Genomic DNA, 50,930 nt, shown 5'->3' on the forward strand with positions numbered 1-50,930 from the left:
TTGTGATCAGTGTTGGACAAGTTACTTTGAAAAAGTAGTTATAGTTACTTCTTCAAAAAAGTTAAAAGTTAAAATATTCTAAAATTATATGTGTGGCAAATTATTGACAGCTGCCCAATTCACAAAGATTGTTGTTACATTAACCTTATGCTGACCCAATGTTGATGATGGTGTGATGATGAAAAGCACAAAGATCTCAAATTAATTCTTCCTTATTTATTTATTTATTAAGACCTACAGATCAGTGTGATTCAGAGTTGTAGGCAGTTGTATTTTTCCTCCTGTGGCAGAATAACATTACAGACACTCAGAAGACTAACTTGATTTTTAAGGCTTTGTAGTCAAACTCGTTTCTGTAACGCAAACTTCAGTATTTAAAAATTCACCCAGTGAAATCCAGTGTATTAGCAGTCAAAACACTACAGATTACTCAGCTACATGCTAAACATTGCTAACATATGCTCTAATAGTCCCTTGACATTTCAGTTTGCAGTAAACAGAGACAATCCAAAAAATCCAGACAGCTAATTAAACACTGAATATATCATAACACTTTAATAACATATAACTAATATTTGGAACGACGCTGATGAGAGTCACAGCTGACTGTCATCTGTCACTTTGCTGGACAGAAGGGGCAGGAGTTGTTCTTGCTGGACTGCAGCCACACCTGGATACAGTCTTTGTGGATGGTGTGAGAGCAGCTCAGTGGGTGGCGGCTTTCTGGGTCCACGTGGTTCTGGCACATCAGGCAGAGTTTACGGGGCCCGGCAGCGTGTCCACTTGGTGCTGCTCTGTGAATGGGATTCATTGGCCTCTGGATGGGGCCTGGGGGAGTGGGCCGGCTAATCGGCCCTAGAGCTGACCTCTCGTTTTGGGCCAGCCTGAAGCCAACCTGCTCGATGACTTCCTCCATGGACATGCCGGCCAAGGTACCACGAGAGCTTTTCACCTGCTGGAGCAGAGACGTCAGCTGAGCCCTGTTGCATTGTGGGAACCTCGCACCGAGCTTCTCCAGGACTTTGTCCAGTTTGCCTGCCGGTGCAGAGGAAGCTGCAGTAGTAGCTACAGCGTGGGGTGGTGGGGAAGGAGCCACAGGGTGGGTGGCCTGAAAGGGGGGAGAGGGGGACAGACTAGGAGGAGGAGTCACCCTCACTGGGCCTCTGATGTGAGGCAGAAGCTGAGGGGGAGGCTGGAACTGAGGTGGAGGCTGGTCCTGCAATGATGGGGAGGGTTGGAAGTATTGCTGGGGTGGGGGGTGGTGGTAGGGGGCACGGTACTGGGGATGGTGCGGGTGAGGGTGATGGTGCTGCTGCTGCTGTTGGTAATACTGTGGGTGCCGCTGCTGTTGGAGGGGTCGATGAGCTGGGTTTGAAAGAGGCGGGGCCATGATGTGTGGCTGAACCAGTGACTGCATCACCTGATCGAATCGCAGCTCAGCCTGTTCGAGAAAACGCGTAGTTACTAACAGAGCTGATGATAAGCAGCCGTCTATGAAGGAGCATATGTAGCATTTATCAGTATCTTTCACAAAGGAACAGAGATAGAGAAATCTGATAACATAGATGGGAGAGTGGGATGGACATGAAAACACAAGGTGAAAATAAGTCTCTAAACCCTTTCTATCATGACGAAACAGAAATAAAGATTTAAAAAGGTGAACAAATATGGGAACTAATACAAAGTAAAGTAAATAAAGAGGGAAATTAAAGCCTCAAGTTGATACAATGTGGTACATTTAGTAGTACATTTATTTCATTGAATTCGCTTGAGTCTCTCACCATGGGAACCTGCGGTAAAGAAGGCACATTGATCCTAGGGAGGGACTCCAACTCTCGCCCCTGGTGAAGCTGCTGCAGAACCTCCTGGAAGCGACTTTGGAGCTCAGCCTGGTTCCTCCTGACCAACGCTTCTTTCTTCTCCCACTTCTGTCTCTCAAGAGAATACTGCTGTGGAAACTCCACCCTGAGTGCGTTCAGGTATTGCCCCACCTAGGACATAATCAGTCTCACGATTATCATGACTTATATAAAGAAGGTGGCTGACAGATTAGGATTTGTTTATCTAGAACTGGGGTCTAAACCTCTTTCAGCCAGGCCTCAATGCGAGCCATGGCTACGTCTCTCTGCTTCTCCACAGCTGCGATCTCGTCCTGCAAGGCCCGAAGCTGAGCTTCCTGTGCTTCCTTCCTCACTCCCTCCATCTCCTGCCTCAGCTCCTCCAGCTCCTCCTGCCACCTCCGTTGTTCCTCGCTTTGCTCCTCTGTAAGCGCTGTCAGCTTTTTTTCACCCTCCTCCAGCTCTTTGGCCAGCCTGATTGCCAGAGGAAGATGAACAGAGAAGAGCAGAGTTAGCAAGCAGAAAATTATTTTGTAACAAATTCCTCTTTTTAAAATTTAAATATATTCTAGTTTCTTTAATTTTCTGTCAAAAGGAATTAAGGCGTTATCTTAGGTTTTATAAAAGTGTGACTTTAGCTGCGATTTTAAAACCTCACTTCAGCCTACCGATATTGCCATATCACAGATATATCACTGTAATCATATGTTGTCCTCTCAACCTTGAGGTCGAGGTCACTCCAACTCGTCCAACATTTTAAGTAGATGCACCTATGGTATCAATTTTAAGCTTGTATGTTAGCTTGTTCTCGAGGCAAACTTAGGTGTTCAGGTCTAACATCATCTTAACTACAGGCATCTTTAATGTACAGTCTATGATCACAATGCAGCGATACAAAGTGAACAGAATTTGTTTTGTCGGGAATATGGTGGGAATATGATTTAAGTCTTACCTGTTCTTCTCCTCCTCTACTCTGTTTTTCTCAGTGGTCATCTCTGCTTTCTTGCCTAAGAAGTTCTTCCTGGTGGCCTTGGAGTTGTTCAGCTGCAGTTTCACTCGCAGAGAGTCCAGTTTTTCCAGTAGACCCTGAACACACACACACACACACACACACACACACACACACACACACACACACACACACACACACACACACACACACACACACACACACACACACACACACACACACACACACACACACACACACACACACAGTGGTCAATCCCACAAGAGATTCAGAACCATAAACACATGCCTGCATTGCATAGCTGTGTGTTTGTGGTGTCTCACCTGGTGTTGCCGAGTGGCCTCCTCCTTTCTTTTCTGCAGCTGTTGTTTGTACTTCTCGTGTTCCACCTCTTCCTGATCCTGTTTTTTCAATAGTTTGTCATACTGCTCCATCAGGGTGGAGGTGTACTGAAACACGGCCGCCACGTGACTCTCCCAGTCGGGCTCTGTGCTGACACTGGACTCTGCTGTCATGCTGTCTGTCTGCACAGCCTGAGCTCTGTGTTTCAGATCTACAAAAGACAACAAGGAAACAACTTATTAGGTACAGAACTAGTTATGGTAACAGTGAGACTTTAAGGAGTTTAAAAAGCAGTTTATGGTTTCTAAAATCTATTGCATTTTTGTAAATTGCCAAACTGCCACGCCACACTTAACAAACCTGGTACAGCAACTAAACAGCCTGTGAAATACAGTTTCTGTTTAATAAAATGTTTTGTCTACAAGTAAAAACACAGTGAATTTACAGCTTTATAGAGCTTAAAACTAGATTTCACATTCATAAATCACCATTTCCAGCTACAAAAACTCTTTAACGGCGATTTCACTGCATTTTCTCTTATCTGGACCACATTATTTGAGTCTATCAAAGACCACTATGTGCAGACTTCTCAAATTCCCCTTTCACCTAGAAAACACGACACCAGATGTTGTTAAGCTCCACCGGGTATTCTTCACTGTTCAGCTGTCATTGTAAAATTCCGGCGCTTTTACCTGTCACTCCCATTTTGGCGAAATCCAGTTCAAGGTCCAGGTCCAAGTCAGGGTCTCCATCCTGTATTACATGATGGTCTTCCGCTTTATCGTCTGAACCCTCAATAGCCGTTTCCGCGCTAGCATCCATGCTAAAAGAACTACAAAAACGAAACTTAAAGTCTTTTGGATTCGCTTTTCTAACTTGACACAAACGTTACGTGTTCTGTAAACACCGGGCGAACTTACAACAACGTAGTGAGCTCCAAAAAGGCTCTTTAAAATAAAACTTCGGCGATATCAGCTGCCGTTAAGATCCTGTTTACACCTGCCGCCAGCTACGAATGTGTGCACCTCTAAATGTATTCCGGCTGAAACGCTTCATCTGTCCAGGGGCTCCAAAACAAAGATCTTCTATGTAGGTAGATAATTAGGTAGAAATATTTATTTATTTATTTATTTGCACAGGGGCATATAGAAAAACTACAACTACATAGATGCGACAGGAGTGGCAGAATTGAAATGTAAAGCTGGTGACTTTGTAAGGAATAAATTCATAATAATTAGAACTGTTATTTGCTACATTGTTATTTTTAAAATATAAGAAAATATAATATTGTTTAAGTAACAAAAATACATTTAAAAAAGGAATAAATCACTAGATGCTCAACTTGGATGTTTTTTTTTAAAGAATAAAGTCGCAAATTATTTCTTTATTTTTCCCCTGACTAGTTGATGTAATTAAGTATTTATCTGTACACTCTAAAATTTTCATTTTTATATATTTAGCAGCACTTAGCAAGCGTCAAACCTCTGCGCACATACAATGGTTATAATAGTGCATAATTATTTTATATATAAAACCATTTTTAAAAGCAGTTCATTTCTTTTTAATTGCATTTTTTTCTAAATGATCTTTAAAGAAAAAATACCATAAATTACTAAATCACATCTGTAGTTTTCTACTGTTAGCTTGTATATTTCAGTTTAATTCGGTTTTTCTTTCTTCTTTAAATGAACTAAAATCCGTCCATTTTAAATATTTACTTTTTCTACTTATTATAATTTTCAATACATTATTTACTATACTCTGTTAAATTAAATAATGATAAAAATAAACTTCAAAGAAAAGGTATTTTTCTTTCAATTGATGTTTTGTATTTTCGCAGAGAGGTTCCACGAACTCGTGGCGGAGTGAGTCCTCCCTCTTTCCGCGCCACTCTGGTTCCCATAGGGATTCCTTTTATTGGTCACATGACGAACTGGGAAAACCTCCTGACTCCCCGCTCCTCCTCCTCTCGCCCTGTCAGTCGACTGTTTTAGGGCTGTGTGTGTGTCTGTTAGCTAGCTGCTAGCCATCATCACCACAATAAACTGCAGAAACAGAAGACGGATATGGCGGATACAGCCAGGGACGCTCCACCGGAGCAGACCGACTTCCATGAGTTGGAGGACGGGGAGGAACTGTTCCCGGAGCCGGCCACAACACAGGAGGTAAGGAGGAGGTGATGAGGGGAGGCCGAAGGGGAGCTGTGGCAGGCAGGGCGTGATGCCTCCAGCTGACAACAGATGGAAACTTAGAGGAGGGGCAGCAGGCAGGCTGGACACCTTAAAATCGCTTAATTTTTGAATGAGGTTTGGCGTGTGTGGAGGCTTCTATTGCATACATCTTTGCACTGTCATCATTCAGGAAAACGGCTAAAAATGCGGGGTGTTGATACACCAAACGGTGGCCTTCTAAGCCACTGTTACAGGAGCCGATAAGGTCTATTTGGGCTGAGAAAAAGCGCAATGGAGGTGTGTTTGCTTGCAGTCAGGTGACAGTCACACAGGTGTAAATGATACATTCAAGGCGCATTGGGAAAAACGGAAAAACAATAGTTTAACAGATTAAAGTTTCTTTGTTCTTTGTTTCTTTGTGTTTGTGTATCTGAGCTGATTAAAGACAGTGGTTAAAGTTTGATATTATTATTTGTCAAAATTATGTAAATATACTGGTGAAAGCAGCCCAGAAAATCCAGCAGGTAGATTATAGTTTTTTGACAAAGTGAAGGGACACCGAAGATACTCAAAACAAACAAAAGAAGAAGAAATATCAAGGTCAAAATGTTGAGTAATAATATGTAAAACGGCAGTTTTACTAATGCTGAACTAGTTTGTTGTATAGGGCTTGGCTTTGATAAGATTTAGATTGCATTAGTGGTCATTATTCCAGCCTTTTGTTTGATCAGTGGAATATCCAGAGAGTAATTACTGTCAAATATTTGCTGTCTGCAGCTTCTTAGACTTAAAGGTTGGATACAGTACATGACAGCAAGCTGAACATTTCTGTGTTTTGGTGTTGACTAGAATTGTTTGAAAACAGAATCATTTAATTTTATTTTTAGTGTTAAAATGTTTGGTTTTAAAGGGAGCTCAACAAAGCTGCAGCACAAACATGTGTAATGGCATTAAAAGCATAGACTGTAAATGAAAGATGGAATCATGTGAGACCATGCCATTTTGAAGCCTCACTTTTTGCATTTTGGCCACAACCATGTCAGGTTCTTGGTGGCACAAGTGGACGTATGTGGATGAGAGGGTGATGTGCAAGATACCAGCTAACAGTATGAAGCTTGGTTAGCTTAAAGTATTTTTAAAAACAAACTGAAGCAAAAGCTTCCTGTGTGTGTGCCACACAACAGACCATATTATGTTTCAGATAATTGCAAGAGGTCACCAGCATCAACTTGATCGAGAGGTCCAGTTCAGTTAGCTAAAGCTTCTTGTGTCAATGAAAGTGGCCGTGCCCTTATTAACTTCATGATCATGGGGGGGGGGGAAAGTTGGGTATTGACAAGCGCCAAGTGGCCCTTTGAGGAATTATAGATTTTGGCACCTCCTGTTCCCAGAGGTTGCTGCATGCATGAGAGAGCTTTTTTTCAGCTTTTACATTTGTTGATGTGTTCTTTATACCATCTTTGTCCTTTCTGACCATTTTTGACCAACCCGACCCACTGTGGTTCGTGTTTCAGCCTAAATAGAAACAGGCAGGTGCAGAAAAACGAATGAAGGAGCAATTTATATTCTCTTGTTCTATGATTAAGAGGTAAATAAAACAAATTACAAATGATGTTAAAGAATTTGCATATAGAAAAACAGGAGCTTTTCATAGTGTGGGAACCTCAAATCGGAAACAAAGTTACCAGCCTGCAGCAGGAAAGTGCAAACACTCACACACACACACACACACACACACACAGGTTCTCTTAAACAGGCCTCTTTTTGTCATGTCAGCACTCTGGTTTTTCTTCCCGGTGATGATTGCCTTTCTTGAGTGTCACAACAGCACTCTTCAGTTTGTGTGTGTGCGTGTGTGTGTGTGTGTGTGTTATGCACTTCTGCACTTCCCATCTTAGCAGCCTGGGTACAGTTTCATGGCCCACATGTTTCTTCAGAAGGACTAGTAAACTGACAGAGTGACCACTAAAGTTTTAACTCCTCCTCTTTCCCTCTTTTGTTTTTCGTTTGCAGGAAGGTGAAGCATATTCTCTCTTGTGTGTTTCTGATCATAATCCACTATGTATTTCCTCCTATTATCATTTCCCCCTTCCTTAAACGACTGCGATCCAGTCTGACAGTTCTTCAGAAAACCCACCCCTGGTCACACTTGGTTTTAGTTTTAGAAAGATGTTGATTGAAACAATAATTTTCACATTTTTGTGCTGCAGGTTTTGCTGTTCTGTTTTCTTGTAGTTTCTAGTAAATTGAGGCCCTTTAACGATCACATTTGAGTCATATTTTTTGTAAGTTTCACATTTAATTTTAATTCAGGGTCCAGATCAGCGGTTAGTTTTGTTTTCATGAATTATCCATCAGTTTCCTGTGATTTTTCTCAAAGTTTGTTTAAAGCCTCACAGTTTTGTTGGAACGGTGCAAGTTTGAAACACTAGTTGTTGAATGGAAGCAGCTGCTCTGCTGTGTTTGTGTGCGCGCGGTGTTTCCTCTGACCCCTCTTTGCTTGCTGAGTAAGGAGGGAGGAAGCTCCTCGTTATCATCACTCATTTCCTCCTCCTGCCTCCACACTCTCCTCTTTCTGTCCTCTCAGCTAAAAACTCTCCTTCGTTCGTTCTTCCCTTTTCTCTCTTTCTGGGAGTCCAGCTGAGTTCTCAGTTTGTACAGGTGTGGTTCATTCAGTATTTTACCACCACACTGACCAGAGAAAGCTCCATCTGCCACCCAGATAACCAGCCAATCAGAACAGCGCTCACAGAGACAGCTCGATGTTGTCGCCCACATTGGCATTTGATTAAACTACCAATCCAACTTTGTGGGGGGCCTGGAGCCTATTCCTGTTACCACAGTCTGAGGGGCGAGGTCTGGATCTTCTTTCTGTGAGGCAACAGTGCCTCAATTAAACCTAATTAATCTGAACCTTTCCTCTAGTCGTGTCATCAGCGTGTTAGAGATCAGGCGTTAAACTTGGAAACCTGCACATAAAATAATCTCCACTCCTAAAGCAATAAAGTTGCGACACACTCTACACAAGTGATTCATAAACTTTATTTATTTATGTTTATGCTGGGAAGGAGTGTGTTTAGGTCACTGAGAATCACTTTCTTCTTCCCTGAAAAAGCAAACGGAAGTGTCAGAAGACTGCATATAAATATGTAGAGTCTGCAGTCAGGATTGTTGGTGTCTTCTTCTTGTCTGAACAATCACGTTTGAGCACGCTCTGGTTGCGTGCAGGTAAATGGTTCTTGAGTAGAACAAAAGAGGGATGGAAAGCTGATGACCACATAAAGAAATAACCGCCAGTCAGTTCATCACTGTGAGGAATAGAGCTTATTAATTTGACACTGCTATCAAATCAGTACTCAGTATTTGCAGAATCCAAGATATCAGATTCAGTGATGGTGTAGCCCATTTCTCTGAAGTCCTTGTGATGTCTGTGGTGAGGCATGAGTCATTTCTAATCTTTGAAGTCTCTTGTTTCTCTGGCAGAGGCAGCCTGTTCAGCCTTTGTTGGTGCTGCTGATCGATCAGTTTTACCTTCAGTGTTTGTGGAGCAGCTGGCCCAGGCAGGAAGTCCTGTGGTTCAGCAGGATGGATGACACACACTGCTGGAACCTTTCTTTTTTCTCTTTTTTTTCTTTGCCTTGCTTCTTCTGTGGAATATGTTGAGTCCGCACAGCTTCTGTGCAGATGTGGCAGCTGCTCTCCTTCCACTTTTCTTCCGCGCTGGCAGGAAAGAACTTAAATTTGAGTCAGTCTGCTGTGACGTGAAAATGACGCTCAGGTTCTGTGGAGCTCAGAAGTTTGCTGGAAATGAAACAATGTGGAGTAAAGTGCAAACTCCAGCTTCAGTTTTAAGAGGAATTCAGTGGTTTCTGCTACACAGATGTAGGCTGTTGAAATTTCTGCTGTGCCTGCATTAGTCACCTTTTAACAGATACATATTAACTTATTAGAGCCCAGACCCATTTTTATTGTCAGGAAAACTTCAGGACAGTCAAAGTTGGAACTTTAACAGGAACTTTCCTCGATGTGTGAAGAGGCGATGACACACGTGTGACCCTGGGTTCTTATGAGTTAATATGAAGTCTGATTGTAGAAGCGGAGATTTAGAAGAAAACAGACAAAACAGTTTTGTTATGCTACTTCGAGACATTTTAAACTACTTAATAAAGTATTTATTTAACTGAAATATCAATGATAGATTCTCAGTCTTCCAAAATCAATAGGTGACGAAAGGAAGCGAGGCATGAAATGGTAAATAATTCAAATCTCTGCACAATAAGATGTCATTGTGCACAGAATTAGTACTTGATATAATTTATCATCAGGTCAAAGCTCCTTTGTTCCTTGTTGCAGAAGATCTCACACTTTTTTGCATCTGTGTTAATGTGCAGTCCCAACCAGCCAGTTTAACTGCTGAGGACATCAGCACCAACTCAAATGGACCCAAGCAAGACTCGCTCTTTGATGACGATCCAGAGGATCTGTTTGCAGGTAGGAATCCACAAACTCACGTTCACATTAAAATTAAACTCCAGTGACTACAAAGAGAAGGACAGAAATCTGTGCAAAAAGGACCTCACTGTTCACCGTCTGTGACCTCAATAAAGTTGTTCCCGATGAGCTTTTGATGAGCTGGATTCCCGTCTTGCTGAATACAGAATGATATTCATTTAGTAAATTATGGTTCCATTAGACTCAAAACAGATGATGAGTCATTGGAAGTATGAAGCCTGAATCACACAGTCTCAGTGACTTCCTGTTGTGTCTCTGTGGTGTTATAGAAGCGACAGAGGAGGTTTCGTTGGACAGTCCAGAGAGAGACGTTCTGCTGTCCGATGGCCCATCGCCCGCCATCACCCCCATCACCCCTCCCACGTCCGTCATCACCCCTCGCATTGGCCACACCCACGACGACATGTTCACACACTCCTCATTCGATGAGGTAACGCCACTCAAAACTGGCTTTTAATACTCTAATAGCAGTTCCTCTAAAGTCTTTCTTAAACAAAGTGCTTGTGTATTTGTGTATTTTCAAATTGGAGCAAAAATTTAGTTCCTACATTTAATTTTAATTTAGATTCATTTTAGTCTCATGAGTTTGAGACTTAAAAGAACAAAAACATTATAGCATCTGTGACATAATTTTATTCTATTATTCTTCTTCTATTATTGTAACATAATTATATTCTATTTTCATCTTCTCATAAATTTGTTTCTTTGTTCTAGAGCGAATGCATTTTCTGAAAGGCTCATTTTAACACATTTTTTATCTTCAAATTATAAAGGCCCGCAGGTCGTTTAACTTCTTGAATGTTTCTTTGTTATCTCAACAAAGGATTTCCAAATTGTGTGTAATAACTACCGGATTTAATAACTGTTTTATGGCAAGAGGCAGGTATACTCTCAGTGGGTTGGTAGACTGTCAGAGGTTTAGCACAGATTTAAATTATTTTACTTTGACAAATTTAAATTGCATCTTTTTGGCATATCGAGATGAATATAAGAGCTGGAGGAATCCATATAAATATTGTGATATGTGGTGTAGGGATGGGTATTGATAAGATTTTCACGATTCCGATTCCATTTTCGATTCTGTTTAACGATTCGATTCTTTATCGATTCTCTTATCGATTCTCTTATCGATTTTTTTTTTTTTTTAAAAAGGAGAACACTAAGGTCGATTAGCTTAGATCTTTGTTTTATATCTCCTCTTTGAACAAGATAGAAATTTAGGAGTAACATGGCCTTACAAACCCAACAGTGAGATCTTAACAGATCCAACCTATGGCTCTTCAATGGGGTGTCACAGGGTCCCCAGGAAAAAAAAATTGTGAATGTAAAATAATAAAATAAATATTCTTCTGTAGCAATTACACAAGAATATCCAATAATGTCCCTGCCTACAATTAAACACATTCACTTACCGAAAATCGGGGGCATCTGCTGTGGCAAATGGGTGCAAGCCTTTTACCACAAACTTAGTCACTGCTCGGTGACATTCGTCTATCCTGGCCTGAAAGGAGACGCTACGGTAGACTGCAGCGAGAACTGCCAGCATCTGAGCCAGACTCTGTCTGTCTCTCTCATCATGGTCACCTAAATGCACAGTAATGGCAGGTTTTGTAATAAGGCAGATCGCGCTAACATAATATGCACTGTTAGTTGATTATTTACCTGCCGTATTAACGGGAGAGGACGTGCAAACGTTACCGCTGCTGCTGGGTTGAGATTCACGAGTCCGGAGCGGAATTAAAAACACGACATTCATTTAAGGTCATCGTGTGTTTTGTGAGCAAATGCTTTTGCATATTCGTAGTGTTTCCTCCATTAAATGAAATATCTACTTTGCAAGTATTGCAAGTTGCCCTGTTGTCATCCGTTCTCGTAAAGTATAACCAAACTTTTTAGCGTTTGAGCCGCCATGTTTCCTGCCAGGTAAATGACGCTCCGCAACGTGGTGACGTCATTCGGGGCGACTGGAATCGATAAGGGAATCGTTTGCAAAAATGGCAAACGATTCCAAGGAATTGAAACAGTGGGAACCGGTTCTCAACAAGAACCGGTTTTCGATACCCATCCCTAATGTGGTGTAGAGCAGCGGTCTCCAACCTTTTTTGCGCCACGGACCGGTTTATGCCCGACAATATTTTCACGGACCGGTCTTTAAGGTGTTGCGGATAAATACAACAAAATAAAACTAGTACCGGTACTGAAAAAAAGAAGATTTATTCATAACACAGGTGAAAAGACCCAGGAAAACCGAGTTAACGATCAAAACAATAACAAAATAACGCTGAAAACTGATAAAAACCCTGAAAACCATACATTTCACACCTGAGCCTCAACTCTCGCGGCCCGGTACCAAACGACTCACGGACCGAGGCCCGGGGGTTGGGGACCGCTGGTGTAGAGCCTGACTAGTTTCGGAGGTTAATGTGACACTGAATATGGTGTTCCTCAAGGAAGTATTCTCGGCCCTTTTCTCTTTTCATTGTATGTGTTCAGCAACATTATTACAAATAATATCGTCAGATATTTCTGCTGCTTGTATACGTAAATATGTTTTATAACATCATGAACATAAAGAGAGGTCTTACATGTGGAATTAAAATACCAGAAAAGCAGAGACTGAAGCAGCTGCTCTGTCTGAAAGCACAAGGTCCAGATCTGGTAACAATTTTAGACTCTGACCTGAATTTTATTAGACATTTTAATACGGTGACAAAAATGACTTCGAAACATGAGACAATTTTTAACTCCAGTGTTGCTGAAATGCTGACGCATACTTTTACAAGTGACTTAGGTTACTGCAGCTCACTTTGTACTTGACACCTTAAGAATGCTGACGGTTGGCGTTAATTCAAAATCCTGCTATACTTCGAACTTCAATTACTCGCTTATAAAGCCTTCAGTGAAGTAGGAGCTTCCTTTGTCAGCAGTTGCCTTTCAGTTTATGTACCAACAATGCCTCTTTGATTATACTGCCTTACTCTTGAATTTAATGGCACTGTAGTGTGGAATGGCCTCCTTGTTGTATTTTAATTGCATTTTGAGCAGTATTACAAGTTTGAATGGAGAGGATTTTAATGTTTTATTGTATTGTTGATTTCTTTATCTGTAAACCACTTGGGTTACTTTGCATGAAAGGTGCTAAAAATTAAAATTGGAATCATTGTTTCAAAACTTACATTTATTGGTCAGCTTGCATTCCTTCTGTTTTGGAAGGTGTAGTACTTTTTTCATCCTTTCTTAAAGAAAACATGCATTTATTTAGAAAAAGTATTTGGCAGAAAGTAAAAAAATCCCTGCTGAATGGGGAATTGTTCACACATATACTTCTGTGTTGAGTGGATTCAAAAAAATAAATTAATCAGAAATGTTGTTTTGAAAAAGTCTCAGATTACACTTTATAACTTTAGATGTGATTCACATTTGTATTGTAATATTATCGGTTAGTAGCTAAAGGACATCAGTTGCTAAATATACAAAGTGCATTTTTTCCCTGTTGTCTTCATTAAATATTCATCTTGCTGTTGTGCCGATATCAGACACTAACACGATTTCCCTGGAGGAATAAAATTGGGAAACGTTTTGCTCCTATTTTCTGTAGATTGAAGAAGAGGAGGGCGGAGATTCTTTTGACATTCACATATCGGTGTCTGACCCAGAGAAAGTTGGTGAGTACATGGCTTCACATCATGACATATCCACGCAAAGATCTCCGAGATGCTTCCCAGAGCCAGAAATGCAACTGATTTTGGCAACATTACGAGACGGTTCTCTCACTCACTAAGCCTACATTTCCCATCAGCCCCCTGTTACTCTATTGCATTTCCTCTCCTCCGTTTCACTTCAGCTTCTTCTGTTTTCATCAGCTTCCACCACAAATTGAGAGATGAAGAAAAATGCAGAGTAGACACCAACAGTCTGCTTAGTCACAATCTTGGTCATCATGCAGGAAATTATTACACTAAGCATTGGCACCGGAGCTTTGCAGCCCTGCTAGAGCCCTGAACAAACTCTGTTATTAGTTATTCAACAGGCACAGTCCCTTTAAATAAATATAAAGGTCAAACAAGGAACATTAAACAGTAAATTGCTGATGCTTGTCTATCACCGCAAGGAAACACATGAAACCAGTTTAACTAGTCTGGCATCTGATCAGAGTGTATTCCTGTTGCATCAGTCAGATATTTTTCTTGGTGTATAATTACTTCTTTAAGAGTGACACAATATGTGTGTGTGTGTGTGTTTCACTGGTTTGTGTAAATACTAGTGAGGAAATTGAGTAATTAGAGTAATTATTTTAGTGTGAATCAGCTTTCTGTGTGTTCCAGGTGATGGGATGAATGCATATATGGCCTACAAAGTGACGACCAAGGTGAGATTATTATACAACATATTCATATAATGTTGATTTTTGTTTAACATTTATTTTTGTAATTTATATTTCTAACATAAAGGTGGTATAGCAAGGGCGACTTATCATTCTCTTTTTAAACATTGCTTTAATGTTCAGTTATCTTTAGCTAGGAGAAAAACATTTTACTAATCAAAAAATCCAATTTTTTAAATTATATTTTTACAAAATGTATTCATTAAATTAACTCTTCCTAAAAGCAGCGATGGCTGAAAGCCATATTTCAGACGTTGTTTTCTTCTACTCATAATTTATCGCTCTCTGTCTTTCCTTTTATGTCGCTCGTTCAGACCTCCATGTCCTTGTTTAAGCGAGATGAGTTTGCTGTAAAAAGGCGTTTCAGTGACTTTCTGGGTCTGCACAGTAAACTGGCCTCCAAGTACCTGCACATAGGCTACATCGTCCCCCCTGCACCGGAGAAAAGCATCGTAGGTGAGTAAATGCTGCACCTGCTCGACCGCTGGGCAGATTTCAGTATCTGCAAAAAAAAATAAAAAATCTCTTCATTAATTTCATTTTAACTGCAATCTAAGACCTGCACAGATGAAGCAAATCAGTCATTAGTCACAGCGCTGGGACGTGATACTCATCCCTCAGCCTCACTAAGAACAGAGCATTTGGGTCCTCCTCACTAACCATTTACAGCGAAGTGCATAAATGTTTGAAAAGTGTAACAATTTTAACTTATTATGTGAAAAGAAACCAATCTATGATTTATTGAATTTACCTTGAACCCCTGAAAATACAGAACTGTCTATGTATACGAATGTCTGAAATTCCAACCCTGTGACTTCAAGTTGAAGGTCTGCTCTTTAACCGCGTCTGGATTGGTTCATTTCAAATCTATTTTGGCAATTTACAATTATGACACTGTCCAAAGTGTCTATACTTAACAATGCTTTTCTGTCACACCTGTCAGAGGGTTCGTATCCAGATAATGTGGGCTGCCCAGAGTTAAACTGCACTGAGATAAAGCCCCAAATTAACTGTCAGGGAATGCCCTGTGAACTGCACCCTGAAACAGTAGACACACAAATGTGTCTCTGCTCCCTGGAGCATGATTATCTGTATTAAAATATCCTTAAATACATCTAGCTAGCCAACCATTTAATTTTGCAAAGGACAGTAGAGCTGTATAATGAGCACATGAAAGAGCATGTGGTCCATAACACTGCTATTAATATATAAAGATAACAGTAATTTATTGTCATAATGTTATTAATATATAAAGTTTAATATGTATAATGTTTACAGGAAATTTCATGTATTAATACAAAATATTCACTTACATGTTTTTAATTTTTAATTAATACACTGAAAAACAATATTAATGTCAGAGAGGAAAAGACTACAAGCATGAGGAGGCTGTGAGAAAACTGACAACATACGTATGCATGTGTTCATGTAAATGCCCCGTCCTTAACCTGTTTGTTATTCAGGTATGTTAATGAGTTTCTCCTCTTGTGCAGGGATGACAAAGGTGAAGGTGGGGAAGGAGGACCAGTCATCCAACGAGTTTGTAGAGAAGAGAAGGTCGGCACTCGAGAGGTATGAAAGATTGTCCTCAGACATGTAACATGAAAAATGAGCGTTTGTGTGTGATGAGTGACCTGCTAGCGAGCATTTTCTGGTTTATTATCTGTAGAAATCAGATTACTGGGAAATATGAATCATCACAGCCCACATTTGCATTGTATCATCATCATGCGGTGATGGTGTAACGTTGGGAGCAGTTTTAGATCAATTATCTCTGATGCTCTCAAACACTAATGGAGGTCTAAAAATGCACATCAGCTGCTAAAAGCTGTTTGTGTTTGTGTTGTAATGTGTTAGAAAGTCGAAAATATTTGGGGATAAATATAGATTAAATTATTAAACAACCTGACCTGACTTTTTTCCAGAATGTCATGGCAGTGTGACTACCTGACAGAAAATGAATCCACATTTTTGCATAGATTTGGCTTCTTAAAGATATGCAGTCCTAAACCTTTGATCAGCCTGTTTCAGTTTAAGGGTTATTTTCCATAAATTGCATGCTCAAAAAATGTTTTGTCACACTCCCATTTCTTCTTGTTGCATGTTGGAGCTCTACTTGGAATCTTGTTACAACCCAACCATGCAAAATATGACTTTTTTGCCATTATTCAAGTGGTCTTAAACATTTGATCGGGACTGTATCAGAAATATCAAGTTAATTCAATACATCTGCAACTTTTTTGTGGATGCTTTTAGTCTCTTTCTGGATATTTTGTATTTGTGGTAGATGTGCTACATTTTTATATATATCAGAGTTATTGTTATGTACAGCTGCACAGTTTGTTTTCCGTCATTGTTCACCCAGAATGATGATGAAATAGGTATTTAATTATAATCTGTGTGGTGTTTCAAAAGTCTAAAAATGTGATAGAAACAAAGCTACCTTAAACGGGGGATTACTGATAGACAAATAGAAAGAAAATGACTTGGAAATGTAAAAAAATAAAAAATAATAACTGCAGAACTGTTGTATCAAAAGTGGAAATCAGACCTTTTTGCCTGAACCTTAAGCTGCTAAACTGAATGCAGCCGTTAGTGTTTTCAGACTGTAAATAAATGATGGTTAAACCACAAATATTAGGTGCATCATTATCAAAACATCCATCTTTGTGTTTGTGTGTTTGTGTGTGTTATGTTGAATGCTGAGCAGTGAGGTGGAGGGAGGATGGGTGGGGCGGGGCTGACATTCTGCTGCCATTTACTGATGCCGTTTGATTGACAGGAAGGTCAGCCAATGACAGCTGATGGAGCTCAGAGCTGCTGCTCAGAACTCCACCCTGATGGACACACACACACACACACACACACACACACACACACACACACACACACACACACACACAGTTAATAAGATCACATTAATAAAATTTGTAAAGTTAAAAACAAGTATACGTTGTTCGAAAAACACTTTTTTCCCCTCCAAAAGCAAATGCTGTGTAAACACCAAACCAACAATGAATTGATTTTAACATCTAGGCAGAAACTGGGAGAAGGTGGAGGGGTGTCTTCAGAATTTTAAACTTTTAAATTAAAGAGTCCGACGGCAGAATAGAAGCCATCGTCGATGTGCTGAAAATGTTAAATACCTCTCTTTGTAGAATAAATTTAGCTCATTAAATCATGCACTCGTGCTGCTTTCAGAGCCCAAAGATTAGCACCCTGTGAGGGCTGCTGCCCATCTAGAGCTCACTGAGTTCTCAGGCAGTTACCTTTGCTAGTCTCACATGGGCTCAGTTGGACATGACATGGACTTTGTACTGTGGTGCTGAAAAAGTAAAGCCTGTTTAGCATTATTGGATCAGACATTTCTCAAGGTCAGGTGTGATTTCTAGAAATATTCTGCATTGCATGAGTGAAAATGGCATCGGTTAATAAGAGAGTCGAGAAGTGTAACAAATAGATGAAAAGATGGTCTACATGAGAAACCAGAATGGGTGGCAGGCCCGTCTCAAGCTAGCAGTAATGACAAGGACACTAGCAAAAAGCAAAAGTAGAGAAAATCCTGTCAGGAGGGATAAGAGTCTGTGCCCACCACCTGCAGAACCGTTCCCCTTCTGGGGGTTTTCTTGTTGCCTCTCCGGCACACCTGTTGTCACTATCATTTGCAACAAATGAGGGGCAGATTGATATCTCTTAAGTTTAACTGACTTTAAGTTTGCAGCCACACTTAAAAGATGACTAAAGAAGAGCCATAATTACTAAAATCATTTATTTTTCTCTGGCGGCTGCAGCTTCTCTCACACAACAGGGAAGATTCACTTCCCAGAACAAACCCACTCAGTGAGTTGGTGTACTGTGACATTGTTGAATAAAGCTCCGGAGACTGCTGAGGTGTTCATTCTTCATTTAAAATGTTCTTGCCTTTTCTTGCTGCTGTTGCTCTTCCTCTCTCGCCTGCTTTCTGAGCATTCGAGCCGACTCCTTAAACATGCACCACTGTTCCCTGACATGAGTTTGTCACTGGTCTGATTGACTCCCTGCAGTTTGACGCTTTTCTTTTTAACTTTTTACCTTTTTAGGAACGGTGATTTGTAGTAAAAGACTGATACTGTGACAACCCCGACTTATAATATAAATTTTAAGACAATATTCCAAAATCCAGACTGAAATGCAAACGTTACAAGCTTGGTGATCCTGCCAGTTCTTGACCTATAAGCTGCCCATGATTTAGAGTTGTAATATCAGGAGCATCATCAAATATAAGTATTTCACAGCAGTGGTCAGATCAGAAAATGTGTAAAACTCCAGTGGTCTGTTTTGAATTCATTGCATAAGGCAGTGCTTTTCTTTAATTCGAGCTCCTTGAATGTCAGGTATAAAAACAGCTGAGAATTGCAAAATAATGAGTTTAACCCTTTAAAACCGGTCAGAGCGGGCACGCTCTGTTTTGCGTAACTATTTTTAAATCCCGGTAGCTCTGCAACCACGTAAGCTAGTGCAATTATTTTTTTTCATATGAAACCAGAGGAGTTGTACTTACATCTTATGCCATCAGCTTGTCCTCGGTCACAGTTTCCTTCCACATATAGCTTTGCAAAAACTATATAAAAAGCGCTTGCAGCAATAAAAACATAATATTCCAGAAACGCGCTTTGCCGATCCGATCAGCTGTTCATAACACTTCCTACGTTGGAATAGACGTCAGTGCGAACCGCCATGACCTGCCCGAAACCGGAAGTGACATCATTTCGCGGAAATGTAGTTTTTTACCATCAGGGCCCCAGAGGCCTATACTGGTGTTTTTAAAAGTTATGTTTGACTTTATGACTTTCTGTGTCGTTTCTGGGATGCTTAGGACTCATATTGCACTGCTGGAAATAGTTTATTTTGATGCATATGCTGCTTTTTTGCAAATTTGCATTATAATATTTATTTTCGTTTTTCCTGCAGTATATAAAAATTGGTGTTTTTCAAAAATAAAACTATGAAGACACTTAAAATAAATTTCCTGTGGTGGGAAACTATTTTGTGCAACTTTTTTGTATTTACAGTTTTGAGGGATACGCCTCTTAAATTTCTCTAACTAGAAATATATGTTAAAAAAACAAAAACGATTTTCAATTGTTTTGTAGTTTATTGCACTTTTCTGCAATTTGTGTAACTACTATGCACTTAATGCAGACATGTTATTAAAATTTAGGCTGTAATGGTTGTATTGATGTATAGCAACTTGAAATGCTCCCAAAAATGGCACTACAACATGTAAAAATATAATATAAGCTCTGGCGGACTTGGTTCTATGGTAGGTCTTAAAGAGTTAAACACCAGCCAATCGTGTCAAAGAAGAAGCTGATTACTCAATGTCATCTGGGATAACTAAACGGAAACTAAACTTCATAAAAAGAAAAGTTTATCTTCTGATTCATATTTCTTCTTGTTTTCAGATATTTGATGAGAACGGTGAAGCATCCCATCCTGCTGAAGGATCCTGACGTTCTGCAATTCCTGGAGAGCTCAGAGGTAAATAAGAGAAATTACACCTTTTGCTTGGAGATGTTGGACTCATCAGCATCAGTCAGTGCAGGCAGGACCTCCGACAAACCTCAGCAAACTTGTTCATTATCATCACATCTCTGCGCTTCCACTTTTCCCTACTGAGCTGATGTAGTTTTAACAGCAGCACTTCCTGCAGCCCAGTGTCTTTTGAATGTAACGGTGCGCACCAGTCTGCATCATTATTTAGAAACTGCTTCAACGCTCCACTGCAGAAAATCAACACAACCTGCAAACCTGGAGTCGGACCTCATTCCTGCTTTTGTCTGTTCTATTTCTGGAGTTTAATTTTTACTTTAACGCTAAAAACCGAGTTAAAACTCTGAGCAGCACGTTCAGTTATAACATGCAGTTTGTTTGCGGTGAAACTTTTGAATCAGGTGAGCTGAAAAATCAATTTATTTCTCCACACAAGTGTTTGTCCATTTACGTTCCAGACAAACAAGAGATGGTATTTCATGCATTAAAAACGGCGAGCACTTCCACACTAAACCTTATTTGAGAGAAAACTTTAGTACAGCAACCTCTATGAGTAGCTGGAGCTGAGTATCGATATCCAGCGCTTAAGGATTTCTATGATGCATCACTCTAAAGCTGAAGATTGCAGAATAGTAAACATAGACTGTATAGAAAAGATGGTTTTAGCCACCGTGATGTCACTAACTGGTTAAAGAAGTCTTATTTTGAAGTCTTGATTTTAATTCAAGGTTATCTCACACTGTTAGCCAGCTTGGTTACCAAGTTGTTTCCATGCACTGTGCAGGTGCATTACACAGATGTCTGCTAATTAGTGCAAAGTACATAACAGAATACTTTCACTCAACAAAATCCACCAACAGCACAAACACTGTACAGAAGTCCAGTTCACTCTCATCAGCTGAAGTCATCAATAATCAATAATCAAACAAATTAAAACGTGCATAATTTGGATGCATATGGTTTTATTTATATAGTTTCATTTGTTATAATTGATATATTTTTTGCATATTTAACTGGGCCATCTGCACTGTTTCGACCGATCATAGTGGGCCGCCTTGTCCCAGTCCACACCTCTTTATACTGTTTGTGTGTAATTTAATTAATCCAAATTTTTGTTTTTGCATCATTAGTAATATGACCCGTAGGGGGTGCTATTGAGCCACCACAATTTGCCTAACAAGTTCCCCATAAAGGTTGTTTATCTGAATGTCCGTAGGCCTGCTAGAAGCAGAGCTACAGGATGACCATAGTTGAAAGATCAGGGTACTATTTTGGTTCAGCCTGTGAGGACAGTGGCAAAATGTCCCGACCAGGTCGAAGCCCAGAGCCGCTGCTGTGAACCGAGCTTTCCAAAAACTGCCTCGGCGCTTAACAGCCCGCGGCGTTTTCTGTTTCCTTGTTTTATTGTCCACTCCAACTAAATCCTCTGCAACATCGGATTCAAAGTATCCTACCCCCGCCCCGCTCCCTCCTCTCCTCCCCTGCTACCCACCTGACTGTTGGTGGGATTGTGTTGTGATACAGCTGCAGTCGTTGGGTCCAGAATAAATGGCTTTGTGTCACAGATTTAACAGGTGAATTGCTCGGACGCTTGACCGAGCGTGTCGGTCCGTCTGGCCCGCTTAATGAAACACAACCAGAGGAGGGAGAGGTGGAGGGAGGGGGTGAATGGCACCGAGCTGCAATTGAAAGCTATTTTCACCTCCCACCTCAACTCATTTACCCTCGTCCCCCCTTAACCGAGGGCCCCGGGGACGCCGCCGTCCTCCGGCTGCTGCCGCTCCTGCTAAATGAGATTGGAGTGGGGGGGAGTAAACGGTCACAGGAAAACCCTGTATGTCCGGAAAAAGTAAACTTTTCCAGAATGAAGAAAAATGAGGCTGTTTTCAAATGGGTGTCCTAGCTTTTTCATTGTGATGCAATGGATTCTGTGATGGTTTTTGTAGCCGTAAAAGACGATCAGCACATAAAGAAGCTGCATTAAACCTGTTTGTAGCTAAAATGTGGTAGACAAGACAATCAGAGAGGAAAGGAGAAAAGACCACAGATGTTTGGAGCGAAAGACGGAACGAGAAACAATAGGAAGTGAAAAGTAGCAGGGGAAAAAACTCAAGGAACAAAGTGATCAGGAAGGTGGAAACAATCAACATCAAAAAGATGGCTATTAAACGCAACATATGCAGTAAGGATGAGACGAACGGAAAGCAGGAATAAGCTGAAATGTATGAAGAAATGAGCCAAATAAATATAAAGGTAATTAGAACCGGAGCTTGTTTGTTTGTTTGCTTGTTGTCTTAGTTGCCGCGGGCTGTCAGCACTCAAGCTCTGAGCAGCGCCGGACTTCTGCGAATGGTGAACAAGGCGGCAGATGCAGTCAACAAGATGACCATCAAGATGAACGAGTCCGATGCTGTGAGTGACGAATAGAGAGGAAGGGGCGAAGGAGGAAAGGAGGAGGGATGAATAGAGAGACTGAAGGATGTACAGAAAGATGGGAGAATATAAGGAAGACAGAAAAGAAAGGAAAAAGATAATGAAGGAAGGAAAGAAGAAACTGGAGTGGGGGAATAAGGACTAATAAAGAGTGTGGAGAGGTAATACTGAAAATGAGGAATGAAAAAAGATTTAGAAGGGTGAAATGAGAAGGAGGGACCAAAATGGGAAGTGATAATAAAAGAAATGCATTTTAAAATATAAGGTGTGGGTAGAAATGAATAGGGAAAAGATGGAGGAGGGAGAAAGAAGGAAGTACAGTGGGGCAAAAAAGTATTTAGTCAGCCACCGATTGTGCAAGTTCCCCCACTTAAAATGATGACAGAGGTCAGTAATTTGCACCAGAGGTACACTTCAACTGTGAGAGACAGAATGTGAAAAAAAAATCCATGAATTCACATGGTAGGATTTGTAAAGAATTTATTTGTAAATCAGGGTGGAAAATAAGTATTTGGTCACCTCAAACAAGGAAAATCCCTGGCTCTCACAGACCTGTAACGTCTTCTGTAAGAAGCTTTTCTGTCCCCCACTCGTTACCTGTATGAATGGCACCTGTTTGACCTCATCATCTGTATAAAAGACACCTGTCCACAGCCTCAACCAGTCAGACTCCAAACTCCGCCATGGCCAAGACCAAAGAGCTTTGGAAGGACACCAGGAAAAGAATTGTTGACCTGCACCAGACTGGGAAGAGTGAATCTACAATAGGCAAGCAGCTTGGTGTGAAAAAATCAACTGTGGGAGCAATCATCAGAAAATGGAAGACATACAAGACCACTGATAATCTCCCTCGATCTGGGGCTCCACGCAAGATCTCATCCCGTGGGGTCAAAATGATCATGAGAACGGTGAGCAAAGATCCCAGAACCACACGGGGGGACCTGGTGAATGACCTGCAGAGAGCTGGGACCAAAGTAACAAAGGTCACCATCAGTAACACACTACAACGGCAGGGAATCAAATCCCACAGTGCCAGACGTGTTCCGCTGCTGAAGCCAGTGCATGTCCAGGCCCGTCTGAAGTTTGCCAGAGAGCACATGGATGATACAGCAGAGGATTGGGAGAATGTCATGTGGTCAGATGAAACCAAAGTAGAACTTTTTGGTATAAACTCAACTCGTCGTGTTTGGAGGAAGAAGAATACTGAGTTGCATCCCAAGAACACCATACCTACTGTGAAGCATGGGGGTGGAAACATCATGCTATGGGGCTGTTTTTCTGCCAAGGGGACAGGACGACTGATCCGTGTTAAGGACAGAATGAATGGGGCCAAGTATCGTGAGATTTTGAGCCAAAACCTCCTTCCATCAGTGAGAACTTTGAAGATGAAATGAGGCTGGGTCTTCCAACATGACAATGATCCAAAACACACCACCCGGGCAACAAAGGAGTGGCTCCGTAAGAAGCATTTGAAAGTCCTGGAGTGGCCTAGCCAGTCTCCAGACCTCAACCCCATAGAAAATCTGTGGCGGGAGTTGAAAGTCCGTGTTGCTCGGCGACAGCCCCAAAACATCACTGCTCTTGAGAAGATCTGCATGGAGGAATGGGCCAAAATACCAGCTACTGTGTGTGCAAACCTGGTAAAGACCTATAGTAAACGTTTGACCTCTGTTATTGCCAACAAAGGTTATGTTACAAAGTATTGAGTTGTATTTTTGTTATTGACCAAATACTTATTTTCCACCCTGATTTACGAATAAATTCTTTACAAATCCTACCATGTGAATTCATGGATTTTTTTTTCACATTCTGTCTCTCACAGTTGAAGTGTACCTCTGGTGCAAATTACTGACCTCTGTCATCATTTTAAGTGGGGGAACTTGCACAATTGGTGGCTGACTAAATACTTTTTTGCCCCACTGTATAAACAGATGGTAGTAAGCTAGTAACTTAAGGAGGGACAGGAAGGACAAAAAGAAAGAAGATTGAGAAAAATAAAAGAAGGAAACGTGAAAGAAATCTGGAAGTGGGGCGGAGCTGGGAAGGAAGGAATGAATGTAAAGCAAAGCAGGAAAATTAAATAAGGAAGGAAAGAAACAGCTGGATGAGCAAAGAATTGGAAATGGGGGCGGAAGTGAAAGTGACAAGAAAAGGGAAATAAAGTAGGAAAGATAAGAGTAAGGAATGAAAATCAGATGGGAACACTGGATAAATGAAGACTGTTTTAATGGCTGGGTGTGTCTGTGTTTGTGTCAGTGGTTTGAGGAGAAGCAGCAGCATTTTGAGAATCTGGACGTTCAGTTGAGGAAACTTCACACCAGCGTGGAGTCTCTGGTCTGTCACAGGAAAGGTACGCTTAGTGTTTACCAAAACAAATGTGTTCTCTTTGACACTGTCTTCTTATCTTATCCTGAGTCTATCCTGAGGCTGAAAACTGTATTAAGCCCAACAAAAGAAAACACCTGAAAGTTTTTAACATAGAAGTTCAATTAAAAGTTCTGATAAAATGTCCGAACTCTTCCTCTGCGCGTGAGTAGAGACCCTGTAAAGTGGCTGACTCTTAAAGTCCTCCTCTCGCTCCCCTCCAGAGCTATCCGTGAACACGGCGCAGTTTGCCAAGTCGGCGGCCATGTTGGGGAACAGCGAGGACCACACAGCTCTGTCTCGGGCTCTGTCCCAGCTGGCTGAGGTGGAGGAGAAGATCGATCAGCTGCACCAGGACCAGGCCAACGCTGACTTCTACCTTTTCTCCGAGCTGCTGGGTGACTACGTCCGCCTGCTCACCGCCGTGAAGGTACCACTCACGACTGCTGAAGGTTCCCACTACAAACGAATGAGAGGTTAATCAGGACGTGCTGGAGCTAAGAAGCGTAGAACTGCATCTGAGTGACCAGATGTAGCTCAAGACTGTATGTCTGATAAATGGAGGATAAAACGATAGAAAGTGACATTTTTTTTGTTTGTTTTTTAGCTTATTTTCTTCAATAAGCTTTTCATTTTTTCACCGTTACAAATAAGAATGTGTTCTTAATGACCTGGCTGCATAAAGGTTACAGCACTGCGCCATCTTGTGGTACAAATGGGTTTTAGACTAATTCACATTACAGACTTGTTGGTCACAGCAGTTGTTTCTTCATGTTGTTTTGAGAGCTTTTGTTAATTTTTGATGGTTTTAAGTACAGAAATTACAATAAGTGTGTGTGTGTGTTTGCTCAGGGTGTGTTTGATCACCGTATGAAGACGTGGCAGAAGTGGCAGGACAGTCAGATGTTGCTGCAGAAGAAACGGGAAGCTGAAGCCAAACTGCAGTTCACCAACAAACCAGACAAACTGCAGCAGGCCAAAGACGAGATCAAAGAGGTACGACGGTCGTTTTGTGAAACATCATCACCAAAAATAACATTTACTATGATAGAAATGACAAAATATCCCATTAGAACACACGGGATCATCCCATTTTTGATATTTTTGCTCATCTGGTCATCGAAACTGTTGCTTTTGTTTTTTGATGCAATGATTTTCAGACTTTTTGACCATCACAAATGGGAATTCAGAGTTTGAAAGCACACCCACACCCACACCCACACCGTGTCACCTGACATCTTTGTTTTGCCACACAAAGGCACTTTTTGTGCATTAGTCACAACTCTACTTTACATATTAGAACTTTCAGCAAATAATCTGAATTTGGTTATAATATTAAAAAAGTAAGACATTTCATTGTGTTTGGGGGGTTAAAGCAGCAACATCCACCTGTTGCAGACTCTGTGTCAAAGTTAGATCAGCTGTGTTTTGGGGAATCTTACAATTTATGCAATTTATGTGGCTTTTTTATTTCTTTTAAATCAACCTGTTTTGTTCACTTCTTTTTTCTGTCACTTTGCCGAACGCTTAATCGCCGTCCAGCTGTTGGTCTTGCTGCTTTTGGTTCAGACGCAGCACTTGCTTGAAGCCAAATTTCAGAGGAAATGCTTGATTTCCAAATTCCTCTGTCTTACCTGGCACCACCTTATCATTAGCCAGCTTTTCCCAAAAGACTGATAGCTTTTATGATGCTGTTAGCTCTATTTTCTGTAGTTGGCGAGCTGCCTGCACAGGAGCGTCGTTTTAACATCCTCGCTGTCAGTCAAGGCCTCTGATGCGTCACCCTCTGATAATTCCGTCTAGTTTCCAAAATGAAAACACGGCACACATAATTTTTTTTAATTTTATTTATATTGCTTTTTTTCTCTCTGATCTCAAATTGCCATCTTTATTCCACCTGGACCAAATTCCCGTCTAATTACTTTCTAAGGTTGGGTTTTTACTCTGAAACCCTTCCGAGTATGATAAAAACATATGGTGTCGTTCAGGAGTGACTCTCCTCTCTCTGTGGTTTTGTTTCTGATGGGATGCCCGGTCAGGTCGAATAAATGCACCTTCACGGTTCATTCATGTGAAAACATTTTTTCCTTTTCGTCCGCAGACTTCACTTGAACTCGGTATGACAAACAAGAGCAGAAGAGAACAGAAAAGTACTTTATTAGAGCGTCTGTTGAAGCTGTCACCACACAAATTCATCCTCCGTGCTGTCTGTCAGGATTCAGCTCACACACACACACAAACAGAGACGGTCGGAGGGGGGGGGGTCTGCGCATTAGAGCCGAGCAGCTGTCAGATGTGGGGTTTTGGGTGGAGAAAGGGGGGAGTTTTTTGGGTGAGGTGGGGGAGGCTGTCAGAAGCTGCAGACGAGGACAGATCGCAGTAGAGTTACAACCAGCATTTATTTGGAGCCGACGAGAGTTTTGCCGCCTGTCAGGAGTCGGGTTTTGGTTCACGCTTTGACAACAGCCAACAGAAAACACACACGAGCTTTTTCTAAAGTCCAGAAAAAGAGTTTTACAGCACGTTGCTGCTGCTGAACCGCTGCTGCTCAACCACCGCTGCACAAATGTTAAATGTTGACTGCGCTCTGCTGGATTTTAGGTAAATCTGTTTTATCCAATCCCAGCGCTTCATCTAAAAAGAACTTAAAATCAGGGATGTCCTTTTTTTTTTTCTTTTGTTTTTTTTAGTAAATATTTATTTATTTATTTTTAAGATTCTATTAGTTTTTGGTAATTTGTGTATTTCTCTGTGCCCATGCTTGCAGCATTAGTGATGTGGAAGAAACATTTCTGAAAGATTACATAAGGAAGGAAGTTGACTGTGGAGCTTAATGGGTCTCTACTTTACTGCCATCCATTAAAAACAACAGCTGTCATGAACAGGCAACACAAAGTGAATCATATTGTTTTTTTTAATATAATGTCAGAGTGAAAGGAAGTTGTTTTTAAAGCTATGATTGAGCTGAACCTCCATATTCCAGATCAAGATAAATAATCACACAAAAAGAAATGCAGTATATCAGAGGTTATGGTTTAATAGCTCATGACTGGGCTTTATATCCATAACTGAATGCTGTTTGACCTAAACAGAGTCTGACAAAAGTTGCCCCCATGTGTGTGAATTTAACCTAGATTTCTTACTGCAGTTCTACTTCCTCTCACTCCTTCAGCGTTTTTTTTTTATATATTCCACTTGGCTTCTTTATTCTAACACACAGATTTAACTTCAAACCTGAATGTCATCATATGTTTAAGTTTTCCTGGAAAAAGGATGCACAGTGGATGTAGCAATAAAAGCTTTCTTGTACATTTATGGCCACATTAATAGTGTGCTATGATACAGGAGTCTATTTAATGTCAGTATGACTCAGTAGATGAAAATCAACTATGAAAATTATGTATAATTGGTGTTATTTTGGGCTTTAGTTTCTTCTGTCACAGAGATGTGGACTAGTCTTTGGTGAACAGTCAGATTTTTAACCCACACTGCCCCCTGTGGGCAACACACTGAAATAACTATCAGAGTCTGTGTGAATCAGGAGTCTGTTGAGACACTGAGTTTTTTCCTAAGATAATCTAAATAATCTTGTTTTTGCACCAACACATTTTTTTCCCACACTCAGTTATTATTTTATAACACAAATGATCATTTCTGAGTCATTTTATTCCCATTTTTAAAAAAAGCTTTTATTCTTTCTAATTAATTTGTCTTTTTTTTTTAAAGAGTTGCATGAATGGTTTGATCATTTTTGTGCTTAACAACATTTGATCCTTATTATTTAAAGGTAAAGAAAAAATAGAGCATGAAGGAAAATTTTGGGGACACAATTACTATTAATTAACCTGAAATAATTAATTAGTTCATTTCAAAATTAACAGGATATTTTAACAGACTTTTAAATTTTTCGATTAAGGGCTTTCTTCAGTTTAGGAAACTTGACGTTGTTTTAGAAGAAACAAGTCTTCATCCTGTGTGATGTTTAACACATTACAGCTAAAACAAAATTATATTATATATAGATTAATTTTTTTTGTGGTGGTGATTTCCTTTCTTCACTAGATGAGATCAGAAGCTTCATATTTAGAAACCATTTGCGATGAAAGACGCTCACTCTTCATCTTTTCCAGCCGTGGTACGAGAGCCTTTTAAGGAACTCACTCGTTCTGCTTGTGTTTGCACTACAGGGACCAGAGGGACTTGGGTCTAAATTAAGTTCTGTAGGATCGTTTTACTCTTTTAAAAATGCCTCTTCTGAGGTTGTGGTGCTTACTGATTGTTTTATTTTTCCCCAGTTTTATATCAGATCATTTTTGGTTTGTTTTTTTGAGTAACTACAGCTAAGGAATAAAGTAACCAGATTACATAAATAGTGGAGACAAAATCCTTCCTCTCTGTACTCTCATGTCTATACCTGTCTGCAGACATCTTCACCAAGTCCATCTACACAAACCCATGTACATTAAAAATTATATGCATTTAATTTAACACTTATTTTTCTTGTAAAACAGAGAAAAACAGGAAGGAAACCATTCCTTCCAACAACTTAAAATCCCAGACTTCATCTTTATTTCTACGAACGTGTTATTTATATAGAGAGCTATATTTTATACTAATTTAGTTTGCATACAAAAATAATTAGGATGGGCCTTTTCAAGAGGATTTGGCTACCTATTCAGCACAAAAACTTTCTAGATGGAGAGGCTACATGTTTTTCTTATTTTCTGAGACATATATGCTGTTACAGTGGTGCATGCTCAAGTTTCAAATGAGGTCAGTATATGTGCAAAATCCCTGTGAGCCAAAAGCTCAGGCTTCAGACCGCTCTAATCTGTCTTGGCTCTTAATGGTGTCAGTGAGCGCAGATATCCCATATACGGTCATCTCGGGCACAAAGAGCCCTCACCAACCTGCTGTTCAGACCTTTGGTTTGTTTGGGGCAGTCGTTCAAAAGTTGGTTTAAAGGAAGGGTGTCCTTAAAGGGGAGGGCCCAAAACTTGTTTCAGATAGTTAGCGGGTACACTGGAACACAATGCACCCCCCAAGATGAAGATTATTTTAAACTGTGAGTCATGAAAAGCTAATCTAGAAGAAGCCAGAAATGTTTAAACCTTTTTGTCATCATGTTTACTACTGATCTTTTATGATGATGTCATTTTGGCCATTTGCCTGCTGGAGCAGTACAACAAAAACTGGCAAAAAAGACATCACAAGTATTCAAAGCATTTAAAAGAAAAACATTTAGGATGTTAGTGAATGTCTGGTGGATGGACGGATGTTTTCTGGAACAATCAAGCTGTTTTGTATTACATTAGAAATATTTTATACACTGATTACAATTTTAAAATTTCATGTTAATTAGTGAACTTTTTGCTCCTCCTTCCAGTCTTTATGCTAAGTTAGGCTAACATCATCATAATGAACACACAGATTTATGTTTTAGAGCCATCTGAATATTTCAGTCCATAAAATACTTCAGATTTTTCAATGAATGTGTCACATTAGATAAAATCCCGAGCGAGACGTATGAAAATACAGAAACATGATCAAAGTGTTGAATTAAATCTGCAACTATCTAACTAGATATAAGCTGATAAATTATGTAAAGACATGCTCAGCATTTTTATTTTGTGTTGGAGGGAGGATTTCCTTTCCTTTCAGTGCCTGCATTTCTCCTCGGTGTTTTTGCTCATGTCTCTGGATCTTCCTCTATGATTTTGGAAGCTCTGAGCATTTTTTTTCCCTGCCTCTTAACTTTTGTTGCATTTTTCCTGCCATGCCTTCCTGCAACCAGGAGATTGAGGAGGTAGGACCTGCCCTGTCTGTCTGTCCATCCATCTCTGTGTTCACCTGCCCGACCGCCTGCTTCACACCTTTGAGTTGCTTCTCTTTGCTGTTTAGTTCTCATATTTATCAGTATTCATTTGTGGCATATTGTCATGTTACCCTTTTTTTCTGTTTTGCTGTTATGGCCCGTCACATGAATCAGACCGTCAATCTGAAGAGTTTTTCTTACAGCCATCAGGGTTTGAACCAGTTTAAAGTTTCTCTCTTTGGGACCAAATGTTGACTCAAAACTTTCAGTGAATGGACAAACTCTTTCATGTGACATCGAGTAGTCTAGTGATACCCAACCAGACACGCTTGTACCACAGATCAGGTTAGCTTTGGTGATTTGAGCCATCTGCAGCTATTGAGACGGAGAATGCCCAACTTAAGTGTGGATTAAATGTTAAGCATACAGTAAAAAATGGCAGCTAAATCAAATAAAAAGCCAAAAGTACCTTATTATTAATTGTTCAAATAAACAATGCTAGCTGGGACAAAGTGCCTTATTTATATGAAAGCAAGCTATGAATTACAGACTGAATGTTCAGTTGTCTGAAAAATATCATCGAAATCTGGCTTTTATATAATTAGTGGTGTTAGTATTCAGTTTCAATTAAATTAAATGAGAATATTTGCGACCTTATCTAACAGGTACATCCGGCAGGAAGGTTGGGAATCGCTGATCTAATCAAAGTCTTTATGAGCATCCTCATAGCTTACATCATAGTTTGTTTTCTTGACCACATAACACATAATAATTTAGTTAAGTTTCAATTTTGTTTTATCCTTTTTAAAGACTTACTGAACTACAACTGTCTGTTAATTAAATATTAGTAACCTTAATAAAAAAAACATGTAAAGTATAAAAGTCAGCTCTGCTGAGTCAGTTCTTAACAGGGAAATGTGATTTAGGTCTAAGCTCTTTACGAAAACAAATAAAATGCTAAAGTCTTCTTTATGAGCACCGGATCAAAGATCAGGATGAAAAATAAAAGTATGACATTAATTTGTTTCCTGTATTAGCTTAAAAATATATAAATATATTTTCACAGTCAGTCATTCATTTAAACATTATTTTGTGTTCTTAATTCTTTTCTTTTTTTTTACTTCACTTTAACTAAACTCACCTTTTACCTTTGCTGGTATCTGAATCACAACAACAACAAACATTAACACAAAGGAAACTAGTTTGTATACAACACCTTAGTTTATGTACGACTAAATAGTTCTTCCTGTTATATTCAGGGCGCAGAAATGTTGGCGTGAAAAATATTGTGTAGGTGAACCTGTTACTGACATAATCAGTGTTCAGGAATTTGCAATGTGTCAAATATGCTCACAACCTTTGCTGTGATAGATCCCATTCCAAATCATAGATCCCATTCCAAATCATAGATCCCATTCCAAATCATAGATCCCATTCCAAATCAAGTCCCAGTTGGATTTACTTCAGAACATTGTTTCTGTTCCAGCTTTTCCAGCAGGAGTTTTAATAGACAAAGTGGGCATTTTCAAATTTCATGTTTAAGATACATACAAGTTACAGGTGCACATAAGTCAAATCTGAATTTTTTTTGGTTAAAATATGTCTTTGTAAACTTCAAACTATCAGTAACAACATCAGTAATTACTGATTGGTATTGTCATATTGTTTTTTTCTTATTTAAACTGGCATGTGAAATCAGTCATCTAGAACAATCCTAATTATGATGCAGTTTAAAGCTGCACTTTTGCAGAAAGGCATTAAACACTTAATAATAACCAGCAATGTTTCTAAAATATGACAATGAAATTTAGAATTACAGAAATATTCTAAATGTAGAATTTTCCCTTTTCCCTTTTTTTGTATGTATGTGTGTTTCAGCTGGAAGGGAAGGTCCAGCAGGGCGAGAGAGATTTTGAGCAGATTTCCAAAACCATCCGCAAAGAAGTCAGCAGGTTTGAGGTGCGTGGGTGAATGTGAATATGAATCGGTGAACTGTTAAATGATGAAATGAGGTGATATACTTTTTATGTCATTTTCTAACAGAAAGAGAGAGTGAAGGACTTTAAAACAATCATTATCAAATACCTGGAGTCTCTGGTTCAGACACAACAGCAGGTAAACAAAACTGTTAGTGACATTTTTCATCATAACTAAAATACTCTCGAAACGCTAAACTTTAAATTTAAAAAAAAACTTTTATGTTAAACTTTGTAAATATCATTTATTGATATGAAAATTTAAAAAAAATTAATTTTTATTTGAGCAAAATGCATATTTTTTGTGTAAAAACTGTCTGAAAATTGCACTTTTTCAGAAAAAGTAATTACATATTTAGAATATGAGATAAAATAAATTACATATCTGAGGACTGATGTCAAGCTATAAATTTTGGTGCCTTTTATTTGACAAAAAAAGATTAAAAACATGGATTCTAATTTAGAATATAAATAGTTGTATGCTTTATACAAATATTTAGCACTTGTCTCCATTTTAACTGTTATTTTGGGAACAGTTATGCAGTTAAAAGTAAGGAAATTACAACCCCAAAACCAAAACAACAAAACTGGCACCTACAGGCTTCCATATAGTGTGGATGGAACGAACAAGTTTTCCATAAAAATGAAAGAAAATGCACGTTTGTCTCCTAACTGAATGTTTCTTCACTTTGTTTCCTCTTTCAGCTGATAAAATACTGGGAGGCTTTCTTACCTGAAGCCAAGGCAATCTCATAGAATCCGATCTACTCACAGACAGTCCTGACTGGCTCTGGTCAAACTACACTACCCATAATGCACATGTCCTCCTGGGTCCTTCCTGCTCCTCCTTATTAAGCTCAGAGTAAAGAAGAGAAGTGAGGCAGCAAATCAGCTGAAATCTGATAAAGTTCATGATGTTTAACTCCTGCCCCCCCCAACCCCCCGCCCCCAACCCCCTGCCCCCCGCTGTGCTGCGTTCATGTCACGACTGAGGCTTTGGAACATTTAGAATAATACCTTAGGAATGCTGATACACCAAAACTGATTTCTGAGTTCCCTTATTAATTTTTATGAAGTCTAAAATCTGCAGGGAGCGATTCTTTGGGTTGGAAAGTCGTGTTTTCGTAATAATGTGAACGCAGCACGGGTTATGGCCCTGTTGAACTTTCTTTTCTTTCTTCTTCTTCTTTTTTTTTTTTTAACATTATGGTTGATTTTGTTTCTTTCCTCGTTGTGCATGAGGAAAAATGTGATTGCAGAAAGCTATTTAAGGGCTTTTTACACAATAATGATCAATATTCAAACTTTTAACTGAAGAAAGTTTTTTTTCTCCATAAGCTTAGCATTTGAAGGCATGTTTCCACCTTAAAAATGTGGAACGTAATTCACATATGTTAAAGATTTGACCTGATAAAACAAGATATTCCCTTAAATAAATAAATAAATAAATAAATAAATAAATAAATGAATGAAAAATAAATTGGTGATTTTGAAAAAAGGAATTCATAAGAACAGTTTCTTTGAAGAAAGCGTTTTGATCCTTTAGTTAAATGAAGATATTTACATTTCATTTCTTTTCTGGTTTTCTACTACCCACGAGTGCTGGCAGTACAGGATGTTAGGATTTCTGCACCTCCAACTTTAATCTGCCATTCCCAGTGACCTGTGGGGAAAAACAAACAGGACCCCTATGCCCAGCTTACCTTATCGCCAGTTAAATTTCATCCAGTTTAAGTCACCAGTTTATTTTACTGAAGGAAGTTTTTACCTGTTTTTTTTAAACAGTTCAAACTGCTGAGTCAGAATATGTGCTTTTATTTTGGAGTTTGTATCATGAGCTGTGAAACCGATCCAGAGTACGTGATCAAGGACGACCGACTGCATCGCGTTTGTGTATTGTGTCTTGTTACCTCCTGCCACCTGTTCTTTCACTTCCTCTCATTCCTTTCAGAACAAGAGCCTGTGTTTTTGTTGCTGTATGATCGTAAGTGAAGGCAACATTTTCTGTTTCTGTCCTCTCTGAGCCAACAAGAGCAGAGAAGGAAGACTCTCACATGCCGGTTTGGTTCATTGCTGTTCTCGAGAAATTATGGATGGAAGTTTCTGAACAAAAACCTTTAGACAGTTTTTTGGGCAGTTAGTTTGAAACCCTTTTGAATATGAATAGAGACTAATACGCTTCAGTGGACACTGTGACATAAAAAAACACTTTCTTCTTTTAATATTTTCCACCTTTTCATGACAAATTTACCAAATTTCTTGGCCAAAAAATTTCAGATTATCTGAAAATTTCAACTTACTAATTCAAACTTCTGAGAAAATTAGTTTTCTTTTGCTTCTCCCAATTCTAATGTGAATCTACAAGAGCTGCAATATCAAATGAAACATTAGTAGCCATAAAAAAATGTGAATGTTGATTTTCTTACGACTTGGAATCATTATACGAATAAACGATAATGCGAGAATGCCCCTCTGTGGCAGATTTTCTCTGTCTCTGTGAAATCATGCTTAATATGCGGTTAATTAGTACCTTATGAAGCTTCAGTGTGAACTGGGCCTTGGTGGCTTTCTTCCTGCTGCTCATGTTCAGCGCAGAGAGGAGACTTTTGAGGTTTTGAGTTTTAAATTTAACAAGAACTGATTAAATCAATCAGAAACTGCTTGTTAGTATTTCTGAGTTTTGGAAGCTTGTGTTCCAAGCTCTTCATTACAGATGAAGGATTTCCTTTAGGGAATGATAATAAATCTGAAGTTCGGAGCGTCTGAGTAGTTTCAGGCCTGGTGGAGGTGAGACTTTGTCAGCTGACTGAGTAGGTGTCCGTCCAGAGATCAGCCTCAGACTGTGAGATTTATTTTTTACTCTTTGTTAATTAAGGTGACGACTTCAAAATCCTGCAGAATATGACCTTGATTTTATTTTTTGTTGAATTCAAAGAACACTTTGCTGTCCAACGTCTGTCATAAAATCTACAAATCAGATATTTTAGCTTATTTGATACAAGCAGAACGTAAAACTGGAATTACTTTTGATTTTGACTTTTCTTTTGGTGCTCAGCCCACATTACTCCTCAGTCTTAAATTCTACAAAACTATGTTGATTGTTGTGCTTTTGTTCATGTTTTGTTCCTCATTTCCTGCCACCAAATGATGTGCAATGGTTGAGAACTTTATTTGATTTTAGTTTTTGTTTAGTTTTTTTTTTTTCACTGATGATGAAATGCTTTATCTGCTGAGATTTTTTTTAAAGCCATTTTGGTTTTGATGTGACATTCCTGAAGTGTGACAGAGCAAACGTTTGAGTACAATAAAGGAATGTATCTCATCCATGGTTGGACTGGGTTTCAATTATTTATCTTCTGATTGGTTAAGCATCAGTTTATCTTCATTTTTAAAGTAAACCTAGGCTTTGACTTATTGTAAGGCTTGTAAAAGCTTACTGCTGTGATTGTATAACAAACAGTATAGGTCAGATAATAAACTGAGGTTAATTGATTCAGTAAGATTATTATATATTATTAAATTACAGTAAGATTATCATTATTATGAGCTTTTGTTTTTCATGTGCTTTTCCCTAAAGACTTTAGATAAGTATATTTAAATCAAACTTAAAGAGGTCATTCAAACCAAGTTTGAAGTTTTTCAGTTTTCACAGCATATTCTATACATCCAAATACTGTAAATACTGTACTGTAAATCAAAACTGCAGTTAGTGTGCATTAAATATAAGAAAATGTAAGTCTCAGATGTTGTAACTTTAAATCAAGGTTAGTTGAATGCCCTGTTATATACCTCGACCACTGCTTCTCACTCCAAATTCTCTTTCACATACATGGTTCTCAGTGTGTTTTGTCAGAGAACAACATCTGGAAACACAACAAGTTTCCAGATAAATATTTTGCCAAATATTCATCAAATGTTCGCTAAATGTAATTAAATATAGTTTTTATTGCATATAACATATAGTTTATTGAATGAAAGAACGTGTTTTTCATTCCAGTGTTTAAATCCTATAATACTGTGACAAAAATATCCGTACCTCTTGTAAGTGGGCATAGTTACTTAACAGGTGAGCTATACTAACTAGACTGTTGTGAGTGTAAGGTATTTAGGTTTGATATCACATGAAGAAAAATGTAGTAGACTAAAGTAACAAAGAGTAAATTTTGTAATGCATAAAGTAAAAAATGTCACAATGTAAAAACTAGATTTATTTATTTTTTTAGAAAGTTAAACTTCACACATTCACAAATACTAATAAATTAGGTTATTGGATGATACAAGACTTTTTTTCTGTAATTTTTTTTACTTGTTAAATTGAAAATCAAGGTACCATAAATAGTTTCCTGTCTAATAAAGGGCAAATTTAACAAAAACCCAATGTCAGTGCTAATCAGGAGTCATTAATTATTACTGGAGGTTCGTCTATTGCGGCCTTTTTCTAGATTAACATTTACACCGTTCTCAGACACAAATGACTAAAGTACTAAAAAAGTGCTAAATTAAATTGTTGCCATTATCTTTATGAAGCTCATTAACGCTGCGGTAGCAAAAGGTGATTCCAGTGATTTTGGATCATGTCCTTTCCTACATTCTCAGCTCAGCTGTCTTCTGTTACACGTGTTTCTCTCCTCTGCCTCTGTTTTTTCATCCAAACCGTTGTTTTTCTCAGAAGCTCGAAGTGATAATCAGGATGCCGAGACTGAAAACGATTCACACAGCCTGTCAGGAGGCTTCACGCCAGCTCTGCTTATACAGAACAAACTGAGCACAGAGGGAGAGTGATATCACAAAGTGGGCTGTGCGGTACTTTGCATCGCGGCTGTGACAGGATTGACTAGCTGTCATATTCAGCTTTCAGGTTTTGGCAGAGGGCAAACAAATTCACACTTGACTATATTAAGAGACACCAAAGGAAATATTTACAGCCACTCTGTCTAAGTGAGTGTAAGTGGTGTTTTCATTCATTTCAGCTTTTGTTTGACATAAGTTTATCTTTTAAAAAGAATTACCAGCTGTGATAACATGGTTGGCTGTGTTATCACCTTTTGATTGTGTGTGTGAGTGAGTGATAGCAAAAGACGCCTACTGCAGTATGAACTGCCTCATTCTTGGAGCCAGAAGTGATCACATCTGAACAGGACGGTGAAGTAACGCCGTGCATCTTGCTTGGTTACATTTAATTGCACTGTATAGACAAAAGGACTGGGCCATCTATGCATTACTACAGAACCTGCTCAGCCATGGAAACCCATGCCATGAAGCTCCTGATGCACAGTCTTTGTACTGATGTTAATGCAAAAGTAGGTTGGAAATCTGCAGTTACTGAGCCAGCCGAGCATCGGTGACACTACGAACCCCAGCGCTAACTTTGCGTGGCCTGCCACTGATAACACATTTGATCATGGATATCTAGAAGGAAGAAATTTTGTGAACTGACTTGTTCCAACTGTGGCATCCCATGGTCAAATTTAGTGAACTCTTTAAAATGACCCGTTGTTTTACAAATGTTTATAAAAGCAGACTGTACGGCTATGTGCCCAACCTTATACACTCGTGAAAGAAAGGAAACCAAAAACATGCGAATTGAAAGATTAAGAGACAGATGAGATACTTCAGATTCAATTATAAGTCAAGAGACACAATGATTTTGTTGATACAGTGTATCTACTAATCAGAGCAAAATAAAAGATGTTTAAAATGTCACCGTCAAAAATTAATCTCAGACTTCTTACGTGGATTGTCTATAGCTGACCCCAGAGCGAGATGTCTGTTTCCATACACATGACATGTAATTTGGGACTTTTAATGATTTCTTTTAACTGTTTTTCCCCCCAGGGTGGAATGATTACACGACATATATCTTTAATAAACCAGGTGTATGTCTGAATTTATTTGAGATTTTCTCTAATCCACACATGCATCCATTCCGAACCCGTTTCGAATTATGTTGAGATCATTGTTCTTCTTGACAATTTAAATAAAGTTGAAAAATTTGGAGGTGGCCTTCCTCCATTATTCCATCTACTTTGTATCAGTATCACTAGCAGAAGAACATGAAGCTACCACCACCATATTCAAAAGCTGGTACACTGTTCTTGTAGTCTATAATGATCACTGATGAGATGTAAATAGCTCTTGGCTTGGTCAAGTTGAAAGACTTTGTAGAAGCTTAAACAAAAATCCAAAGATTTAAATGAATGGATGTGTATATTTGAGCCTGTATGTATTAGGAAAAATTCTAAAACCAATTCAAATTTAGGTACCCAACTAGTATTTTTGTTGTTGTTTTTTAAAGGTTGGTAAAGATGCTGTATAGTAATTTTTTTTTTAAATGTTTATTTATAAGATTTTAAGTTCAAAGTTACATAACGTCACACCAGACAAAGGACATAAGATTCAAAAACAATAACATTTAAGCACAGAAAAAAAAAGAAAAAACAGAAACCAAACACAACAAAAAAAGACCCCAAACAGGAAAACAGGAAAGAAAAGGAAAAAAATCAAAACAAAATAAATAAATAAAAATACACCAGTTAGCCAGTACAAATCAAAAGTTCAAAAGAAACACCATTGTCCAAAAAAGATGTGAGTTTAGACAGGGCAACAGAGAGTTCACCAAGACCAGAAGATGTGGGAAACAAGTCCAGGAAGGAATCAGGGTCCGGCAGAGGTGCAGCTTCACACAAACACAAAGTGCAGTCAAATGGGTTAAAGTTTATGTTAAATTCCCATTAATATGATTGAGAAAAGGGCCCCAGATTTCAACAAACTTAAAATGGGTGTTAGCCAAACGATAACGAACCTCTTCAATATACAAACAAGCAATCATCTCATGTAGCCAAACCCTGAACAATGGAGGAGATGGTGATTTCCAGGCTCTAAGAATAAGTCTTTTAGCTACAATCATGCCAAACATTAAGGCTTTCTGAAGAGGACGTCTGAGCGCCAATGAGGTTAGGGAGCAGCCTAGCACTGCAAGTACACCATCCAGGTCTAATTTTAAGTCATAAATCTGGTTATACATATTAGCTGTATAGTAATTTGACCACAACTGTATTTGCATTAAAATGCCCCCAAAGGCAAAAACAAACACAGTAAAACATTCCTGATGATTCCTTAATGAGCTTAATTAGTGGAGATGCGACCTACCTGTAGTTAGTTGTTTCAGCATTCAGTGGTCTCTTCATGTAGCCACACCCTTAATCATGCAAAACTCTAAACCTTGATGACAATTTTACTGGACATGCTAGTGTGATGGAAACTTGGGCACTTTAACATGGATTGATGTTATTTTGGAGGCAGTATGTAGCGGTGATTTGTGGTTGTCACTCAGCGGTGTCACGTCAAGTTTGGCTGCAGTAAAACCAGTGGAACCACTGCTTTGATTTCCCTCGGAGCTCTTCTCTCAGCTTGAGAATAATGCAGGTAAACCTGCATGCTTAACCTTCCCACTATCAATTTGCCTGAAGAGTAATGGTTCATCCAGTTTTCCAGCTTCACCTCCACCTCTAGAAATTTCACCCCGACTCCAGAATAATGTGTCTGCATCTGTTTTCCTTGCTCACGCTAACCTCTCGCTCTCACATGACTCTAGAATAATGTAGATGTATTTCTTTTCACACTCCCCGCCTCGACCCCCGTCGCTATCAATCTGGCCTTAGAATAATGTAGGCACATCTGTTGTGCTCACCCTCCTAACCCCTCAATTTCCCCACCACTTCAGGATAATGTAGGTGCATCTATTATCTGCGCTCACACCAGCGCTGCTGTCTACGACCCGTTTTCAGAATAATGTAACTGCGTTTACAAAGAACGGGCCTCCCCTCCTAACCTCGCATGTTATCTAACAGGGTTAGGAAATAAATAAAAGGCCGTGTATGTAAACCTACAAGTGCAACTTTAAAACTGTGCAGGGGAATTTATTTTTTCAGCTAATCAGCTGCACTAAATCGTCACAGCGTCGCAGGTTTCCATATTCTCTCCTGTGCCAACTCCAGCTGCCCCCCCAGGGACAACCACACAGACGAGGTGCAAGGAGGGAAGAGAATGGAACAAAAAGCACTCAGAAGCAGATAAGAGTGTTGTTGCGGCCTCACCCCCGCCTTTTATTTATCATATCTCCAAATAGCGGTGTAGCTGTTGTGCTGTGGTCAGGATACAGTGACCTTAGTTGATCAACTACCCCCCTCAGCAGCCTGATAAGAGGGCTAATATAACAGCGAGCTTGTGGGGAAGGCTGTACTGTAATTATTTCTGCGCTGTCAGAGGGGGAACGGACCGAGGCCCTCGTGCCGATTCAAATCTGAGGGGAAACTAAAAAAGAAGCGGAGGAGGTGGTGGAAGTAAGGAAGGGCCACAACAACAACACCAGCGAGACAAATATCAGCCAGGCGCCGCGACACGCTTGAAATTGGACCAGTTTGTCATGCACAGAACTGCCACACACACACACACACACACACACACACACACACACACACACACACACACACACACACACACACACACACACACACACACATCTGTGAGACCATATAGGACTTAATTCAAACTTTACTGGTAACACAGAAAACACTCACAGTTAGATGTGGGAGAAATGTAGAATTTCAGTCCTCACTTGGATGTTGAAAGCACAGATATAGCCTACTTTATACAAACTCTTTGATTCACATGGGTCCAGACCCACATGGGGCTAAGAAACTATGTTTCAGCGAAAAAAATAAATTATTTAAAAAAAATGGCAATTGAGCGGTTGTTGGATTTGTATATATGGATATTTCCAACTTGGAAAGTTTATATTTGTCAACTAAATATTATTTACTCTTTTACTTTTCACATATTCTTTAACTCTTTAAGACCTACCATAGAACCAAGTCCACCAGAGCTTATATTATATTTTTACATGCTGTGGAGCCATTTTTGGGAGCATTTCAAGTTGCTATACATCAATACAACCATTATAGCCCAGATTCTAATAATATGTATGCATTAAGTGCATAGTAATTACATAAATTGCAAAAAAGTCCAATAAACTACAAAAAAATTGAAAATCGTTTTTGTTTTTTTTTAACATATATTTCTAGTTAGAGAAATTTAAGAGGCTTATCCCTCAAAACTGTAAATACAAAAAAGTTGCACAAAATAGTTTCCTACCACAGGAAATTTATTTTGAGTGTCTTCATAGTTTTATTTTTGAAATACACCAATTTTTATATCCTGCAGGAAAAAAAATATATTATACTGCAAATTTGCAAAAAAGCAGCATATGCATCAAAATAAACTATTTCCAGCAGTGCAATATGAGTCCTAATCATCCCAGAAACCACACAGGAAGTCATAAAGTCAAAGATAACTTTTAAAAACACCAGTATAGGCTCATGAGGCCCTGATGGTAAAAAAACCTACATATCCGCAAAAATGACATCACTTCCTGTTTCGGGCAAGTAATGGCGGACATGCGAAAGTTTGCGCTGACATCTATTCCAACTAGGAAGTGTTATGAACAGCTGATCGGATCGGCAAAGCGTGTTTCTGGAATATTATGTTTTTGTTGCTGCAAGTGCTTTTTAAGCAGTTTTTTGCAAAGCTTTATGTGGAAGGAAACTGTGACCGAGGACAAGCTGATGGCATAAGATGTAAGTACAACTCCTCCGGTTTCATATGCAAAAAAAATTATTGCGCTAGCTTACGTGGTTGCAGTGCTACCGGGATTTAAAAATAGTTACGCAAAACAGAGCGCTGCTCCCACAGGCTTTAAAGGGTTAAGGATATGTTCAATCGATTAGAATCTATTATGTTGAAACAAAAGAAAGTAGTTGTGCTTTCTCTCGAAGTGCCACCCTCTGTGAGGCTCAACGCTTAAGTCGTACCTCAGAATAGTCTCCCGAGGTTACTTTGGAGTCATCCAGCTGGTCTTAAAACTAAGAGGCAGCATATTTTAAAGAAGAAAGCACTAAAGACACTGAATGGATTTCTGTATTCCCATGAGACAATTGACTAATTTCACTTCCTGTTGCAGTGGCACTTTATCTGACTAAGGTCTCTTAAAATCACAAAAATTCAAGTTAAATTTCTGATATAAATCTTTTGTAAGGACTTGTGGCCTTGCAACTGAGGTCCAGCAGTGTGGTGTTGCTCACAGATAGAAAGAGGTATTTGGGATTTTGAAAATAAAAGTAACTTATAGGGTACTACAGTAGTACGTGGCTGGTCTCTGGTCACATACATAAACACTGTCTTGGCCCCTGTATTCAAGATGGCAAGAGAAACATGGCGGCTTGTACAAACTGGAACCTGCTTTGATGTATTTTTAAAGGACTGATTCCAAGTTTATGTGAATGCATCACTGACCTGGAAGATCGATGAGTAAAGCTATTTTTTTTTTCCCAGATTTTTATCCAAATGACTCAATCAAGTAGGCATACTGTATGTCCCAATGAGTTTTGGGTTTAAAATCAGCTTTATTATATGGCAGAAAAAGATATTTTAGAAATCACCAACTGTCAAACTCTGAACTCGCCTGTGTAAATTCTACTTAAAAATTATTGTGAGCTTGATGTCTCATAATATGTGGTGTTACTGGACCTCTCAACTGTGTTTGTGGTATTGTCGACTGTTTTCAAAGAATAACAATAATTAAAAGAATTAAGTTTGTGCTCTAGTTTTGGCTGATGGAGCCTCTTACTTAACACTCATTACGAGTCATGTGTCTGTGCTTTGCACCTGTGTACTTTATGGGTGTAGCGGCCTAATCAAGCCTACTAACATTAGCCTCTCATCAAAATATGGTAACTTCTGGCGGGAGAAAACAGGATGGTAATGACCACAAGGTTAAGGTGTGCTTGTAAAACCTACACATCAGAGGGGGGTGGTACCCTAGCTCCTTGCATCTTTTAAATATAGTCTATGGAAATTCTCAATTATTCAAGTGCAGGTGGAGATGGAAAAAATAGGAAAATGCTGGAATCTCTTTGCATTCTTGCTCTTTTATTTGTTTTTTTCCCTTATGTTTTTTATTCTCTTGACAACAGTCTTGCATGTATATCTGTCTCTCTCTGAGCACTCTCTGTATTCACACACTCGTTGTGCGTTTGTCGATCAGCTGATGGTAAGTGCTTCAAGACTTTGACAACATTTCTCTGCTCTTTGTCCTATTCCATCTGTCATATATAATTTAACTTGACACTTAAAACCCGATCAGAACTAACAATAATCAGACATTTCAATAAAAATGTAATTAGTGTTTTTTCTAGCTCCAGGGTGAATTATGAACAAATTTCTCAACCTGAAACTCAGCCAAGTTTATTTGACCTTGAAAACAACAAGCCCAAAGCCACTTTGTAGAGACTACAGCATGTAATTGTTAACAAACCAAAAAAAGAGTGTCAATTGTGGCTTTTATTGTGAAGCTGGGAGGATGTATGGGCTAGCGTCGCCCAGTGATAGATGACACGATACCCAGCTTTCCTGATTTCGCAAATTTCTATGAAATGTGTCCTGAGTTCATGAAGGCGAGCAGATAAGAGACTGGAAGAGGTTCGCCGGCCAATAGAATTCATCCATTTCTGCCTCTTATCTGCTGATAGTGGAGGACCCTCTCTCCCCTCCTTTGCACTCCTTCCCTCCTCTCCTTTCCTTTGCTTCTTCATCACTTTCCTTTTCCGTTAGTCTCCTTTTTACTTCTTTCTTTGCTCTTCTTTCATCTTCTATTTTTTGTCTTTTCTCTTCATTTCCTCTGTCTTGTCACAGATCGGTTCTTGTTCTCATCTTCCTTTCTCTTTTCTTGTTCTTCTTTGTCTTACTTCGCACTTATATTCCACCTTAAATAAAGGTGACAGCACCAGCACAAACTTTAATTGCACATATTCACACAACTGCTAGATGTTGCTTACCTTTAAAAGTCACCAGACACATAATCAGATGGTTGCAGAGGCAACTTATTAGAAACAGAATCATCTTTATTTGGCACACAAACAAGGGATTTGACTTTGCTTCACTTCGGTCTCTGCATAAAAAAAAATCTTAATTAATAAAAAAATTAGCAGCATAAACTGAAACATCGCTAAAGTTTTAAAGGCTTTTAACTTGTTGTTCAAATCAGTTTCATACAAGTCCAGACATAAGAAAGGATTACCAGAGGAAATTCAAAAGAGTGAGCTAAATACAAATATGCATCCCTTGCTGGTACATAATACACTAATACCAGAGTGCACCACTCATCTAAACAATGCTGCAGACCAAGTGCCCGCCTGCAGCAAGATAATGCATCTCAGCCACACCACACAAACTTATCTGCAAAAAGAAAATCTAAAATAAGTTACCAAATATATGTGGTTGAGTGTTCATAGCAAAGTCTGTCTGTGGAAACAACTCCACTGATAGTGGGCAGAGTTTGGACACAGTTTTAAACTTTTATCCTAAATTTTTCATTATAGAAAGAAATGTGTTGGACAGCAACTAGGAGTGGGGGAAACAATCGATACTGTGTAGTATGGTGATATTTTGTTTGCTAATAATGTATCGATACAGGGACAGCAGAAATCGATATTTTGTTACAAAAAAGGTTTTTTGCTCTGACTTCAGAGCATGTTGATCCTTTTTCTGAGCAAGAATCCTGACATTCCTTCACTGTCCAAATGTGTTTAACTTTTTTTTGGCAGCAATAAACATGACAGTTTACTTATTTTAATTTAAGACATGTTTTATTTTAATTAAGTTTAAAACTTTTTTATTTAATGTAAAATTATATTTTGTTTTAATTTACTTTCAAATTCTTCAGTTGCTGAATGGGCTGCATAGTTTTCATAAACTGCATAGTGCAGAATAGCTATAATTGTACCAGATGGTTGCATTCAGTTAAGTTGGACTAGACTGTAATACAAACCGTTCAGTTTGTTAACAATAAAACTGAAATGAGAGAAAGACTGAGTGTGAGACTTTGTTATTAGATAAAATGAATATTGATAAAGTTTACCTTTATGTACAGAATCTGAATATCGCAAAATATTTTAAAAAATTGCAATAATATCGTGCGTTAAGTATTGTGATAATATCGTATCGTGGGATGTATGGTGATTCCATACCATAGCAGGTGATCGTGGCTCAAGAGTTGGGAGTTCGCCTTGTAATCGGAAGGTTGCCGGTTCGAGCCCCAGCTTGGACAGTCTCGGTCGTTGTGTCCTTGGGTAAGACACTTCACCTGTTGCCGCCTACTGGTGGTGGTCAGAGGGCCCGGTGGCACCAGTGTCCGGCAGCCTCGCCTCTGTCAGTGTGCCCCAGGGTGGCTGTGGTTACATTGTAGCTTACCATCACCAGTGTGTGAATGTGTGTGTGAATGAGTGGATGACTGGATATGTAAAGCGCTTTGGGGTCCTTAGGGACTAGTAAAGCGCTATATAAATACAGGCCATTTACCATTTCCCACCTCTAACAGCAACTGTGTGTTTTCTAACTTCACACATAACCAGAAAAACTGCACTACAAAACAAAAATGTAGAGTACAGCCACAGCAGTGGTAGCTAACTGCTGCATTTCTTCAGTGTGTTTGGCAGACCTCACCCCTGATTCACTCTTTGTGTTTTACTGAAAAACAGGTTCCAACTGTTTGTCTCCAAAAACCTCAGAGACTCAGAGCTTCCGGTAAAACTGCCAGCGCTGCCGTTCGGCAGTCTGAGGCACTAGATCTTCTTTAAGACACTTCAACTCTTTTTTTCTCTCTTTCTGTTTTTTTTGGGTCCCTTAAAACAACATTGATTGTTTCCCGCAATGACTTTCTGTCGCTGTGGTAATGATTATGCAGATGTGGCACAACCTTTCCGTTTGACGGGCGGTTCCCACGGGGAGAGGCGGTGACACCGCAGTTGTTGCCACGCCGACAGGCATCCGACACGATCCCTCCCCTCCTCCTTGTCTGCTCCACCCGACCCTCCTTGTGCTTAGTCTGGCCTTCTGGATGCTGAAGAAGGTGATGGAGGAGTGGGATGCTCTGCTTGCTCTGCTGGAGCTGCTCGCATATAACTGTGAAACATGTTTCCTGAAATGCTCTGTAACAACATAATGTCACAATCAAAATTACAAAAAAACTAACCAAACCTATTCAGTGCATTTTTAATTCTAATATTGTATCTAGTCTGTCATAATTGTCTTATTTTGTATTTTTTGTAGTTTGCAATTTAAATCGTAAACCTTAAAAAAATGTCAGAGTAGGAGGGAATAAAACACGTGCCCGTGAGCATGGCATAGATCACTGTTCTAGCAAATGCTTAATGCACTCCACGGTGTGTGATGATATGCTTGAAGATAAAATGTCATAATATAAGTTAAACGTAAAGTCCCCTTTGGGTTTAAATCACTTAAATCAGTTAAACATACAGTGACATTTTAACAAAATGACTAACTCAATTGCCCAGTATTACAGAATATTTTTAATGCTCTTAATTCATTGCATTGTTATGTGTTGGCATCAGGTAGTTTTTTGAAAATCACTGTGTGAAAATATATTCCGGCAACTATTAATTCATTACATTTTTAAATTCTACAAACTATAAAATTATCAACAAGATTTTCTATAAAGGAATTTAAAGAATATTTGGATGTATTCCACATTCAGTTCAGTTCAATTCAGTTTTATTAATACAGCGCCAAATCAAAACAACAGTCACTTCATGGTGGTTTATATTGTAAGGCAGACCCTACAATAATAGATACAGAGAAAAACCCAACAATCATATGACCCCCTATGAGCGAGCACTTTGGCAACAGTGGGAAGGAAAAACTTCCTTTTAACAGGAAGAAACTTCCAGCAGAACCAGGCTCAGGGAGGGGCGGCCATCTGCTGTGACCGGTTGAGGAGAGAGAAGGAAGACGGGATAAAGACATGCTGTGGAAGAGAGACAGAGATTAATAACAGATATGATTCAACGCAGAGAGGTCTGTTAACACATAGTGGGTGAGAGAAGAAAAACTCAATGCATCATTGGAATCCCCCGGCAGCCTACACCTATTGCAGCATAACTAAGGGAGGATTCAGGGTCACCTGGTCCAGCCCTAACTATATGCTTTAGCAAAAAGGAAAGTTTTAAGCCTAATCTTAAAAGTAGAGATAGTGTCTGTCTCCCGAATCCAAACTGGAAGCTGGTTCCACAGAAGAGGGGCCTGAAAACTGAAGGCTCTCCCTCCCATTCTACTTTTAAATACTCTAGGAACAACAAGTAGGCGAAAGCGAAGTGCTCTAATAGGGTGATATGGTGCTACAAGGTCATTAAGATAAGATGGGGCCTGATTATTTAAGACCTTGTATGTGAGGAGCAGGATTTTGAATTCAATTCTGGATTTAACAGGAAGCCAATGAAGGGAAGCCAAAACAGGAGAAATCTGCTCTCTCTTTCTAGTCCCTGTCAGTACTCTTGCTGCAGCATTTTGGATTAGCTGAAGGCTTTTCAGGGAGTTTTTAGGACATCCTGATAATAATGAATTGCAGTCGTCCAGCCTGCAAGTAATAAATGCATGAACTAGACAGGATATTTCTCATTTTAGAGATGTTGCGCAAATGGAAGAAAGCAATCTTACGTATTTGTTTAATATGTGCATTGAAGACATATCCTGGTCAAAAATGTAATGGTATCAATCTTCAAAGTTTAAAACTTCAATTTCTCTGTATTTCTCATGATTGGATATTTTCAGTATATTTTAGGCTTTCGTGTTCAAATGTTTGTAAATTCTTTATTATACGGACAGTAAGGATAGATATTCTCTAAAAGTCCGTGTTAAATATATATGATTTTTATTCTACGTTTTCCAAAAAGAAAAACCTCCTAGCAATTGCAGATTCTAAAGATTAAATAGGAAAAATTAGAATTTTTAAATTTAACTTCACATGTCGTGAACGCAGTATTTCAAACTAAGCAATATTTATCAGGCAGATATGTTAACATTTTAAGTGTGTTGTATTCTTAAATAGAAACGATTAATCTCTTTTTAGCTTCTTTTCCTTGAGGTGTTGCTTTCAAACATGCGTGACATGTCATAAAAACACATCTGCTAAATGAAACATTTTGACATAGTAGATGTAATTGGACTGTGACAGAGTAAAACCTCCTCTTATGTCTCCTGGCTGCTCTTCTCTCCTCCAATGACAACCCTGCACTGATTTATTCTCTCTGATGATTGGCCGTCTGCCGTCACCTTGACAGCAAGCCTTCTTCATTATAACTCCACTTTTCCTCTCCTCTTCTTCAAATCATTTTTCCTTTCATATTAAGTTTTTTTTCCCCTCCCTGTGCTCTGCCAGTGGATTTTATTTGACAGGAAATATTCCAGGCGATGCGGTGCGGTTGTAGATCTCGGGCCGTGGCAGAACGTATCGACCGGGCTGATTTGCATACATAAATCTATTGGCTATCTGACACTTGCCAATATTCTGGGCAGCGGGGAGCAGTGGTGCTGAGTCGGCCAGGTCACATTATCATTGGTGATGGAGCTTTGATGAAGTGTGACAGCGCTGCATAGCTGCTGACTGACTGGCTGAGAGACTGCACTGTAAAAAAATTCATGTTAGCTTTAACAGCAGCTTAGTGCTTTTTAACAATGAGTCTGTCAGACTATATTTACATATTTTTATTCAACACCTTGAACAACTCTAGGGTATATTTCCCTGAGCAGCCCCAGGTTATTTTAATTTGTTAAGTTAAAAAGTTAATATGCGTGTGATAAAATAATTTTGTTAACTGAAATAATACGAAAACTAGAAAATGACACAGTAAAAAAATATTTGAAATGAGCAAACCCACTTTGGATACATAACTGTAACTACACTAAACAAACAAACAAATTAAAACTCAAAATAAAATGAAAATCAAAACTAATTAGAAAATTATAGTAACTGTGACTTTGTAAATTGTGAACGGTTATGTAGGAGTTTAGGAGTTAGAAAATTAGTGGCATCATTATTTTTGGATTTAGACTGAAATTTTGAAACATTTGGAAGCTTTTTACATAAGACTTGAAATTAGCATCAGACATCATAAAATCAAGGCCCAGGTAATTAATTAAGATTATTATCTTAATTAACCCTTTAAGACCTACCATAGAACCAAGTCCGCCAGAGCTTATATTATATTTTTACATGTTGTAGTGCCATTTTTGGGAGCATTTCAAGTTGCTATACATCAATACAACCATTACAGCCTAGATTTTAATAATATGTATGCATTAAGTGCATAGTGATTACATAAATTGCAAAAAAGTGCAATAAACTACAAAAAAATTGAAAATCGTTTTTGTTTTTTTAACATATATTTCTAGTTAGAGAAATTTAAGAGGCTTATCCCTCAAAACTGTAAATACAAAAAAGTTGCACAAAATAGTTTCCCACCACAGGAAATTTATTTTGAGTGTCTTCATAATTTTATTTTTGAAATACACCAATTTTTATACACTGCAGGAAAAACGAAAATAAATATTATAGTGCAAATTTGCAAAAAAGCAGCATATGCATCAAAATAAACTATTTCCAGCAGTGCAATTTGAGTCCTAAGCATCCCAGAAACGACACAGAAAGTCATAAAGTCAAACATAACTTTTAAAAACACCAGTATAGGCTCATTGAGGCCCAGACGGTAAAAAACTGCATTTCCGCGAAAATGACGTCACTTCCGGTTTCGGGCAGGTCATGGCGGACATGCGATACTTCGCGCTGACGTCTAATCCAATGTAGGAAGTGTTACAAACAGCTGATCGGATCAGCAAAGCGTGTTTCTGGAATATTATGTTTTTGTTGCTGCAAGTGCTTTTTATGCAGTTTTTGCAAAGCTATATGTGGAAGGAAACTGTGACCTAGGACAAGCTGATGGCATAAGATGTAAGTACAACTCCTCAGGTTTCATATGCAAAAAAAATTATTGCGCTAGCTCACGTGGTTGCAGAGCTACAGGGATTTAAAAATAGTTACGCAAAACAGAGCGTGCCCGCTCTGACCGGTTTTAAAGGGTTAAGAGATCTTTCAGCAGTTGTACAGTAAGTGTGACTCTCTGTAGAGATACACTTAGTTTAGTTAAATTCATTTCAAATCAATTTATATGGTTCCACCTAATAACAATAGTCACCTCAAGGTACTTTATGTTCTAAGGCAGTGGTTCCCAAACTTTTTTTGCTGGGCCCCCCTTGTTTTACAAGAAAAATGTTCGCGCCCCCCCTCGCGCGCGCGCGCACGCACGCAAGAACACATCCCCCAACCACACACACCCATATTTTGCTCCATTGCGGTTTATTTCACACCTCAAACATTTAGTAAACAATTAAGCATATACAAGTAATATGCAGGTAGCAAGAAAATAAACTAATAAAGTCTTTTATGCTACGTCGGCACCTACACGGGTATTTTTAAAAACGCAGCTGTTTCGTCCACACATAAACAGCGTTTCGAATCACCGAGAATGGAGATTTTTTAAAACTCCTTTTTTGCATTTATGTGTGGACGAGGAATACAGAGTTCGTCATGCAACGTCAAAGGTATGTGCCTTTTTTCACGTCACGCTGTGCGCCACGTTATTGTTTACATGAGATGAATTGCAGAATGGCAGATAGAGACGAAATAC

The 50,930-nt window shown here is 39.1% G+C and overlaps 2 protein-coding genes across 3 annotated transcripts; one reads left to right on the plus strand and one right to left on the minus strand.

The window, feature by feature from the left end:
* Positions 1 to 201: 201 nt before the first annotated feature.
* Positions 202 to 4,165, minus strand: rnf214 (ring finger protein 214). Of its 2 annotated transcripts, XM_087849417.1 has the most exons (7): positions 4,071 to 4,165; positions 3,843 to 3,982; positions 3,132 to 3,361; positions 2,791 to 2,924; positions 2,084 to 2,312; positions 1,782 to 1,991; positions 202 to 1,441 (listed from the first exon to the last, which is right to left on the minus strand). In XM_087849417.1, exons 2-7 carry the CDS (start codon positions 3,970 to 3,972, stop codon positions 617 to 619), a joined length of 1,758 nt encoding a protein of 585 aa, XP_087705543.1. In that variant the 5' UTR covers positions 3,973 to 3,982; positions 4,071 to 4,165; the 3' UTR covers positions 202 to 616. The 2 variants fall into 2 exon arrangements, with proteins under 2 accessions (XP_087705543.1, XP_087705542.1); XM_087849416.1 differs by having other exon boundaries at positions 3,843 to 4,165.
* Positions 4,166 to 5,087: 922 nt separating this feature from the next.
* Positions 5,088 to 34,313, plus strand: snx2 (sorting nexin 2). The gene is made up of 16 exons (XM_087849418.1): positions 5,088 to 5,315; positions 9,713 to 9,812; positions 10,103 to 10,263; positions 13,432 to 13,498; positions 14,159 to 14,202; positions 14,532 to 14,673; positions 15,711 to 15,789; positions 19,662 to 19,737; positions 22,048 to 22,161; positions 24,439 to 24,532; positions 24,771 to 24,976; positions 25,399 to 25,542; positions 32,240 to 32,320; positions 32,405 to 32,476; positions 33,043 to 33,212; positions 34,289 to 34,313. The coding sequence occupies exons 1-15, from the start codon at positions 5,217 to 5,219 to the stop codon at positions 33,091 to 33,093; spliced, it is 1,530 nt and encodes a 509-aa protein (XP_087705544.1). The 5' UTR covers positions 5,088 to 5,216; the 3' UTR covers positions 33,094 to 33,212; positions 34,289 to 34,313.
* The last annotated feature ends 16,617 nt before the right edge of the window (positions 34,314 to 50,930 follow it).

Source organism: Neolamprologus brichardi, chromosome 12 (assembly GCF_056152115.1).
Source record: "Neolamprologus brichardi isolate AB-2024 chromosome 12, ASM5615211v1, whole genome shotgun sequence".
Classification (NCBI taxonomy): Eukaryota; Metazoa; Chordata; class Actinopteri; order Cichliformes; family Cichlidae; genus Neolamprologus; species Neolamprologus brichardi.

What these genes read in the sequence shown, in the direction of transcription:
- rnf214 (XM_087849417.1), bottom strand. Translation starts at nt 3,972, where the DNA reads ATGGATGCTAGCGCGGAAACGGCTATTGAGGGTTCAGACGATAAAGCG. An exon ending in TTGAGGCCTGGCTGAAAGAG is followed by an intron (nt 1,992 to 2,083) that starts GTTTAGACCCCA and finishes ATTATGTCCTAG; the next exon opens with GTGGGGCAATACCTGAACGC. An exon ending in CTTTACCGCAGGTTCCCATG is followed by an intron (nt 1,442 to 1,781) that starts GTGAGAGACTCA and finishes TTTCTCGAACAG; the next exon opens with GCTGAGCTGCGATTCGATCA.
- snx2 (XM_087849418.1), top strand. Translation starts at nt 5,217, where the DNA reads ATGGCGGATACAGCCAGGGACGCTCCACCGGAGCAGACCGACTTCCAT. An exon ending in GTCTGACCCAGAGAAAGTTG is followed by an intron (nt 13,499 to 14,158) that starts GTGAGTACATGG and finishes TGTGTGTTCCAG; the next exon opens with GTGATGGGATGAATGCATAT. An exon ending in CCTACAAAGTGACGACCAAG is followed by an intron (nt 14,203 to 14,531) that starts GTGAGATTATTA and finishes TCGCTCGTTCAG; the next exon opens with ACCTCCATGTCCTTGTTTAA.